This window comes from Bombus vancouverensis, chromosome 11, assembly GCF_051014615.1.
Source record: "Bombus vancouverensis nearcticus chromosome 11, iyBomVanc1_principal, whole genome shotgun sequence".
Taxonomy (NCBI): domain Eukaryota; kingdom Metazoa; phylum Arthropoda; class Insecta; order Hymenoptera; family Apidae; genus Bombus; species Bombus vancouverensis.
The window spans coordinates 13,059,209-13,121,954 of NC_134921.1; the positions used below are offsets into that span (position 1 = coordinate 13,059,209).

The 62,746-nt window shown below is 44.0% G+C and overlaps 1 protein-coding gene across 1 annotated transcript; it reads left to right on the forward strand.

The window, feature by feature from the left end:
- Positions 1-7,781: 7,781 nt before the first annotated feature.
- Positions 7,782-47,249, forward strand: Drgx (Dorsal root ganglia homeobox). The gene is made up of 6 exons (XM_033329958.2): positions 7,782-9,097; positions 29,513-29,783; positions 34,990-35,195; positions 40,016-40,181; positions 40,387-40,600; positions 44,291-47,249. The coding sequence occupies exons 2-6, from the start codon at positions 29,699-29,701 to the stop codon at positions 44,778-44,780; spliced, it is 1,161 nt and encodes a 386-aa protein (XP_033185849.1). The 5' UTR covers positions 7,782-9,097; positions 29,513-29,698; the 3' UTR covers positions 44,781-47,249.
- The last annotated feature ends 15,497 nt before the right edge of the window (positions 47,250-62,746 follow it).

The following is a 62,746-nucleotide window of genomic DNA, read 5'->3' on the forward strand; positions in this document are numbered from 1 at the left end:
ACGCGAATCTTATTACATTTCGTTAAAGTTCATACATTGTTACGATATACGTAAATCCGCCAAACCGTCTGGATACTTATGAGCGATGATACATATGCATACAAAAGGGAGAAAGGGAGAGACGATTAAATGCGTGAAAATAAATTGAGAGAGCGGCCTCGGGCAGCCGATCGGGCATTGTCTCTGGCGTCTCGATGACTAGTTACCGAGTTATCCCGAATCGAACGCCTGGAGGGAGAGTCCGGCCCGGTAATAGCCAGACTGCTGCTCGGGGAACCGTAATGTCATAATAGAATAGCGATGTTAGTAATAGCATCGCGTTGCACCGGCGTAGGTAACCGGCCGATTGACTGGTTCGCGTAGAGAGAGGCCCAATTTGCATCGCATTGCGTGTATTCGTTACGCCTTGGTCCGCGTGTTCTGCGTCTACGTGCTGTGCGCTCGGTTGTACACGACGGCAGCAACGGTGGCGTCGCCTCGCCGCGCGCAACGGCCATCCCGACGGCTAAACCGCCGCCGTTCCAGCAATCAGCGCCCTGGGAGATCCGTGGAAACCGCGGAAACCCCTAACTCGATTATCGTTTCTGGCATCGTTATCGTTATTAGTCGCCCCATCGGCAGACTAACGGGAAAACCAACTTCTTGCGGTTCGATCCTGTTTCTTCTTTTCACGTTAATTGTTTTTCTCTTCTGCCTTTTCCTTTTTTCTTCTACTTTTTTTTCTGGTCAAGGCGATTTGCTCCTTGGCGATGACTCTTATCGGTATCCAGTCGGAGAATCGAGTTTTATAGATATTTGCGTAGGAATTCCTTTTGCAATTAGATGCTCGTGTATTTATAACATCTTGACGAGCCTCAATCCGATTATACGCTTCGTCGATGATTTTGCGCTCGATCGAAAGCTGAACTTCGTTGAATTTATTTGAGAACACGCTTTCGAGAAGTCTACAAATTCTCCAATATTATTTTCGTTTTCTTAACGAATTCTGTTAGGAATCGTCTTGCTTTGTAATAATCATCGATGTTATCTTCGTGATTACGGTCACTTCGTTCGATTGGCCAGATATCGAGGTACCGGCAAGATAGTATAAAAATGCAGAAGCAACATCTTTACCAACCACCCCCTTGGAGGAACGACGCTTTGATCTCCCTCTTGCCTCCATTGCTGCATTTCATCCCCCCCGCGACACTCTTCTGGTTGCCTGGATCCGTCCGCGCCCCTCAAAATATCAACTAAACGATAACCGTATTTATTATTCATTCGGTCGGCTCGTTCGCTGCTCCTCTCGCGGCTCCAATTTTGCAGAGTAGTTTTTCAAAGAATTTCGCGAGCGTGCCGGCGCATCGCGAGCAGGATACACGATGGTAAGATGAAATCGAGGGAGGATGAGATATTTCGCGTACGCGAGACACGTGATAAGAACCAGAGCAGGTGAATTTGTGTAAGTTTCGCCTAGTTTTGGGATTAAATACGACGCGAGCGTGATGAAATTTCTAGCTTCCGCTTTCTATTCTATGCGATATAGGTCTGATCTATCAGTCAATCGTTGTAAGTCGACTAATTATTAATAATTTAATCGGTTATCGATATCAACTCTCTACGAGTAAATCGTTGCTGACCAACGGTCACTGACAAAGACGTGTATATCTATATTTACGATGTATAGCAAATAAACGTATACAGAATTCCAAAACTTAAACAAAAAAGAACCCGTGAAGAAGTTCCGCTTTCGAACTTCATCGATAAGAGAATTATTACCTTTTATTGAAAAATTTTCCAAATATTTGGTTTAATTAACGATCGCATAACGTAAAAAAGGCGTTAATAAGTATACCGCGTGTACTTTTACAAATCTTTTGAGACTGCAAAGAATCAGTCCGGTTTGCCAGTGCACAAAATTTTGGTGAAAATAATCTGCGACAAGCTTAATCATATATGATACAACTAATATATTATAAATTGACATAAAACATTTCCTATTAAAATGGCATGAATTTAGAGGAGACGAATTATATTCGAAAACGTATTGTTTGCACAGAACATAAAATCCGGTGTAAAATTTAACGCTTCTGATGTAATATTAATCAACGATTAACTTGCAAATATCGTACGAGGATCGAATAGAAAATACTTGTAAATTGTAATTGCACGAAGTGCTGTTAGAACGTACAGCTAAGTTTCTGTTCGCATGATTTTATATATGACGAAATACATAGTTCTAAAATTAGTAATTTTTCACAGCGAAAAAGATAGGCGATAGGCGATAGACGAAACAGAAAACTTGCCTGTTTCCATAAACTTTTCGTAAAGAGTTTAATCGAATGATTCCACTGTATTCACCGTACAGTCGTTAACGATACAGCAGAGTGTACCGAAATTACTTAGTTTCATAGTAGAAAAGCTCTCTGCCTCTCTTAAGGCCTATCGCCGTCATACTGGAAATAATTCAATCGTCGTTAGAGAATGGCGCAGTTTCATTTTCGGAATGAAGCTATCGCATATTATGTTTAATCTTGGCTCGCCTCGTCTTCGCGAACCACCGGAACGTCTTGGAAAGCTCAACTAGGATAACTAAGATTAGTGTCGAGCTCGTTGTGCGACAATTCATTTCGCGAAGATATTCGCAAATTGTTTCCTCTCTCTGTGTCAGCGTTGCCTCGATATTTATTATTTTATTATCGTTTCCACTTTTTCTTTCTCGATGAGTTTAAGAGGTCCTAGCCTCGTTACGTTATTATTTAAAATATATTATATAAAATTGTATGAAGAGATATTAGTATACTTTGGAAAATACGTCATCCTGGTTCACGCTCGATTTCTCTCAAGATTTCACTCCTCTCGGCTTTATTTTAAAGGTAATGCTCCCTCTCATGTCGCAAGTTTATCTTAACTTTACGATTCGTAGACGTCAATCCGCGTCAGAGAAAGGCAGTTTACGTTCTTCGTGTATTTTTGTTTTGAATTTCTTTATTGCTTCTTACGATATCGATCCTTCTACATCGTGTCGTGCTCGAGTTCCTTCACGTTTATCTGCAATTAAAACAGCAAAGAAAACTGCCTGAATTCTCGATTTGCATTACCGTACAACGATAGATAACGATCGAAGTACTCTAAAATACATAAGACGACCCAAAAACTTTTAGATCATCTACGATCCGAAGATAGCGATCGAGAGTTAGAATCTACTAAAATGGAACACGTGTTCCAGTATCACTCATACAAACAATTTCTCTGCACATTCTACGTTCCTCAAGACGTCAATCTGCGTCAAGAATATCATGCCAGAGTTCTTCGTGCTCTTTCTTTAATTCTACCCCTCTTCTTCCATCATTTCCTGTGCCCTTTGAACGCCAGGACGGCGTCGTTGATCCTCTTCCCGTCTTGCGTTCCCTCTGTGTCCAAGTCCCGGAGGATGAAGGGATCAGAGGAGAAAGAGATATGGATTGACACTCGAATTCCTTCGGTAAAGGATCCACCCTTCGCTCGGTCATTTTTCTCATCCGCCGTGCATCCGAGTCGCGATCTAACAAACTAGATTCATCAAATTCGACACCGATCGTCCATTCACGGCGGTCGTTTGATTTCCCTTCGCGGAAAGGCGGCAGAAAGAGACTCGAAATTCCGAATCCTTACTGCGGTAGGTACTACATTGTTAATCTCGTGGAATATTTTCTGACACTGATGTTTATCAGGTTGCCTCGTAAGTTTCGTCTATTTGATAAAATATCTTCGACACAGACGATAAGAACTGCAGCATCTACTAGATTCATTTGTAAGATTTAAAGGTTCGACCGAATGGCGAAATTAATGCAAAAGAAAATATTTTCATTCCCCGTACGAAAAAGAAGGGGTCGCAGGAATGTGTGAAATATCGAATTCTCCCCCGAGCTGCCAAGTTCCTCGGATGTTTGATACAGTGACACGAGAAACACCGCGCTAAATCATCTGTCCCCCCCCCCGAATTTACCCCTGCAGCGGCAGAAGCCTTAAGTCTCGACCTGTCTATCCGCCGTCACTCAAGAGCGTTACGAGCCGACCCTATGTGGCTTTTCACCCTTAAAACATCGCGTTTACGCCTAATCGCATTTCACCAAGGCAATTTATTAAAAAGACACCGTCTACGTCGACAATCTGACTTTAATGGCAATTTTCGTCGTTGAGTTTGAAACGACACTGCGCGACATTTGCTCGTCGTGGATTTTACTTCGCGATAAAGGATAATTCCTCGGATAGGTACGGGCGATTTTGCTAGCCGGAATAACTTTTTAATCGAAAGAGAATTTACTTTACGTTGCGACGAATTTCGATGTTTCGCCTTGTGATTTTTTTAACAGCTACTTACACCTACGTTCGAAACTACACAGACGCTTGATCCAAGGATCCAAGGATCCTCGCTAAGTTTTATTCTCGAATCCATCTCTCAAATGTTCGTTTCGTTGTCGCGAAGTCCCGCTAAAGAGGCAAAACACGAGGGTCGCTTAAGAAAACCGACCACCCTCTATCAAGAGAGAGAAAAAAAGAGAAGAGGAGAACGGAGCAAATTGTCGCGATCTCGGTGTGGCGAATAAACCGCGAAACAAAGAGATTCCGCGTAGAAGTGGATGGTAAAAAGGTTGACCCAATAGAAGGGATTATCGAGCGCGGGTGAAAAATAAAAGTACCGAGCAACGAAGCAGCCGATCTGGGAGTCGATCCGGCGTGTTGCGGCAAAGAACGCCAACCCCCTCGCGCGTCTTTCTCGACGTACAACAACCGAGAAGCTTCCAACATCGCCATCGCCACGACCACCATCGGTACTAGGTACAGCGTCGGTACTACCACCACCGCCGCCTTTTGCCCTTCTTCGTTCTCTTTCACCCCGCCAACCCCTTCGCCAGCCGCTGTTCCATCCAGCAACGAAGGCTGGCTGACGTTCCCGCAGGAGGAACATGGCTCCCAGGCACGATCCATCCTTCCAACCTACCCCTCTTGACTCTCTCCGCTCCTCCCGCGGCCCGTTTTCTCCGACACCCCCATCCCCACCGGCTGGTTGGCCCCTCGTTGCATTTTAAATCAAAGCCCCGGAGGTAACGCAATCACCAGGCATCACGACGCTTCCACAATTTTCTACTTTAAGCTACTTTATGTATTAGTACTCCCCCCTCCCTTCGCCTCGTGGCCGTCCGTCTCGCTTCCTCCGCAGTGGGATCCGCAGCACCCCCAACCCCACCCCCCGCGGCCCCCAAACCCCGTCCATTTCTCGTCTCTTACTGGCAAGCCAAGGCGAGCAGCCACCGCTGCTACATTAGCCCTCTACCGAACCATCCTCGTCCTCCTTCCAACCGCCACCTACTTCTCCGACGGCCTCGCGTTCCAGACTCAGTCTTTTACACTCCGACAGATCCTCTAGCACCCCCGCGGAACACCCCTCTCGGCTCCTAGCTGCGGCGTAACGAGGTTATTTTATTAAACAAGCTCCGCAACCCGCTCGCCGACGCTGTTGGAATTCTGACTGGACAGAAAGACGAGAACTTAGGAGGAGTTACGGAGTCGAGGTTGAAACGGTGGTTGAATCTCGCGCAGCTACGAGTTACACCTGCGTTTTTCAGTGTTTTTTGAGGGCTTAGCTTGCTGTGCATTAATTGGTTTAGCTTTCGTCCTCGCTGGACACAGAATAGTCGATGGAAACGTAAACAGAGAGAGAGAGAGAGTAGAACGTTGTTTCGCGATATTTTCTTGCCACTAATTTTTTACCGTTCTCTATCGTTTTAAAAGCCAGCAAAGCGAAACGATTCGCAAATCTACTCCCTGTCCCCTGTCGCGGAAAGAAAATCATGCCTGTAAACGGTGGGGAAAAATTGGGAATAGATAACCGGATATTTCCAATGGAGTCGGTATGATAGAGGGCGGACTAGCTATACGCGGTATAGGCACTCTATACGTGGTACGTAGTTCGCAAGCGTAGACCGATGTAATCTAGTCATCAGGAAACTTGATTATTATTCTCCTAACTCCTTCCTGTCTCTGTTTCCCTTTCCTCGAATTTAGTACTTCTGTGTTCTCCGATTGCTTCTCCGTCCGTTTTCGCTGTTGTCTTCCCTAATCATTTACTTTCGTTCTCTGCCTATATGTAGCTATTTAGTAGTCAATCCTGATTTTATATAACAGAATTATACGTATGCCCTTATTCCTCTTCTTTAAGTATATTTTACAATTTTGGTCGTAGTTTCTTGTCTTACTTTCATCGGACTTTAATTTCTGCCGGCAAACATATTTACGTCGTTTCAATTCTATCCACTTTATCCGTTCAACCTTTCTTTATCTTTGCCTATATATCAATTTATCTTCACAGTTTCTTCTTCGCTCTCTTCGATTCGCTCTTCTCTATTTCCATAGGTCTCGTCCCTTTCCGTTCCGCTCTGCGTCTTACGCTCCGATCGGCATCGCCTCACGGTATTTTCCTATCGCGTTGATTTACGTACGCGCGCTCTCCGGCCATCGCAAATCAGGGCTATCCCCGAAGGGTTGGAAGAATCAAATGGAAAGAGAATATATGGACACGGATAAGTGCGTATTTGATTCGAAAACGTCATCGGCGAAGGCTCTACGTTTTTGCTTGGCGAATATACGAGTATCTTGAATTCCCGGCAAAGCGCAATTCGATAGGGGATGAAATTGGAACCGATCAAGCCTCGGGAAAATTGCGGAAAAATCGAGACGCCGGATTCCTTGTATCAGATTTTATCCACTTCTTTTTCTTCTTTCTCTTTTGTTACTTTTATTGGCCTTGAGACCCGACTCGGTCCAAGGTTGATTTCAATTTTTGTTCATCGAAAGAGATACAACGTTGCTTTCAATTTGAACGGAGCTGACGTTTCTTTCCGTGGAATCGGCTCGTACGATACGTCGTCCTTCCAAATAGCACTTTCAAAGTTTTTTGAAGTCTTCAGGTAAAGAAATGTCTTCGTAAAGAGAAATAGCGAAGACTCTTACGACCGAGTGTACGATATTCGGACGCGTTTAAACTGTCGAAATACGTAAAATAAAGATAGAAAGGGACAAGAACGACGTAACTCGTGCGTATAACGGATTAATTCGACTCAGTTACCGAAAATTATAATACGTATCTTAAGAGCCTCTCGGCGAAACTCAAACACAAGAAAGCGTTCAAGTAGGTGCAGAGTGAACCGCGAAGAGGCAAACGTCGTTCACGTCCGTATACGTATATACAAACACGAGTTCTTGCGCTTAGTTGCGAGTTGGCCAAATGTCCGGCATGCAAGAGCCAGGAACGTCGTCCAAGATACGGCCTGAAGGAGGATGAACAGCACGACGCGTTCGTCCTTCCTCGGAGAGGGAGGTTGTTCGCGAGCCACGACAAACAAGGATAAACGAAGAGCGACTCGAAGAGGAGAGAGAGAGAGAGGGAGAGAGGCGGGGGGGGGGGTCGAGGTGGAGCGCGGCTGATACAAACGAGAGAATCACTATGGACGAGGGGTAAACACGATTTACACCATGACGACTATTGCCTCTCCTCTCGTCCAAAGTGCCTACGCGTAGATGCGAGGGTGAGTTACAACACACGGGGAGACACTCGGGTTGCCCACGGTAGGGATGTTTGTCGTACGCGTTATTTGGCCAATAAAACCACGTGGCGATTCCGCCACCCCCGCGTAAAGCGGTTGCAACGACGCGATCAACTCGGATGGTCGAACAGAGAAGAGAAATCGTAGACCACGCCTCGCGAGTCGCTCGACGCCTGCGTGGTTCCGCCTATCGAACACGCTTTTGCTGCCTGGCCGTCGAAGCGACACCGTATCGCGACACACAATCCAGCTCTGGGACCCTCTTCGACGCCTCGAATCGCGACTCCTCCGGTTTTTCGGCCAACACGATCACGGCCCGCGGATCATACTCGTTCGAACATCACGCAGCGATCGGATCGGTGCAAGCTCCGCTCGTAACATCACAGATGCTGTCGAGAAGGACCCGAGGACTCGATGAGTTAACAGTGTCGAGGACGAGATTCTCTTGGAAAACGTCTTTTTATTCGAAGACTCCGTGTTAGAACTCCAGAGCAAAAGAGAGAGAGAGAAAGAGAGAGAGAGAGAGAAGAGAGAGAAAGAGAGAGAGAGAGGACGAGGTGATCGAGGACTAGGTGAATACCGTTGTAAGATCGTTGGTGTTAAGATTTGTTAGGTGATCCATGTCATCTCGCGTCAGCTGGATGATCGAGAATTCCCGTAGAAGTTTCATTGGAGCTTGATGGAAGGAGAAGTTTAAAGATGGAAGACTTCTCGTAGAAGACTGACTAATTGCTGTGAATAAGGAGGGCTCGTGAAGAAAGTTTGAGGACGTTGTTCGAGTAAGTGACGCGTAACGGATACTCGTTTCTTGCGCGTCGATCAGCTGGTTCGACGAAACTTTCGTATACCTCAATTCCGATCGGAAATTCACGTCTGCGATCTTCGAAAACTGTCGGGTATGTGCATCTGCCTCGAGGGCAAATCTAAGGATCGAACAGGTCGACCGAACTTTCAACGACTCGCCACCAAAATTCACGAGAGCCTACAGATACCAATGGAAACAGGCAAACTCCGCCACGTACACCTCGAACAGTGCGTTTATTAACCGAACAACGATACAATTCAACAAGTGTTTGCGAATCAAAGTGCCGAAGCAAGAACAGAAACCTCAAAGACTCGTTGCCGGTCTGATGTTTCCAAAGTGTCGTCGACGAATATTATCCGCACGTCCAAGTATATATTATCGAAAGTAATAAATAACATACGACGAGAAACTGGTGTCAGTGTTAAACGAGGGCACGAGTAAATCATCGTTGTGTCAGTGATCGGGAAGACTGTAGGGGAACGGTTGGCGGGAAGACAAGGTTCGGGGTAGATCGTGGATCTCGCGAGCGCGTCGCACGGTAAAGGGGTTCGGAAGGTCGACGGTGATCCGCGAGGGTGCGGAGGTAATCGGGAAAGTGTTGTTCAGCCACGAGTCCAGGATTCTCACCCCCGGAGGCGGTACCATTTCACCCGGGGGCGCGGGGCCGCCCGCGAGCCCTTCTTCGGGACACTATCATCCACCTACGCATAGTCCACCCTTGGTCAAGGTGAGCGATTGATATTCCAACTGTTCCCAACGATCTTCCTTTTCAACTCTTAATCCCGGACTGCACGACCGAGAGGAATCTAAATTTTTCTTTCCTTACTGCAATTCGACGAACAATTTTAGCATCTTCGGCGCTCGAATTGTAAAAGACGAACATTTTCTAAAATTTCGTTTTTTATATAATTCGGTACAATTGGGAAAAAAATACCAGCAGAAAAAGTAGCAGAAGCCTTAGTTCGTCGGACAACGATGATCATAGTACAACGTGCACGTATTAACAGAAATTTCAAATATACTCGTGAACTTTTAGTACAGGACATTTTTATCGACGACAAATTTATCAAAGGTTTACGGATAAAAATGTAATGGACGAGTTTTCAGTTGTATACAGCCTCGCAACAGTTTTCGCGAATAAATTAATTCAGCAAGGGATTTCCTTAAGTGTAACTGGTTCGTACCAAGCTAATTTACCAGTTTGAACCCGCTATAATAGCATTTGGCTATATTTTCAATTATGTTTGATAGGGTGCTTGAGAAAATTGGATAATATTCGAAAGAATCAAGTGTTTCAATCGTTTCGGTACAATTGTAATGGCAGGAATTGTTAATATCGTATAATGCCTATGCACTTTAATGTGCTTATAAATTACAATCTCCGATAGACAAATACAGTATCATTTCCCATAACTTCTTTGCCGTTACTCGTCTGATTTTGCATCTCCTTCAATTTCCGTAAATAAAATAAATATATCCGAATGGTATATTTCAAGTAATACTTGCCAGGTGATGTTCGCGGGGAGTACTTGCTTATTTACGAACTACGGTAGAAAGTAAACTAACTATAGTCGCAGATCATGGCATCCGACGGATCAGAATCACCGAGTTTGACATCGAATAATTTTATCTCGTTTAAAGTAAATGATATTTTATAGCTATTAGTTGCTATCGATAGTGTTACCAAACGTATTCGATTCGAAAAATCGATATCGTTGTTTAATTTTGTATCGGGCGGAAGTGTGCGCGCTGTTTCGAAGATGATACCGTTCGATTCACGAATCTTTTCCAACGTTATAAAATATTTCTCGTCTTTTTCGAATTTTTACACTTTGCTGGCGTTCGTCGTTTGTCGCGTATCAAATCATTGACATTACTGACGCAACGCATCAAAAATATTTACCTCGAATATTTGCAAATGACGCAAGACCACAAACGGTACTTTGAATCTTTGAATATTGATTCAATGCTTTAAACGCATTTCGACCAAACTATAGTAATTTGTGAATCGTTTAACAATTGTTTATACAGTACCTTTTCGATTCGATATCATGCGATTAAATTTAATCGGTCGAGGAATTTTTAACTCCGCGCGTTATTCTCTCAAATTTCCAAATTTATTACGCGTATTTCTCCCGATTGCTATTTCTTCATTTTTCACTTTTGAATCACTTGTTTCGAAGCCGTAGTACCATCAAAAACAACATTCCACAAACAGCCGAATCAAATGCAACTCAATTTTGCAGGCGTATCGGTCCTAGAGTGAACGCGTCAGAGTATTTAAATTCACCACCACCGCAAATATATGCACATTCGACTATTCATTTGGCTCGGTCTTCCGTGCATCGTCTCTTTATCGTTTCGATATCTGTTCGCGATTTTCCATCGTTTCGTATTTTATCGTCTAATAACTAATGCAGCGCGATTGTTCGACGATCGCGTCGAATTATTCCAATACGATCCATTGGCCGACCTTTAGTTTCCGTTTCGATCGTTTCGCCGTGCGATTCCAGTAGTTTCGGGATAGAAAGCATCGTGGATATCTGCGACGCGATGCGACGCGACGCCATACGGTGGCCGTGAAAGGCGACTGTTTTTTATGGCCACGTAATAACAGGATAGCCGTTGAGGGGATTTTCGCCGAGAGAAGAAGCTGAACGAACCGCTGGAAAGAGGTTGACGATGATGGGTATAAGGGCGGCTGTCCGTGCTCGTTCTCGTCAACCGGCACCGTGAATCCCTCCGGGGACTCGAGCTGTCTACAGCCGAAGCTTCCGCTGGAGAGCCGAGTCGGAATTTAACGCGATATGATTTTTCCCGAATGATTCCGTTCTTCGAGCATTTTTTTACACCGCGACGATCTCGAGAACGAACGTCATACCGCCATGTTATTTGACTTGTAGCCACGACGAAGTGCACTCGAACGCCTCAAGTACCAATAACAGAATAAACTCGCACCGTCGATGCCTCGAACACTCGATTCGATCGAACGGTTAAAACGAAGGATCGTAAAAGCGTGGATGCAAAAAGGTAACTTATGAAATCTTATAATATAACGTATTAAGGCTATTGTCAACAAGACATTACGATAAGGTCGGGTTAAACGATTCGATGTAATTGATGGATTTAATTGACACGCAGGCTCAAGCTGACAATCGGTATAAATATAAATTGTGCTTCTATTCGTTGAACGGAATATTCGAGAAAGCCAAGCACGGCGTTGGAATCGATCGAACGATCGCACCGTTGTCGAACGGATTAAAATCCGTGGCGCCGTGAATTAGAATCGATCGATAACGATCTTGAAGATTGTCGCATGATTCTTGGATAGAGGTTGCATTAAAATATAATGTCGTTAAGCTACGCGCGATCGTTTAAAAGTATTCTAGTGGCGAGATTCATTTCGATGGAGAAGCAACTTGTCCGAGTTTCGTCTCGTCGTAACGAACGAGTACAATATCATCGATATAAACGATACGTGTTAAAGAGATCGTAGGGCAAGCGGCTGCGGTAACCGAGAATGAAACACGATGGAAAAGCAAAGATTCGAGAAGACGTTGGAAAGCGCGAAGGGCCGTTGCGGCCCTGCTCGCACGCGCGCCCAACACTTTTGCTCTGATTAAGCTTAATTCATTCTCGCGACGAGAGAAGCAGCGGAGAGAAAGAGAGCAAACGAGAGAAAAGACGTTCCAGTAAAACGGGCCAACGCCGTACGAACCGGCGGCTCGCGCTGTCTGCCGTCCAATCCTGCCAACTTAACCTCATTAATAAATTAATTAGATATTATTGTGTTGGCAGCCAGGGCGGCAGCTGCGGGCCACCTCTCCCGCTCCGCTTCCTCCTCGTCTCTCCACGTCTTGGGCCCGCAGATGACGCTTCGGAACGCCACTATATCTATACGTACAAGTAGGGGGTCAAGACCTGTGACGTCATGTCTTTGCCTGTGACGATCACGCGTGTTCGGTCCAACCTACCCGCACGTTTTTCCATCTTCGCATACAGTAGCATCTCGATTATAATTATCCGTACCTCGGTTAGATCGAATTATCCGAATAAAGTCCGAGTCATGAACGAGCGAAGAATAAATTACAGCACGTATTCCGTGTAACCGTGCGATTCTCTTACGTGGCGTATATACACGAGATGCTACCTCTTATTCGTTTTATAGATTAAACGAACGCAGTTTAGAGTCTAGTTCGGATACAGTTTACAGGCTTTGATCGACGGATAGAAGCTCGTTCGATCTTTTATCATCGAATCGAGCTCTTTCGTCGTTCAGCGAAATTGTCGGTTTGTCCGGTTTAAACGATTCTCCGTTAGCAACGCAACGGAAATAGGAAAGAAAGAAGCGATCCGACGCAAAAGTGAGAAATCGCGGAACGACTCGTTGGAGAACCGGATGAAAATTCGTAACGCGATCGAGGACAGAGGGTCGATCGCAAGATATCGGGTAACGGCGAATCCTAGCGAAGGAGCTGACGCGGCGATGCTCATTACGGGGTAGAACGGTGACTACTGGTAATGACAAAAAGCACATGCAGCATTATCATTGCGGAGTGTATGGCATTAAGCTGTAGGGGGCCAGGATTAGGATGTCGGCCATTACCGCGCGTCACTGACCGTTTATTCTACGCCGTGCACGGTGTGGTGACTTCCTCTAGACGCGTATGTATGCCTACATAACCGGAGGATGAGGACACTCGCGAGGTCGTGAAATCTCGTCGAGTGCGATTCACCTTTCTATTCGATAACCTTGCTTTTCTCGACATACGCGTGTACTCTATCTCCTGCTTTTTCCTGCTTCTATCGATAATCACGAAATAATTAGCGGAACGTTGCCGTGTTCTTCCAAACGAACAACGAACGACAGTTTTACCGATATATTCTTCCACTGTGTTGCTCGTTGTACACTGTACATTGCATATTGTTTTCGAGAATCGTTTAAATTTACTTCGTTGAATCAACGGCGGTGACTAAGCGTCATAAAATGTCAATAAAATACTTCAACGATCTTTATTGGCAACCGTGGACTTCCTTCAGCGTCGTTTTCAACACACGTTTATTTGTAAAAGTGTTTCCAGGGTAACTCATTTTCAATTTCGCCTTTTACTTCTCTTTTTTCACGTAACGATATCGTACGTTCACATCTGCGAGCGAATGAAGATCGCATTAACTCGACTAGTCGCAAACAAAACGATAGATCTAAATTCGTGCTAACTCACACCTATCAAGCAGGACAGATGTTCGGATAAATTAATTATTCCCATCAATTTTCATTCGCGGAATGTTCGCTCGAAAGTCGGCGACGAAAATGCTCACTACGCGACGTTAACGCGATATAAAAACAAAATCAGTTCGATTACTTTATCTTTTGCGAACGATTGAAATCACCGAGCAAAAATTAGTCAGAAATTGGATATTCGCGAAAGCTGTATGCTTAAGGAATCGACGTAAAATTCGATCAGACGTTGAAGTTAAATTTTTAACGAAACGTTTAATGGAAAAGGACGGAGCAAGCGAAAAAGAAAAAAGACACGATGGATCAAATTGCAATTATCGATCAACCGATGGGAAAGCACCGCGGAAGCCTCTTCTGTGAAGGCGACGTCGATTAAAAGTAACGCGGTTAAATAGCAATCTGCCGGCAAATTATGTAAGCAACGCTTGAAACTAACGCGATCACAGTCGATTCGAACGCAACGAACGATTAACTTCGTATCCGGACGATTAATACGAACTCGAGTTAATTAATAGCGTCGAGTAGCAGTGTCGTGTTGCCACTCGTCGAAAGACGTATGTATCGGAAATTAGAGCGAAAGAAGACTTTATCGCGCTTCGAAGAACGTTTACCTCGATTTTGCGGTCGTTTCATCGATTTTACGTTTAACCGAATCTATGAAAACGACGAGCTACGAATTTAATAGAACGACTGGCTGATCTTAAGTCGCGCGATCCACTTTTCCAAAATTCGTGGAATTTGCATAAGCTGGCATCCACAACCACGTACGTACGTAACGTATTGCCTAACGTTCGAATACAAACTATCGAACGAGCCACTTTTTTTTCAACCGACATTCATCGAATTTCGATTTCCATTTTATCCAGCGCGAATGACTTAATTTAATGGAATAAATCGAAGAAAAGATGAAAAAAAAAAAAAAAAAATAAACCGCCAGAGGAGTCGATGTTTAATTATTTTTGGGCGAAAAGTACACAGCTCGTCGGGATTTAAATCGAATTTAAATAAATCGACGGCGCTGCTGTTGACAGAAGCACTCGCGGAGAGCGCAACGAGCTCCCTGATTTAATTACAAATTGATCGATTTGTTTGTGCGAGCACTTTCCGACGCAGTCGTTTCGAAAAATCCCGAGCATTCGTCGAAAAAAATGGATGTTTTACAGGAGAGACAAGCGGTGGGGGGAAAAAAAGGAAAAAACAAGAGAAACACGAGAGAAAGAGGAGCGAAAGGAGAAAGAAAAGAAATAGACCGATACAACATGGTGGACAATTGAACGACGGTGCTTAGAGAGGCTGGTGCGTTTAATGCGCTTGAAGCAAAGCAGATAGCTCGCTCTAAATTGCGCTTAAGTAACTTAAATTTAATTTAATTTCGCATTGGTTCATTGGTGTCTCCGTTCGCGATATTTAATTCAATACGGGCGTAACATTGTATTACGGGTACTTGCGCAATGTTCTCGATGAATGAAAGAAAATTGGATAAAAATATAGCAGTCGAGGATTGCTGATGGATGTAAGTGGCAACGATTAGAAAACTTTATTGGCAACGTTTAAGTATTTATTCGATGCTCCGCGTCTCTTGACTTCGAAAGAAATTGATAGCGTTGATATATAGAGCATCGAAAAAATCGAATCTCAGACACGAAAGATCGTATCACACTCGCAAACAGGAATAGAACATTCTTGATCGATATAATCCGATTATTCGCGATGCTTTTCTTACGATCATTCTCTTCTTTTTCGGTATCGTTCATTGAAATCGAATAATTATAGGACGGTATTAGTTCATAAAACTTCGAAGAAACGACGTATACGCTGACTCGATACTTTACAATCGATCGTCGAACGAGGAAGTCGTCGAACATAAAATTTATATACGTACGCTATATCGATCGATGTATCACGCATAATTCTCGTGGAGTTCGTGGCCCCGGGATCGTTCGGTTCGAGGAGAAGCGTCCGCTGGAAGACTTTCGACCAGCGTCGGTCTCGAACGAAATTGACTCTTAATCGCAGTGGCGCCACGCGGTCATGAATAATTGCCGGCATCAGCAACGAATTCGAGGACGGATAATGCAGCAATCCTCGAATCGGGTCGTATCATTTATTCAGTAGCTCGTGGCCGTCACACGGTGGCCGAAACTGTGGATTTGCAAATCGTATTAACCCGCGAGCGCGAGAAAAAAAAGAACTCGCTCCCTTTCTGGACCCCGCGCGTCGCAAAGGGATTAAAACGCCGCGATTTTTGTTCGCGCGTTTTCAAGGTGGCCCTGTGTCATGATTTTTCCACACGATCGCTGATTTAACCTTTAATCGCTATCGCGTATCGTTGGGTCGGCGCAATTCGCAAGAGTTTCGGTATTGACTCGATTTTCGGCTACTTGCTTCCCATCTGTATTTTACGTGTTGCGCGTTGCGCGTTGGAGGGCACCGGATCCTCGCGTACGCGCTCTTCTCATAAAATAATTGTTATCGACTTTGAAAAATAAACGCTCTCCAGTAAAGAGGATTAATCGTACTACGTGTAATCGTATTCTAATCAACCCGTTTACTTACGTACACGCATCGTTCAACGTATTGATTATTGATCTCTATTAATTCGCGGTAGTACGTTACTCCATAGCGTACAGATCAACGCAACGATTGCATCGTACGCTTTTCGCTATGTCTATTATTAACAGAAGCATTACACCGTTTGTCCATTCATTTTAAATGATATTTACAAGTCTTCTATATCTCTCCTCGTCGAATATATATTTGATAGAACATAATGGAAAGAGCTAAGAATTTATGTATTTACGAAGATGGAAGGAAAGACCCTGCTGTACGATTTGACTTCGACGAATCTTCCACGCGTTCGTCACAAACCAAGAATAGCACCCACCTATTAGCCACACGAACATATCCGAAAACCAAGTCCTTCAATTTACTCCCGCGAATGCGTTCAAATCTAACATCGACGCATCCAAACGATGAAAGCTCTTCTTCTTGTCGAAACAGCGTAACGGAAGGAGATCAGAGAGAGAGAGAGAGAGAGACGAGACGAGAGAAGAAGAGGAAAAGAGAGAGTCGGTTAAGGGAGGCAAGCGCGTCGCGTTTACACGGTGAAATGCACACACGTGGCGGAGGGGGTGTGTAGGAGGGCGCAGACACGCCCCTGGCTCGAAAAGGTGCACCGGGGTGTGTGTAGGGAATTCGAGGGGAAAAAGGGGATCCTCCGTGGAAACCAAGGGAAGAGGCGCAGTGAAAAAGGTGGATCGAGACCGTTCCTCCTTATATCGGTACCCCTGGAGGGTCTCCGCTCCCGCGCGTCCTGCAGCCCCCACTTTTCGCCTGGAGGCTGCTGTTTTACGCTTTTCGACTTTTTCAAGATTTATCCCTGCCGCTTCCTCGCTAAATCGCTTTCCGGGCGAAATTTACGGCCGGGCAATAATACAGCAGAGCGAGTGTGCAAGCGGGGTGCAAGGGGGATGCAAGGGTCCCGGCGGAGGTGGGCCAGAGAGGAAGCGGAGGATAGTAACAGTAAGGGAGCGTACATGCATTCCCGGCACGTTTGCCGGCTTCTTCTCTACCTGACTGACTGCTTCCACCTCTTACTCGAGCACTTTCTTTACGACTATCCTCCACCTTTCACCCTCCGTGCACCGAGAAAACTCCAACAGGGCCATTTCGGGCCTGCGCGCGCTTTATATCTTTTCTTCGGCGCCTACTCGCTGAAAATCGTTGTTTCCCAAGATTTTATGGAATCATAGGACGTGTTAATGGGTCCGAGATGGGGTTCGTTCAAGGGTGAGCGAAGGTGGTAGTAATGAGCAACGGAAGTAGGGTGATCGCGCGATTGTTAGCGACGTTGACGAATAACCGATGAATGCAAGATGAGTTCGGTCTTACGTAACTATTAGACTTCGTAACGCGGGTGTGACAGAGTCATAAACGAAGGCTCGAGAGCCGAGGAATTTTAAGATCGAGGGTTCTTGATTCGTGAAAAAAGTTTTTCCCTTATCGATCGTTGATAATGGAAGCACGTTGTTTTCGCTTTCGCGATCTATTAAAATCAGAAACCCTGAAAATTTCACTGCAAATTGGAGCGTAAGAAGGACCAAAGTAAAGAACAGAAATTGGAATCATAGAAAGAAATTGGATAGAATATAACATTTTTTAGAAGTCGTGTTGACGAACCATGGCCAGTCAAGGTTCGACGGGTATAGCGAGGGTGGGCAAACGTGGTGGTGGAAATTTGGCTTATTCCCCTCTGTAACTCATTATGTTACGTTTACAAGCTATCCCCACCACGTAGCTTCCGTTGAGTGAGTTCACTCAGCTTCATCGAGCTTGCACGGTCTCTTCGAAATAGGTCATCGCCAATCTCTGCCGATTCCACTGACCGACGGAGGACACGAAAGAAAAAAAAAGTGTAGAAAATTCGGAAGCATCTTTTCCTTCCAAAGAATCGATCGACACCAAGACGCTTTAAAAGATTCGATCGTCGAAGTGAAATATTCTATTCTATATCTTGTTCTATATCTTTATGAAATTTCTTTGCGAAATTGCCGACCTTGTTGAGATTCGTAAATGCATCGGTCATCCACGATCACGGGGAAGTTTCTTATGCATTATTCACCGAGGTATCCGACGAACAGGGTGTAAAAGTATACCAGGCCGATAAACTATATAAATGATGTTCTAACGCGGAAACACGACAACCAAGCGAACCGCTGGTCACTCGTCAGCACGTGACCAGCGAATTTGGAGCTGGGATTTCCCGACGAAATGATTTATCGGATTCGATCGAGACACCGAAGCAGAGGGACGATAGAGAAAAGACGAGATTTAAAGTACGACAAGAGGAGAACGAGAATTCGTTAAAACAGCGCAGCGCTTGTTATATTATAATCGAAAATTATAACGAAAGTAATTCACGAGAGAGAAAATGTTCGTTCATCGAGTTTCATCGAACTGTTATTCGCCACGATTCTTTCACGTTTCATTCCTTCGAGCGTATCGCTGGCAGAATCGTTTCGAACCTACGTTCTACCGTCTAAATTGATTTTCAGTCGCTAGATCCCGAGCGATTTTTTACGCTCGAAAAATCGGTCGCTCCATGTTCGATAACCTAATGAAAAATTAGTTAACCTACGATAGAGGAATTTCCAGTGGTCCACTGGATAAGGATACCAAGCTTATTGGTTACCGTTACTCGAAAAGATTGGCAAGCGTTGGTCTAGGGGGCGCGACATATTGGACGAAATTGGCGCATATCAAACGGAGGGAAGCAATTGGAATATAGTAGGATCCAGATCCCGTCCCTGCTCGTGCTTGGTTTCGTTGGAAATGGTGCCCTCGGGGCGAAACCGGGAAGCGAAACCCTCGACTGCGCATCCCCTATCTCTGTTCCCTCGCACCCTCCGGCCTCACCATCGCCACCACTCCATCCTGCCACTTCCAACAAACCCCTCTGTTCCCGCGCTGCCTTCCGCCCTTTCCGCCCCCGCCGCGATATTATATCGCCGGGAAGAGCCTATCTACTCGCAAACGCGAGAAGCCCAAGTTCTCTCTCGTCTTGGAACGAACTTCAAATTAGATACAGCTACGAGCACAATGGAGCACTGCTGGGTAAATACGATAGCGTAATTTCGTATTCTCTTTGCCGTAATCGGCTGAGACGTACGATTTGCGGCCGAGCTAACTATTGTTTGTCGATTGGAAGAACGTTTTCGACGAGCAGACGATTCGCCGATGATCTTTCACGGAAGAGGATTTTTCGTAAACGCGAAGAGACGAGACGATCAAAAGTTACGAACAGACTTTGACGTTATTTAAATAAAATTATATCTTTGTATCGTTCGCGATTTATCAGGAAGCCCGAAACGAGATCCCAGCAAGCTGATTTCTCCGACGTTTTTCGATCAACGTATCTTCCAGAATCCTATCGAGGCGAATCGCGAAAAAGCAAAATCGCCGAATCTCCTATATCGTTCGCGATTCGCCGATCATCCCTCAAGATCCCAAGAACGTGTAACTCCTCTCGGCCTTAAAACAAAGACGACCGGTTGCTCGAGGCAGTAGCCGGCTCGTAGCTGTCTCTACTCCGCGACTATGTAACCGGAGAATCAATACGATCCTCCTGCTCGTTCGGTGCGCCAATTGAGCTCGTTGAATCTGTGCCCCGAGCCACGCGGTTACGTATGCCCGATTCCGCGCACAGACGTGCGCTGGCATACGCACGCCGCACACACGCACACGCGCACGCACATACACAGCTTAAACACAAGCGTGAACGGAGCATAGGTACAAGGTGTACACAGAGATACACGCAAGCACACTGACACCGTTCACGAGGATTTTCACGCAGGCACACACGTATAGAAACATTCGACGATCCACTTGCGATCGATGAACGCGGAGGAGACGCACGGAGAGACGTACGCGTACCGCAGCCACCAAACAAACTCATCCGTGTAATTGACAAATTGACAGATTAATTCAATCACGGCCAATGCTTCTTCGTCCCGGCCTCTCGTTCTCGTTCAGGTTCCCCGTTTAATGTATATCGCTACATCGATGAAGAGCCATCACGGACGCTTCTTGTTGGGTCCGTTCCTCTCTATCCTCCGTGTTGCTGTCGTAGCGCGTGTGTTTGTCATCGTTGGAACGTTACGTCGCGAATGGAATCGCTGTCGCGAATGGAGCGAACAAAGCGATAGCGGTTACATTTTAATCCCTTAAAACGAACATTTTTCCTCGAGTTATCAACGAGACATCCGTTAAATATCGTTCTTCGTTCGTCGTATATCCTAATTTACCTTGTCATCGATCTCACTGGACTTTACGTTTGTATGATACGAGCAATGCGAAAGCGTGGCAGGAAACGCGACGAAGGCGACAACGTTCGATCGAATTTGGTCGCCGAAAGGCCAATCGTCTAACGCTTGGACGTTTATTACGAAACAATCAAGATGTTTGCTCGTTCCCTCGAGATCACTGGCCGCGACAATGGCGATGCGTTACAAGGGGAGGCAGTCGTTTAAGGGCTATAAATGCATGCCGAATGGAACGGTATCCGGAAGCGGAATCTCTCCACGACCCATCGTCCGGAACGAAATCGCGTGGGACGTTTCTTCCTGCTGCAAAGATGCTGTATACGGGCTATTAATTGAGAGGGGGACGATGAATGGTCCCGGAATGATAAATAGATCGTGAAAAAGCGTCCAGGAACCAGAAATCACGCCATTACGGACCGCCTGCTCTCCCTCGAATCAAATTCCTTTGCTTTGACAGTGTACGACGAGAAAATGATATCGCTTCTGTCAATCTTTTAACGACGACGATGCTTATCTCCGACCGAAAAAGTCGTCAACATCTCTCCACTTACCTACGTTGTTTGACTCTACATTGTTAGAATCTTCGATTCTATTATTGCGTACGGAAATCTCCGGCGGTATCGAGTGGAAAGCGAAAAAGAAAAGAAAAAACGGGAGAAAGAATCGAGCCCTGGAATCCGAGGGAGAATCAAACCAGAGAGTAATAAACACTTGATTCAACACCGCTCATCTTCCTCTTGTCTCTTCACACCGGCAGCCAACTCCATTTGACTCTTGCCTCTACTCGATTCCACCGCATTGCACACGCCCTTCCCGATGTGTACACTCCAGCGAACATCCATACTGCTTCCTCCGTACCCTCTGTTCTCGTTCTCACCCCTTTGTCCCCTCGCCCCGATCCTTCGTCTCCCTCGCTCCACTCGACTTGTCCCTCTTTCTCGCTCCTCCGTCGCTGCTTATTTTTTTCCATTTCGCACTTCCTGTCGTTTCTGCATTTTTTCGCGTTCGCCCCTTTTTACTTTTTTCGTCGTAACCGTGGTGGCAGTCACCCCGCACGAAAAAGGGTGAGGATGGTCGAGGCTCGATCATAGCCGGCCGTTCCGCTTTTCCCTTTCGGTTCGAGCAGGCCACCCGGTGGTTTTCGGTTTATTTCCCGCTTATCCATTTATATTTGATTTATCCTGGCTGTCGCGCACCGCTCCGGGAGGGTTGACGCCTCGATTATCGCGTCGATCGTCGCGCGAAGCGATGCTTCCATCGTTGATCCTCGCTCAACGACGCGTTCTCAGCACTCGCGCCGATAAACATTACACGGAATTGGAAAAATCCTCTAAAATCTCGAGAAAGAATGGCCGATTATTAAATGCAAACGCTAGAAGCGTGGTTGATCAAACGAATATTTGTTAAATCCGACTGCTAAATTCGATCCAATTAGCCAGGATTGCGAAAACCTGAAACTATGGTAGAATCGAGAGGAAAACGATAAAAGACCGACGATCTTGATTTAAAGCTGTTAAAGCTGTTCGACCAAAAAGGGAGGAAAAGGGGGCGAAGAAGAAGTTTTTGTTGAAGCAACATCCGAGGCAAAAAACTGATACGATGAACTAAAGTAACTGAATACTTAACCGCATAATTCGATCAGCCGGAAAGATCGAGCGACCGGTTTAATAATGATGCCCGTTCTCCGGCAGTAATTTCGGGTAGTTTGGTCGTGAGCTTACGATCCGGGGGATGGTTGAGCGTGCGCGAGTAAAGAGGTTAGGGCACGGGGGAGCAATACCATATGCAAAATTAACCTCCATTAAATGCGTTAACTCGGCGACGAGCATGCTCCGATGCGCTTAACCAAAGTACATTACACCGTACTCGATGCGGTCTATAGACAGGGCCGTGCGATTCTCTACAGGGTGTTAACGAAGAAAACGATCGAAAAAGTGTTTCGGAATGTGAATCTCCGACGAGAGACGTTTAATCGTTTAATTACATCGTTTGACTCTGCCAAGATACAAGGGCCTTCGCGCTCCACAAACCTAATATCGTTAATAAATTTGAAGAATCTCGACATCACGAGTTAATGTTCGTGATAAGTCGGTGATAAGTTCGACGGTAAAAGAAACACAATTTTCAAGGTAAATTTTATGGATTACCAGTCATATGATATCGCGTAATACGGAGGATGCAGTTCGAGTATCGTAGATGGAAATAAATCAAGAGGAGAGAGACACCCTATTTAGAGGCATCTTTATTCGTTCTCTGAAAGCCTGATTTCATTGACTGCATCAAAGGTACCATAATCTAAAGTACACTTACGTACGAGGGTTTCGGTGGGGAAGCGATAGAGATATACGTCGTTCGGAAAAACCAGATAAGTACAGAAAACGATATAACGTTCGAATTCGTCTAGAGGATTTTTTTAAATGAATTTTTACGTCCTTCTTATTTTCTCTAATTCACTTTCCACCGTAGGATTCCCAGAAAATTACCGACCACGGATACGTAGACATTGCCGGACGAATAAGAGCACAGATGTGGCCTGTGATCAAATTTGAGACAAACTAGTCCGCAGATGTGTCAAGGCATTTGTCATCGTCGAAACGCACGCACGATCCTCTACGCTGTACGAAAGAGTCTCGCTGTCTCTCTGCACGTTTATTAACACCCTGTATATGTCGTGGCGTCTAATTGGCCGCCGCGATCGTCGGGGCAAAATGGCCTTACGCCGCGCATATTTACCCACAGTTCGTTTCGTCCTCGATTTCTTTTCAACGAGACGACAATGCGCGCTCTTAACCCGTTAACCGTCTATGCCGTAATATTATTGAAGAAGCCGATCTACAATTGTATTGTGCGCGACACGATATTACGTTCTGGGGCACGCTCTTCCCTTTTGACCCGTGCCAATCGAAACACTGCCTCTCCGGCATGCCTCTGGTCCGATCCTCCAGCCGGCTTTGCTCCGATATTGGACAGATTTTGAGAGCGAATTGCGATACGGCTAATTTTCTATCGCCGTTTACGATTAGCTTATTACCTCAATCGTCGAGTAAAAGAATAACTTTGAACGTGATCGATACTGTCAAAAGTCGCGGAACAGATGTGACAATTATCTCGCGATATGTTACAACAAATTGTAACTTGCGAAAGTTATACAGCAAAAGCTGATACTGCGAATTTATTAAATTTATTGGACAAAATAGCGCAGACGAGACGACATTCTACTCGAAAAAAGGCGAAGAAGACGTTAATGCGGCGTCGAAAGAAATAAAAAGAGCGGTCACTTTGCAACGCAGCAAACGCAATTAACGAAAGCACGCAAAAGTTTGTTTCCTTTGCCCTTCGCATTCCTCTCAACTTTAGAACCTAAGGGCCTTCGTCGTATAGTAATAGATGCTTATTAAATTGTGTCATCCAGGAATAAGGGCTAACACGGTGCATCCAATTTGTGCCGCTTAATTAATTCTCTCCAATTTATTCCAGCCGGCCAATAAAGAAACCAGGACCCCGTCGGTCAACGAGCGCCGATGCGAGCGCAATATTGTCCCTAATGAAATCTTCGTTAATCGCGTCTCCGTCAAGTTTTCCAATGTACGACGACACGACGATGTCGTTCCAATTGCTCGCTCCACGAATTTTACGCAGTTAGACTCGATAGAAGACTCGGGCTTGATTTTTAGCCGTTCGTGACAGTCTCTCTTCGTAGGTAGGTGTATAGCTTGACACAGAGTCGAGTTCGATACTCGAAACAGACATCGAAAAACGTCCTACGAATAGATGATTCCACGCGGGGGAATGGCACAAAAATTATTGGAAATTGGGCAGAATTGTGGTTACGATATAAATATTAACGCGGATTTCAATTAATATTATTTACCGTTAATATCAACATTGGCACTAATATCAATTCCGTTAAATTCGATTATATCAATTAGACAATTTTAGTCCCCTCGGTCATGGGCATATATTAATTTATGGCTTTCTGTGTTTAACATTCGCTGGAACGGTGAAACGTAGTTGGCGTGTATGAACGGGACAAAGATTTAAACCTGATCGAAATCTAAGTCGCAACTTTCCTATAGAATCAACAATTGGAAAAAAAGAGTCGATTAAAATTCGCTTTATTCGTAAAACTTACTTTTCACCCAAACTCACCCCTGTATCGCTATCGACAATCCGAACAAACTTACGTAACGCCGTTTCACCTCGTTGAATTAGCAGGAGGAATTAATCAGAGGATATAGCAATTGTCGAATAAACGCCAGTATCGAGTCTCGGAGAGGGACAAGAAAGCGTGGAATCCGTCGCGCGTTTACCGGATTCAACCCCCTAGTGTCGTAGTCGACTCGGGGAGGATGCTATCGCGCGGAAACGAGAAATTAGCGAGAGAATAGCGGGAGAATAGCGACAGGGTAGCGACGGGGCGAGGCGTGACAGCAAGCTAATTACAGTATTATCGCTTTTAATTGCGATTCGTGCTATTTGCGCAATGGCGTGGCGGTGCAGCGCGCGATTGTCGTCGCGTGCCGAATTATTGGATGTTGACGTCAGCCGACGCGGCACCGCTTTGCTCGTAATTGCCGGCACCAATTATGCAATTAGCGCCGCTCTCTAATGAGCGCAGTGTTACACACGCGGAATCTAAACAGCCGGGATATTTGACAACCGTGCAACGTATCGCGCTTCTACGCGAATTTTCGCTTCGGCACGAATCGCTGCGAACGATTTCTGGATTACGAGAAATTCGCTTATTTACTCGCGGATTTACGCCTCGTAGCAACAGCTGCCTTTACTTTTTCCAAACTTCGTAATCCGCTGTCTTTCAAAAAATTATCAAATCGTAGAATCTTATTGGCGATACGAAAGGGAAGAGAAAACGAAACTCGCGATCGTTACTGGCTGGTCTATCTCTCTGTTTGCCCAAAAATCTAATTATCCGCAGTATTGAAATCTAATTACGAGCTGTGTGTTCCGATACTCATAAATGATGCGCTATACTTGCAAGGATGTTAAACTACAGTAACTCGATAACACTGGCCCCGCGCAATTAGAACTGTCGGTAACAAGATATTCCTACGTGTACCCAAATAATTGAATACCGGCATTACTGGATGTCCATAATCCGGGTTACCGAACCATTGGATGTGTACATTACTCACACACCGTTACGGGACTAACATCGCTGTAATTTTCGTAAACTTCGTAATGGACTATCCGGCACTCTCCGGTGCGTCGACATCAGCATCGATATCGATAGATCGGTTGCTCTACGCTCTCACGAACCAATTTCCATGCCTGTGTTAAGCACGGAAAAATAGGACGAGTTGTATGTTTGCAACCACCCGGAAGAAATAACTACGGTAATTCGATCGTATATCGTTCTCCTCTCTTGAAGATCGAGATAAGCGAACGAACATTTCGCATCGTGAAAAAACAAGGTTATTTTGGAAAACACTGGGAGAAGAAGTCGGATCGTATCTGGGTTAATGTCGTTTCAAATTCTTCGCAAAGATATATAAGCGCTTGTAAAAAGAGAAGAAAGGAAAGAGAAAAAGAAAATAGAAAATTTGGTCAAACACTCGAAAGTACCATGGTGTAACGCGATTTCCTGTAACGTATCGGCCGCGTTGTACGAATTTTCTCACCCGTCGAACCCGATTACAAGCGAATCATAGAAACCACGTCGACGCGAATCGAATTGCCAGCTACGTACCATCGAACCCCGCTAACTGGCTACGAAAACTCGTAACGTAACGAGCGTGTAACAAATCCGACGCGTGTGCCAATGTGTAAACACACTCCACTCGAAGCCGCAATCCCTTATGCTCTTAGAATAGGGTGCAGTCGGATGATCGCACAATAAAACACTGGCATAATGTTTCGCCCCCGCTGGTTGAACACCGCAAATACACCCCTGGACCGCACGCAGGTTTATTTTCGAGGGAGCACGTCTGGCGTGTACGTACATCGAAAGGGCTAAGGACCTGCTGCAGCAGCCAGAGCTCGAGGGACACCCCGGGGCACCCATCGCGGATTAGCCTCGCTACATTTCGTCCCTTCTGTCGATGCGTATGTTCCGTCATTACGCGTCTAACTCGACCAACCTAGGCTACCAAGGGTTGTTACCGAGTATTCAGAGGGGTTGATTCGATTCTTTCTACCTGCGACTAATCGGCTGATCCATTTAATGGTGTCACTGGCTCGCGACGTTTGATGTTGGAGCGCGCGGACAGACGAGGGTGAAAAAGGGTGTCTCGGTTGATTTTTGGTTTGCTCGGGGTTATATAGAAAGAAAGTGGACTAGCGGATTCGTTCTTTCGGGGGTGAATATAGTTTGTCCTTTATCCGAAACAACGAACACCGGATACCGGAAAGTCTTTGGAACTTGTTGCGTTCTTTAATGAAATAAATTTGAAAAACAAAGTGAAACTTCGAATTAGCGAAAATTGGTGAAATTTTGATAAACGAAAGTGACCGATATACGTAGGTAAAAATTCTAAGGGCCCGATACAGACTAAGCGTTACCGTACGAGGTTCGAACTTTTCATCGACTTCCGGGAAAAGCGAAGACGCTGCACCGAAATGGTTTTACGGGCAGCATCGAAATCACCCCCGAAATTCCATTTGCGATCCCTCGGAAAGGAGGCTGCGTGCATACGTAAAGCGAAACCCGAGCCAGTAATCCGTCGTCGTGGAAGGTCGGGCAGCCGAAACGAAAATTGGCTAAATTTCGTTAAGTTTGGCAGCAATTACTTTTGATACCCGACACGCGGCCGTAATTGCGTTGGGCCAAGCTGAAGCGAGCGCGCGCGACAGAGAGGGGTAATAATTCGCTAATATCAATTTCAAATTTCAATTAGTATCATCTCGACGTCTGCTCCCAGATCCAACCACCCGGCTGCCCCACCACCGCTATTCGTTGCCGTTCTCTCGCTCCTTCTCTCTGTCTCTCCGCCTCGGTTTTCTCCTGGACCCCAGAAGAGCACGGCATGATCTAAAATTCAATTTGTCCCTTGTAGCGGAGCCGCAAAGGGCGAAGGAGCAACAAAGGCAGAGAGAAACTAGTAAAAGAGAGAGAGAGAGAGAGAGAGGAACGGCGGGAACGATCGAGAGGGAAGGTTCGCGAGGCGGTGGGTCGGTGGTGCGGCCGGTGGTTGGAAGCAAGCAACGTAGAATCGCGTGTATATAGAGGAGAAGGTGGCGGAAGAGCACAGAGTTAGGGAATACACGGAGTTTAAAGCTTGCTGTTCGCGTGCACGCCGTTATGTAAGCAGAGCTACGGCCCTGTAGGCATGCGCATGCGCGACACGCCGACCCATTATAAATTGATAACCCCGCCGTTTATTAAGTTCCACCGACCGATGGCTGCTTAGGCAAAGAGCCCTCCACGCTCCTCGCCTATACGTGCATTATTTATTTACGAGAGTTTACAATCCCTCTAATGGGGATCGGCGTAATCGGCCGCCTATATGCCTCCAACCTTCTTCCCCTCTAGATTCCACTGTGGCCCTCTTGGCCCCCGTGCCCGACGCCAACCCCTTGTCGGCTTCTCTCTCTTAATCGCGTTTCAGCCCGCTTTCGAAAATCCCAGTATCGCTCGGGGAAATCGCAAGTAGCCAGGTTACCGAGGTGCTCGTTACGAGGACGTTGCACGTGATAGCATGTGTACGTAACCAAACGAGAAACGTCGAGGGGCTTCCGGTTGAAACGTACGATCGGTCTCGCGAGGCACTTCGTAGTCACGATCTCGCGAAAAGATCGTAGTCGCAGCTTGGTTAAAAGATTTACCAATCGCGAGGAAAGCACGGGTAGACAAGCTTGGATCGTAGATAGCCCACAATTACAGGTACTTCGTTGGTATCGATATCGCTTCGAAGCGAAAATGCGATTGATTTTTGCGTCGATGGCCATTTCGTTACTCAAACTTAACCTATGGAGAACTTTGACCATACGGTCGTTATCTCCGAACAACTGCTTTGGCAATATCGTCATTATCATTCTACGTGCACTTACGTAATTAGATCCAATTTAATGGTTAATTATTTCGTGCGTGTAAGTGGATAGAGTCCGGTTATACGTGTGGAGGATCGATCGTTGTTAGGTTGAGCGAAATATTGCTGTCGCAGTCCGCAAAATATATTTCGAATAAACAAATAAGTAAATAAATTATTTACAGACGAATTCGTGAAGACGTATTTGGTACAAATACAAGTCGCGGAATAAATACTCGATAAATACTCGGAAAAACTCTGTAGATTCACCTCGATACTCGTTTATACTCGTTGATGCTCTTCGATACTATTCGAAACTCTTCCGCTCGCGATCGCGTCCGTTTATTTACACTGGTCGGGGGAGAACCGGAAAATTCGAATTCGTCTACGTTTCACGGTTGTATGTAACAGCGACATCGTTTTGCCCGGAGTTTATTTGTTCTCACATTACTCGTAAACTAGCGGTCTTGATACTCCGAGGTAAAACAACAGCAGGATTTGAATTGTCCTCTGACTCGTGTGCCGCTACATACTTAGTTTGCCATTGTAATTGTTTGCGCAGAAATATCTTATATAAATTCAGCGTAACTTGTACTTTGATAAATTATAAGCGAATTATTTCAAACTAATTAATGAAAAATTATCTCGACGAGCATCGCGTATTCCTTTCTTCCTAAAACCGAGTTTAAATTGTGTTTACCCTTTGGGATAAACTGCTTTTACGATATAACGCAGCAACAAGCGACTACGCGATTGTACGAAAAAGGATTAAAAATTTGAAAAATAGTAATTAACTTGCAAACGAAGATACTCCGTTTTAACGTTGTACTCAAAACTCTGTCAAAACACGAACTAAACGTCTGTTTATCGGCGCTTCGATTCCGGTCTATCGTAGAAACCGATTAGCCTGTCTTCCAACTAAGCCTCCTACTAAACAATTGTTACCGACAACCAGCAATTACATAATTCGTCCCCTCCTTCCCCGATAAATCTTCCAGAAATACCAGTGACTCTATTGTCTAACAACCTCTAATTCACTTTCCTGGAAAAATGATGCACGACTTACGTAAGTAACCCCTCTTTCTCTCTAATTGCAGATTGGATCAGTTCACACTCACCAGCCGAACAATAACCACCACCACACGCATCATCAGCAACAGCAACAGCAGCAACAACAACAGCAGCAGCAGCAGCAGCAGCAGCAGCAGTCGAGTCAACCGCAGGTGCCAGGGGCAGGAGGAGGTGGAGGGCCGGGGGGTGGGACGGTGGCCAGGCCAGGCGGCATGTTCTGCTACCACTGCCCCCCGGGTCTTCCAACGCCACGGTTACCACCCACCCTCGAGTACCCATTCGCTGCTACTCACCCTTGTAAGTAGATATTCCATTTGTCTCTTGCGTTTTGTCCACGGATTTTCGGATAGCAGTTCAAATTTAAAGAAGTCTTTTTCTTTCGATGACTTTTTAAACGTTTGGTCGCGATGGAAAAATTTCTTTTTCAAACTACGCGTTTTATCGAAAACTGACAGGGCATTAAACGAAAGAAAATTTTTTACAATATCGGTTGATCTTGCATTTTTCTAAAAGCGAGGACATTCGATTCCAATGGGAGCAGACGATTATATAATAAAACAAAGGGAATTATAGTTTAATACAGGGTATAAAAATAATAAATTGCATTCCCCAAAATATCGCAAAACGTAATAATTAAGTTGGCAAATACTATCGATGTACCTCGTGCCTTCCGGCGACTCGATCCCCCAGAGTACCGTTTTGTTCCGATTTACCCCCGTAAGAAAAATTTGATTCCGCCCATAATCTTACATTTCTTCATCTATTTTCCCCCTTGCTATTCTTCCTCGATTTCACTCTAGCCGTTGCGAGGGTGGATTTTAAAGCGAGCTATGTCATGGAGAAACGTCGATTCAATTTCTCAAATCACCCTCGACATAACAAGAATTATAAACGACGATGGAACCGTCCATCGAAGGTTTAAGCATTAGTAAGAAATTTGATGTAAGTCCTTAATGATTATTTATTCGCGAACTCTGTTCTAAGCATTCTTGAGTTCTGGGCCTAATTTCGAAGGTTCGTTCGAAGAAACGGTATTCCACGAAGACCGATCTAGCGTCTGTCAATACAAAAATATTGCCGATAGCGACGTTAAAAGAGAGTTAAGGAAAAGGCGATGATCGCGGTATAATTAAAGAAAATCGTGCAGCAAGGTGGATGGACGTTAGAAAGGGAAAGGGAGAGGAAGAGAGAAAAGGGAGATTGATTGTACCGGCACTTGCTCTGGCGGAACACATCGATGAAGTTACATTACCGACTAGACCGAGTTACGCAAAGTGGACGCTACAAACTGGACGGCCGCTAAACTTAATTTGCACTTCGGAGCAACTTCCGGCTAAACCGCGTCCCGACGGCAGTGCCGAGTCGCTCTTCGGAACTTCGACGCCAGTTTGCCTATTCACCGATCGCTTTCCAAGTCGAATCTCGTTTCTGTCGCGTACGTTAACTCCCGTTTGTAGATATATATCATTTTGCTGGAATGTCACGGGGTCGGAACACTGGGTTTCTTTGGCTCTTTACGCGTTGGAAAAACGCGATCGAATTTTGACGGGAAGCGCCATTCTCCGCGATTTTACGCGATGAATTTTATATGACGTTTTAGAATTGAATCCCGCAATATCAAATTTGATCGCGTTTTCCTTTGTGCGAGCTAAATTTTGTATTCCTATTTTTACAATTCTGCGGATTCGATCGTGTTATTTATGAAAATTATCGTTCCATAGCGCGATGAATTTCATGCTTTCAGCGATACTCCGAACGAAAATAAAATTGCTACGATGTTCATTTTATTTGATATTTTCTCCTAATTTAACAAATTTAATTCGTTAAACAATCAAAAGAGCAGCGAGAAAAGTCGATTCTTTATTCTTCTTTCTTCTTTTTCTTTTTTCTTCTTTTTTCATCTGTCCGAACATGGTTCATCGAGCCACGATGTGTATGCTCACTTTATTGCATATTATAAACCTCAATGAGATACATGTGGTAGGTAGATAATCGAATGGGGACCGTAGGTGAAGAGGGGAAAGAGATACGGTATCCTCAGGGACGTGTATAAGTGCCCTTCCATCTAGGCCCGAAATATAGTTTAAATAAAATATTGATTTCCCTGGCGCAAAGTGAAATTATGTTTTTAATGCGCATTTATCATTCCCTTTATCGCAGGCGCTCCCCGTAGCTCCACTTAAAATTAAGTGAAATTCGTACGCGCGTTTACCGTTGATTAGAACGCGACGAAAAACACGAAGAATTCCTTAAAGCGTTGCCGAAACTTTATTCTTTTGCCTGTTGATAATTGCGAAAATTGTAAAAATTTTATTTCCAGGTAGGACGAATTTAATCCAAGCCGAAATGCTATAATCGTTTCTTGGAATTTTCTTGTTGAAAAATTTGCGTTACGCGGTTCGTTTAAGTAACTCGTTACTCGCGTAATTATAGTTTTTACCCTAAAAATACGACTCGATTTATAATTGAATTTAGAACAAAAATCTCGTCTTCGTTTCTAACAAATACGAAGGACTCTTGGACTGGAGGCCCGAAATATCTCACACTCCGCTTGCTAGCTGAACGATCGAATTTAAAAACATTTAAAAACACTCGTTGCTGCTAAAAATCACTATCGTCTGCGCATCCTGTACAACCTAAAACACGTAATTTCGACAGCACGTGTGTGTCTAAACCTAAACGATGCCTGCTGGATGGTAGAAGGGGCGCAGGGGTAGAGTGTCCTCAGGGACGTTCGTGCACCCTTCCAACTCCCCTGGTCGCTGCCCCCCCCCTCATCACCCCCCGTTGGGATAAACAGATTAGGTAACTACGTGATAAGTCGGTAAGTGGGTTCACTCGGCGCAGGGTCCGAACCCACCGACATTCGCTCTAACATCTAACTAGCTCGTTACCGTCATTAGTAACGGTCGGGGTGTCATTAGATTTCGTTCTGTATCTAGTTTTTCCACCAAACCTTCCAACCCATCCACTCCGGCCGTTCTGCAACGAATTTCAGGCAGAGGTAAACGCGATAATCGTTTTTATCATTATTCTTCGCTTTTCTTCGTTCCTTTCTATTGTATTTTTCGACTAAAATAGAATATGACGAAAAACGGAGAATACAAATCGAATCTTTATATAACGGTAATTTCAATTTAATCCCATTCTCTTGATTACAAGAACGACTCTTCGAACGAATCACAGGCCAGAAACACAGAACCAGTGAAACGACAAAAACACGATTCCCGACACTCAGAGTTCGGTACCTGTCCCATCGGTACCGAAAGGGTTAATCCAGACACGCATTTCGAGCGGAAGCAAATCAAGGACGGTCCCGAGTGAAGAGGACAAAGTGTTTTAAAGGCGCACGTAGCGTGTCGACGGGACACGTGCGAGCTTTCCGCGTCTGCTTCCTGGCAAGAAGAAATTAATCCCTCTATTGTTTTTCCCTCGGCGGCCAGACAAAACTATGACCCTTCTCGTGGCGACGTGTGTCGCTGGAAAAGGAAACGTGTACAAAAGTCAGCGGGACCTTCCTTGCGCGCACGGTTGTCGGGTACGTTAATAAATTGGATCAAGCCAGGAGTCTCGATGAGTTGTGCGAGTTGTCTGGATCCAGACTTCGTCCCCGCTCACGAGTCTAATCTAAGATCTTGAGTGGATTTCAGTTTCGGCCACCGATAAATTTATTTAGCCAACCGACGCGAGCTTCGATTCTTGCTTTCTTACCTCTCTTCTATTCACCATTTCTCACGAAAACGTCCCTTCTTCGATCTTCGAATTTCACGCTGGCCCATATCGTTCGCTGATTGTCGTCCCATTATTGTTGTCGATTGTTAACTGCGTTAAAAGCAAGATGTTTGCGCGTAAATAATACACGACGAAATTGACGCTATCGTTTAATAAACGAGTCGCGACGATTAGAGGGAACGTATTTGATGGAAACAGGAAGGGGTTGGGGGTTGGACAATTTCCCGCGACGAGAAGGCTGTTATTAAACGCGAGGACAGGACATCGATCGCGGGAAATTCAATTGCAAAGTCATACATACTGCACGCGAAAATCCTCGCGAACGAACACATTAATTTTGCAGGGGCGGCAGACTATTGCCAATGACACGGTACGAGTTTGCTCAACGGTATAATTGTTCCATGGTAGTTATGAAAGTTGGTTTCCGGTATGGATGACTTGTTGCAAACAGAACAGACGTGCCGACGCAATCGAATTCCTGAATTCTCGCGTTCCCTACGAGTCGGACCCGGTTTTAAATTTAACCATGCGAAAAACGCTCACGGAAGTGAACGTCACCGAACGCCTCGAGGAAATCCAATTAGAAATGTTCGGCGTCAATTAGCGTGAAATCTATGTGAAATTTTAGAACGAAGTGTACGCATACCTATGTGTTAAAGCTCGCTTGAAGCGCGAAATTATCGAATCGTCGTAGCGGTGAAAGCATATGTCAGATCGTTGTTAGGAAACTTTGCTACGAATCTTGCTGTCTATTTTTCTCTTTATTTATCCGGTACACTATGCTTTGTACTCTGGTAGTATGCGTTTAGAACGTATCACCATGGGGAAACAAAAATTTATCGCTTGGCACGAGACACAATTCCAACGATAAGTAGAAAATGACGTATTAGACGTAAAGAACAGAAGAAGAAAACAGCAGATAACAAACCAGCGAAGGAAAACGACATACTCCTATCCTGCAAAAACATCCCAAGCCGTTCCAAAGGATCCCTGATGGACCCGATAAAACGACCCACCATATCGGAACCGTAAAAGCAAAACCATAATCACGGTGAAAATGGAAAATTGAACGCGATCTTGCAGGTGGATGCACATGCGTGAATCGTTAGGGCGAACAACAGTCGATACTCGCGAGGGTAGGTTGGTCGTGTTCGGCAGCCGAGCAAGCCGCATGAATTTTTATGAGCTTAGGAAATTAATTTGTGTTTTTCGCTAAGCTCCGGCTTAGCGCCGCGGTAATTAATTGCGCTGATTGCCCTGCATCATTGATAAGCGGTTCTCTGGCTTTCGTAACGTTTACCCCCATTGGGCCATCTCTCTTTCTCCCTGTAGCTTCGCTGTGCCCATTTCTCTGTTCCATTTGTCAGGTCGTACGCGCAGCGTTCAACGCCATCGTTTCCCTTCATCCCCCTTCGTCCTTTTGTCTGCGCGTGCTTTGGCCAGCCCCCGTTTTTCCGATTTGCAACGAACGAACTGTGTGTTCCTCGTAATTGGCCCGCGAACGAGCCATCGCGCGTTAAATCATGCACCAGGCGATAGGGTGCTTTTGAATTTTTGTCAAACCTGCGGTATACGCCAGATCGGATGGAACGTTGGATCGAGGGTGAGGGCTTTTTTTATGAAGGATTTGTTAAAATGTTTTACGACTGTTTTACGTAACGCTAGTAGAACTCCCCTACGTATATACATATACACACGTTACATATATATTCGTAAAAGCAAGGTTAAGGAGAAGAAAGTCTAATCGCGATATTTTGATCGTATATTACAGACACTAGTTACTCCGCGTATCATCCAGCCTTGCACGGAGTCGGCGAGGATTCTTTCGTGAGACGAAAGCAAAGAAGGAACAGAACCACGTTCACTCTTCAACAACTAGAGGAACTGGAGTCAGCGTTTGCGCAGACACATTATCCGGATGTCTTCACGAGAGAGGATCTGGCGATGAAGATTAACCTCACCGAGGCCAGGGTTCAGGTTAGTACGATGAAACGAATGAATACGAAGCGAAAGTTGCGACTCTCGTGACAAACAGATTTGGACAAGTTTAGTGGATGCGTTAAAGAAGAAACAGATACGGTGTGTAAGTAGTGTAGCGAACGAATAATTTTCAGTTAGAAAGATAGAAGAAATACGATGAAAAGGAGAATCTGAAAAATTTAATATTCAAATTGGAAAATTTTGGAAACTAAACCCGTATACCGAATAAATTGAAATGTTCGTATCTCGTTTTGTTAAAAGCATTTGACATATATTTCGGGCACGCGAGTCTCTAATGATTTTGAGTGGCACGTTTTTTTCGCTTTTAGTCCAAGAAATCAATTTCAAACGGTGTCAAATGGATAAATGGAACAGCGACGAGCGAAATAAAATAAGGCGAAAATGTCGCTTGACGAGCGGATTTGTAATCGATTGACCTTTAATTTATCAAAATATACAATCATATGCTAACGCGAATGCACTTTAATAAATGCGTTCAATTTCGCCCGCTTCATACGACAAATTTAATGTTCCTATAATAATTTTGAATATATTTGCCGATTTCTGAGAAAAGAGAAAGTGCATAAAGCGTAATCGGATAAAGTAAATACTCTACGTATGCTACGTAATGCTACGTAGTAATGCTACGTCAAATTTGGAATCACGAACAACGATTATATCTTGCAAAAGTGTAGAAAGATGCGAGAAAGCAGAGATCTACCGCAAATCTGTTCACGGTAAACCACGATATATTTCACGCATTCCCTGTCGGAGATTCTAAAGCAAACGGTCAAGCGAGACACAATGTGATCGATTGTTTCGATGCGCGACGGTGGATCACACAGTGTAAGAGAAAGGGCGCAAGATGTAGGGTAGTTTTAGGGTACACCCATCTCCCATGGGAGGTGCTGACACCCTCGACCTGACGTAATCTTCTGACAGAGTAAGCCGGTAATCTCCGGGATTACTTTGTACTCTTGGCTACGTCCTCCTGCCCATATTTACTCGCACCGGCGTAATTCGCGCTACACAGAATCCCGGCAGTAATAGCGATTCCCTGCTGAAATCCTGTTGGAACATCTGCAGGATATCCGATCGGTGATGTCAGATTTTTAATTCGCCCCCCCCCTCCTCTTTTTACGTATTAACATCCTCATGATTCTGTCAAGAATCTTTTCCTTCGTAGCCACCCAAAAATGTATAACGTTTCAATTCATATAACAAGTCGCGCAACCAATATCGTTCAGTATACTGTTCAATTTGATATTAAAATCTTCCATCTCCTATTCGATTGCATTGGGAAATGCATTCGATTTAATTTTTGCTAGGCCGATGAGGCTTTGTACGAGATACATGGTTAATCGATGCAATTATACTCTTGGAATAGTGGTTTTTAATATAAACAGGATTTGGGGGGAGCGAAACATCGAGCGATAAAGATTAAACGAAGCAACGAGAAGCAAAGACGATGGGATTTTAACGTCGAATGTAATCTGATGAAGAATTAATAAATAAGAGCAGCAGAATCGCAATTCACCGGATTGATACCGCACGAAGAAGAAATAATCCCAAGAGTCTGCGCATTTTCATATCTCGTCCCGATATTGCGCTCTGAATCGTAATTCACAAGGTTTACGAACGAATTTATATCAAAATGATACAACCAGAAAGGTCCAGATTTTCAGCTTGCGTTAAACACGGTTGAACGATAAACGTTTTTCTTCGTAATTGAGACGATTTGTTGAAATAGGAGGGATAACTACAAATCCAAATCTACAACGATCCTACGTCGTTCAGGGAGAATCAGTGACAAACAAGAAAGCTAGGAAAAGAAAAAGAATGGGGAGAGAGAAAGAGAGAGAGAGAGAGAGAGAGAGATAGCAGAGAGTCTAGTAAAAGAATCCTTCAGCGTGGTGTGTCCAGCAGAGGGGCACGGTATTATCCCGCTGCATTGTTCGGATTATAAGACGAGAAGGCCATGGTAGGCAGTGGTGTACACAATGGCAGGAAGGTAGGGACAGGACGGCTATGACGCAATTACGGCGCAGACTCATTGTTTCATTAGGGAAGACAAAGGGAATCTGAAATAATGGACAAATAGGCGCGTTTATGCAACGCCGGTCCTCTTCTCCTACTCCAATTAGAACCCCGTGCGGGGTAGAACGAGCGCGGGGGTGGCTGAACCATCGTCAGTGGATCGTCCGAGGTAGTTACCAACCTCTGACGTTTGTTCGTCGCCCCGTGTATCGTGCGCAACAATTATGCTACACGCACACCGCCGCTGCAGGGAAAGAAAACCGAGCATGCGCTACGAACGAGAGGCCACCACTGTCAACGTTACATAGTCGCGTGCTCTTTGGCCCGGTTGAATTTCAAAGCGTGCAACGCGAATTACGGCGCTACGAGACGCGAGCCGACACACCTAACTATGCGCGACTGTGTACGTCGCTCGTCCACGATGAATTTTACACTCGTGGAAAATGGGAAGAACGATGATCGTCTTATAGCTGTATAATTCGATCTGTATGCAATGGAAGTTGGATAATCGAGTCGTCCGGTTAAATTGAACGATTCCTTGGAGAACAGTGGGACGATACCGTAGAAAAATTCAGATATAGAAAATTCAGATATAAAAAAAGAACGTCAAAAAATATCCGGAAAGATTTATTTATCATTATTATTTCATAAAAGTGATAACGCTACAAGATTACGCATTTCAACAGTTTTAAAACACCGTTATCCTGTTTGAGAAAAAGGAAGGGGCCAAATGTAAAGAATAATTAAAAGCAGATTTGCAAAGCAAGTGGCAAAAAGATTAAGCGCATTTGACTTTGGTCAGACCGGAACAATGCTACTGCTGACGTGTTTGGATTAAAAGCAATAAAAAAGGGGGAGGGGTGCGATTAAAAAATAAAGAAGAACAAAGGGATAACGGGAGAAGGAACGTATGAAATACACGGGGGTGAAGAACGGCGATGCCTTTTGCCATTGGATTACATACCGTGCTAATGCGCTTATAAATTTGCAAGCAAAAATGTACCTTTCGTTTTTTTAATGAAAACATAATAGAGATGTAAGAGGCTTTGGCACGCGAGTTTCGCATACATTCACCAAGATCGCGTGTAATTGATTTGCGAAACAGACGATTATTTCGTTCAATTTTTCCAAATTAAATGACGATTTAAACGTAACCTTTTCATACACATTACGAAGAACAGTAACCAGTTTACTTTAGCTTTGCAAGATATCATGGAAACGATCGGCCACCACCGTTAAAGCACGTTTCGTCGATCCATATCGATCTATCACACTTTTCTGTAAGAAGCGTTGAAAGATTAAATGCGTTTATTTCATGGAGGGAAACGAGTCGACGCCATTACCGACGTCTTTCGGATTAAATCCGTATTGAAAAAAAGAGGACATGCGCGAAGCGAGAGAAGAGGGAAAGAAAACGGGAACGATCCGGTGGAAAGACAAAGAAGGAGAGATTGGCAGTCCCGACGGAACCGCGGCTTTGTTCCCAGCTATTACTCGCCCCCGCAACCCTGAGGATATTATTATATCTTTCCCCGTCAGCCGGTATCCACCGTCCTCGTTTCCCGTGTACGAATTCGAAGGCAACGCGAAGCTGGCTCATCGTATTTATTTTATTAAACCATTTTCCAAGCTTCCTCTCGCCGTAAAACTTTCGCTCCAGGACAAAAGATAATCATTCGCCGGTACTCTCGACCGATCTCTAATAACGCGTTTTGTCTTTTAGAAACAAGTCGGAGGAAGAATTACGTTTGCGCCGATATAATTGACTTGCCGGAACTTTATTTTATTATCGATTCCAATCCGTTAATGAGTTCTCGTTACTTTTGCGCCCTGATTCTTCGAAACTTTCTTCGATCCGCTTAACTCTCGTCGAAGATTTTCGTGCGAAATAACGGATGGGTTTTTTCAGTAATTTGCGATGATATTTCACCGATCCTGCAACGTCTAAAAAGGCGAACCGACTAATCAAACGATATAGATTAATATACGATCGTTCTCCGATCCTACAAATTTTCCCAAAAGTGACGTTTCGATCATCGTAACTCTAATGTCCGTTTGGCAATGTGTAAAGCCTGTTAGCAGCGTGCTAGGTATCTTAAACTTGCACGTTGTCCCAACCGTAAGAGCTTCAGAAAGTTCAAAGTAGGATCTCGTTCTGGAAGAAGTTGGTGTTAGGGTGCAATCGGAAAGCAACGACACACGGAGTGAACGAGAGCACGAGGCGGCGGAGGACCGCCGGGTATAATAAAGTCTATTTCAGTTGGTATTATGTCAAGTTAGGCTCGTTAGCGGAACTCGAGCTTTTTAAAAAACACTCGGCCGCTGTGGTTGCTGTCGGCTCGTTGAACATGCACGCGGGCAAGAGGCCCAACACCCCCTCTGGTCCAGCCGCGAATGCCATCCCTCTACATGCAATTATCCTTCCATATCCGCACACCAGGTGTAGCCCTATAAAGCAGCTTAAGTGCCGCCTTCAGCGCCGTTCCTCATCGTACTCTCGTTTGCTTTTTATCTTTCTTTCTATATTTTTCTTTTTTACACTGTATCGTACACCTTTTACTCTATTTACACCTTCGTCGTAATCAATCGCAGAGGAGTAGATTAGCCGAAGTGTTCTCTTCTTCTTTTTTTTTTTTTTTTTTGAATCGATCGTTCGATCTCGATTTGGAATATTTGTGGGTTAAAATCATTACAAAAAGTTGCTGGATAGTATCCGTTAAAACATCTTCGCTCGTTTGCTTAATCATCGTCTAATCAAAAAATATTGGAAATTATTCCAGGTATGGTTTCAAAATCGTAGAGCAAAGTGGAGAAAAAGCGAACGTTTGAAGGAGGAACAGAGAAAAAGGGAAGGTAACGGGGGAGGTGGTGCATTGGAAACGACAGGCCTGGCACCGCCAACGTCTTCGTCGGCAGGTCCAAGTCCCACAGGACACGACCCTGAAGGTACGATCGTGAATAAAAACACGGCAACTTCAAACGTATTACTATTAATATCGATGTAATAAATTTCGCGTTCTTCTTTCGAAGAGAGACAATTTTAGTAATTGCAGAAATGAAAAATTCGAGATCTGTCGTTTCGACGAGTTTCTTCTAGCGCTTAAGAAGCAAAACTAGCATCGTTCAGAATTGGTATTTTCTGCTAAAAAAGGAACAACAAGCAGCAGCGCCCCCGACGCGGAGGACGCCGGCCCAGATGGAGCTGGCGGATCGAGGAGTCCCAGCACGACTTCCGCGTCGGTCAGTCCGCGGCCTCAGCAGAGTCAGCCGTCCTTGGGTGGCGTCTCGACGCCACCGCCAACCCCCATAAGGGCGCCGCCGCCACCACCTAGCACCATGGGAGGTCTCGGCCCACCCGGCGAGAGGTGAGCTTTTAGCTTCGTTTGTATTTACGTCTTTAGGAAATATCTTCTTTCTTCATCCGCCCCCGCACACCCCCGCCCCGTTTTCCCCTCGTCTGAAACTCAGTCGTGGTTCCACGCTGCAAGCACCGCTGAACACGTCGACCGGATGCTTGATACGCGCCATTAAACCACTCCTCGTCGCTTCCTACCCGACCCCCTTTCAGCCCCCCAACCCTCATGCTGCGCCACGTTTTCGTCCCAGTATGCTCGCTGCCATTCGTATAATCGCGATAATTGTCGCCTCGTTAAATCGCTACGGGACCCCGAGACGAGCGCGCAAACGCGTACAACCGAACGAGTTGCATACGCGCGATTTAGGAGCTGACCGTTCCCTGCTGCGATGTTTTACGATTCTTCGGCATGGTAGGTGTGACTTGTTTGAGTTTAAAACATCGTAGACGAAGATCGCACAGGGTTGTCGACTGGGAATTAAGTTGAGATTTATAGAGAATATGAAAGATCGACAGCGACGAGCGCGAGTAAAGGAATTGGGTTTAATACCGTTACGTTCTTTAGCTGCGTTGTTTGAGAAAAATAAGAGCAATTGGAAATAAGAAAAAGTTTGAAGGAAGTAGATAATGTGGAGAAATGGGTCGTTCTGTCGAGGATAGAGGGATTCCAAAGAAATTCCCGTAGAAGAGTGAAATTTAAACCTACTTCTTACCCGACACATATTCAACGAAAAAAATTCACGTACACCAAGTTGGAATATGAAAATAGATTTTCAACTGTGTTCCACCATTCTACTGACAAAAGAGATGTTATATTTATGAATTATGTAACGACGAAGCAAACGAAAAACCCCACGGGTTTAAAATATTCTTCTACACCGTTCTAAAAATAACAATGTCATAAACATAGGCATTTCGTGATACGTTGCGTGTTTCATAGCGTGCATTAACGTAAATATTTCTTTGTATTATCATCGTTGAATTAATGATTCTTCGATCGAATTAATATTGCAACGATACTATTCCGAGAAAATCATGTTATTGGAAAGCGGAGGATAAGCCATTATAGCAATGGCATTAATGTCAGTATCAATAATAGCGTTTGTGATTAATATTACTAATATATTAAATGTTTGCCGTTAATATCAATATTCATATATCCATCTCATTCATTTTCGACGAAGCTTTTCCTCGAATAAAACTTCCGAATTCGGAATACTATTGATACAATAGTGTACTAGATTAAGAAATCCAAGCGATAATGTTTCGAAAGCGAGAGATCCATTTTCACGTTCTTCGACAAAGAATTACTGCTTCTTACGCAAGACAGATATGCAAAAATCAGCATTTACACGGTCGTTCTAAAACGGGAAAGCCAAGAAAATAAATCCAAGAAACCATAACCGATTCCTGCGGATCTTGCATGCACACAGCCACGTATATACGTGTATATAGGGCTGAAAGCTTGAGCGAAAGAAACACGATTCGCCGATTTCCTCCCGACGACGGTAAGTATTCGACGGTGGCTCTTTATAATCCCAGACAAAGCTCCCCTCTCGCATCGACGGGAATGGTAAGAACAATACCCGAAACGTAGACACACGGAATACACTGGTAGCGGGATGACTCGAGTCAAGATGGTGGAACAGACCGCGGATGGAAACAGCAAGGGGATTCGGAGGGGGAGGGTTGAAACGGTAGGAAGATACTCCTTCGCCGTCTCCGCAGTTGTAATTTATTTAAAACCGCTCGCCGTAAATATATCCTCATCATTTATTCAGCGGCTCGGCAGCTTCTCGACTGCAGGGGTGTACGCTTTACTGCGTTCTTCCTTACCTACCAACCAGCCCAAGAACACCGAGAGACTGTTCCATGTGCAGTCGATTCTCGCGGAATAGGGGCGGATCCGGCACGGAAGGGTGACTCGTTCGAAACAGGCTATCTCTCTCTCTCTCTCGTCCTTCTTTTAGCCCGCGTCTCTCTTGTTTTACAGTAACGCTCTTAGGAACGTGGGATTTAAATTACTTGCCGAGAACAAAATCTTGAGTGAAATTGGTCTCCACTCCGGCACCTGTATCGATCCTCGTCTATTCGATGCATTCCGATATCCGCCTTGATATTTGGTGGAAACATATGGTAAAGAAAGATTCTGAATGTTAACGTCGAAGATGACAGTTGTAACGAGTTTGACGATTGTCAAGCTATCGATCTAGTCGATTCGCTGCTCGAATTGTTCGTCTCTTGGACGCGGTATCTTTATTTGCAACCGGTTAATTACCCAGAGTTCAAACCGCGACAAACAGCGATCAGCAATTGTGCGTTTCTCCCGTAAGAGGATCTCGCGCTTGAAACACGCACGCGGAGTAATCGTAGAAGCTGCGCGAGTATGCACAGACCATGTAGATATCCCGATTAGACGCGTAGAGACCAAGAAACAAAGTGCGTGTACGCAAGGAAGGGAAGCGAGCGAGCGTAAGTAACGTAAGTGCACGCTAGGCTACGCGGCTAATTGCCGCCAATTATCGCGCTTACCGCGGTTCAAGCTTTCCTCTCTGCGCCTCTACGGTCGCTTTCGCCTCCTTCGCCACCCTCCGTTACTATCCCGTTGCGGTTTCCTACTCCTATCATCTTCCACCAACCAAAATCCACTACTAGCCCTAGCGCACACACTCTCAGTTTCGCTTCAATTTTTGAACGATGATCCGTGTATCGTCGTTTATCCTTTATTCTGTCCTTTGCCTGTCCACTTTCCAAGCAGAATAGACAGGTACGACGTCCGACGCTTACAGAAAATTCTACGTCAACGCTTTCATGGGCGCAATTCAAATTTTTGTGGAAAAGCAGAAATTTCGACGTTTGTGCTATGAGTGGTATGGATCATACCGATTTGATCTACCTATTTTATATTTTATCTAGTTAACTTTTAATAAAATTTCATCTTTTAACCCGTAAAAGGTAATAGAAACAAATTAAATTCAATGCAATTTACTGCATTTTAGCATATATCTAAATTTTTATATTATTTTCCATTATTTATTATTCATTAGCCTCAAATGCTTTTTTCTTCGTTATTTATCTTCGCAAAATTATTTATCCTCCTCCCACAACCCTCTACCTCGACTTTAACTCTCCTTAACTTTCCCTTTTTTTCTACAGATTCCGCCGTCTATTTGTACACGTTTACCCATCATCGTATCTCTCTGTTTACCATTTTCGCTTCGTCTCCGTTCGCCTAATTAAACATCTCTCTCGTTCCGCCTTGAAGACTCATCGTATCCGTGTTTCCGTCACTCTTGAGTTCCGTCTCGAGCTTCACCTCAGGCACGTTACATTAATTAAACAATATTTGCGATTAATATTTGAGATAATCATCAGCGCCTCGAAGCAGCCTCCGCCGGCTGTTGGAGGATGCGGAATATCGCGCGTGCTAATCGGGTTAGCGCTTTCGTGAGCCCTTCTGCTTTCCTCTTCCACCCTTGCTTCTCTCACCCCTCCCACTAACTTCCACAACTTTGAAGTCGTATCTCGTTTTTCTAATCATTCTCTGTTGCAATCTCCACTCGCTCGACAAAATGTTATACATCAAAAAATTCCATTTTTCGATAACCATGTTCCCGATAAAAGTTTTGCTCGATCGCTTCTTATTCCCTCGATAGACCGATAACGATTAATCAACATTGTTCCCTAATTAAAATTCTAGCGGCCCAGGGTTGGCGGCGGGTTTCAGGCCAGTCGAACCACCCACGTCTCTGTTCTTCTCTCCGCACTTGGCAGCGCAATTTTCTCCGCCACTCTTCGGTAACAAGGTGGTCAGTAGCGCGCCAACATCGCTAACCTCGACGACTCCGTCGCTCTGGACCTCGAGCGATCATCGACCTGGAAGCTTGCAGGACATGTTGTCCTGGTCTCCGGCCGGATGGCCAGGTTCCCTGTGTGGCTGCTGCAAGCCCGGAACCGGGGATCTCCACAGGAACAGCAGCCTGGCCGAGTTAAGAAGAAAAGCTCAGGAGCACTCGACCGCTTCCGCGCTTCTCGGTGGGCTGGCCGGTTTTCCTGGAGGTTTGCCGTTGCCGTTGCCTCTGCCATTGTTGCCGCCGTTGTTGGGGCTGTCCAGGAGGCCTGAACACCATCATCATCATCTGCCGAGCATGGTGCACCAGATACAGCCGACCACAAAAGAGGATCCCTAGGATCGCGTGCAGCGCTCGCCTGACGGGCTCGTCGCCCCTTGACACTGGGCATGGCATGTATTTGTTTCAAGACGTTGGTTCATTTTTCTCCTATTCTTTCACGGTTTCGCTTCGGTTTCGTTTAAGAATGACGATATTAGGGGAACGGTTTGCGAATTTCTCAAGAAAAGGTCTCGAGGTTTGAAAACTGATGATTTCTTGCGTGGGATTGCGGATCTGTTCGTTTAATGGGAAATTTATTCGTTTCGATGTAAACGTCGTTCCTTTAGAAAGTTACTTGGTGTTCGATCAAACGATGGAAACAAGCCGATAATCAAACGACTTTAAACAACCGAATGATCTGTTTGAAGCGAAATTTGCCGAAACTAGATTAAACGAAAGTACAATGAAAGCCGAAGCTTTCGAAACTTCTTTTACCTCGTTTCTCGTTTAGTTATAGAAAAGATTGAAAGATATAATTCTAATGTAACTGATTAAAATTTACGTCCACGATAACGAAAAATCAAACTAGGATACTAGGACACGATCATTAGACGATTTATACGTTCTTTCGAATATAATTTTTCGTCCATTGTCTCGCGTGAACGCAGTTTTGCCTTAACGAAGGTCTAAGTTCGCGTGACAAATCTTACTTTTATCGAAATCGAAAAACGCTCGTGAGAACTTTTACGGCCATCTGTAGATAATTCACAAATTGCAGTGGACTGTCGCCAATAAATAGACTATGAACGATTAATTGATCACCAACGCTGTACGACCGAGTACTCGTTTTTCTGGTTCAAATATGAGAACGGATCGTCGATCGCAAAGGACCAACACGTGCCTGATGCGCTCTATACTTAATTGTCTGACAGGCGAAATCAAATGTTTCGATCTGCGCAGGAACGTTCGAATATCCGTTATCCATCATTTTTTAACTAATTTCATTTGTAAACGAAATGGATATCCGTATTACTGTGATGACAAAGAAATTCTGTAGTTGCAAAGCAAGTAGAAAACATAGATATTTAATATCGTTATAGACGTAACATTTCGGTGGAATTTGTAATCGACGAATCAGAATTCACGATTTCATGAAACCAGATATCGTTGCTTATAAACTCAATTGAAAAGTTAATTATCGGTCAAACCGGCGATTTTATTTTACGTATAATATTTTTTTAAGGATTTTCTAACTCCTTTTCCGTTCCTAATATATATTAGAAAAAAGTGTGCTTCTCTCGACTCTAAGAGGAGGAAACACGAATTAATTTGTATTCCGTGATAGGATAATTTCTATTATCACCCTTAAATCGAATCTATGACAATTTTCTTGAATTATATGATTACTCTATCGCATTATTCAAATAATACGGATATCCGTATTATCCGAGTAACACGGATATCCGCTTTACTCGCGCGACACAAGCACGCGCCTCGGATAATGTTTCTATCACTTAACAAGAAACGAAAAGAGAAAAAAAGAAAGCCGAGAAGAAACTAGCTCCGCCTCGTTCCTCGATCTATTCGAAGATAATCGAATGCACAGATACGAGGATGTCCGTCACCTTAAATAACATAGTGTCCGGAACACTTTGAATCTGTTCGTCAGAGAGAATTAATTTTTCAGGTAATGCAAACTGTGAAAGTTTCAGCCGTTTTCCCAATCCTTTTATTATCCAAGAAGAAAGATGAAATCTTTAATCTTTGCTCTAATTACGGAATTCTTTGCATTATAAAAAGGGATAACGATATTGGATCAAGTAATAGATTGAATAACGAAGTATTTGAAGAGTGAAAAACAATTTCAATCTGTTTTTGTAATAAAATAAAATGGATAAAAATTATAAGTTGACCGTTTTCGTCACTTTGGTAATTCGTATGTTAAAAGGAAAGTCGAAAATTTCCGGTTATTGCAGATCGAATTAAGGCTGACGAGCATCGTCCAAAATCACCTTATGATTTTAAAAAATGGGCACGTTAACCACGAGTCGACGGCTATTCGTACATGCCTTAAAATAATTTCCATCGACGTAATGATGTAATTTTAGAAAAGTCAAGGGAGTGAAATCGCTGTACGAGTGCTATCCATCGTAGAGATACGAGCCAATGGTGTGTATATATGCACGGGAAATAACGATATAAGAGACGACAGTCCCCTAAACAGTCACGTGCTATGTTCATTTTAATCGTCTCTACGATTCGTGCTCGTGATTAGTTAAGAATCGTTTCGATTGCGTTACAGTACGATCAACGTTCGTTCTTTTGGATTACGAAGGCGTGGTATAACGACATAACGACGAAAGACACGTAGATACTAGTAGAGACCTGTATATTAAATCCCGGTGAATTGTCAGTGCTAATCAAGGATAATCTAATAAACAATATGTTACAAACTAGCAACTATCATGTAGCTTGAACTGAATTATAGTGAATTATTCGAATAAACATGTTCTCTCGTGATAAAACGTGTGTTTAATAAAGACAAAATAAATGAATAAATAAATTGTCCTGTCCCGTGGCAATCTGTTTTCCAGAATCTTCTAAATTTCTCCCAACTTTACTTTAACATAGAGTATTCTGTTCGTATCGCTTATACCTTTCGCCGTTCCTATTTCCTTTTGCTTTTGTTTCTCACAGGGACATACCAAAATTCGCTATATTAAGAATAAGAAAGATATGAAAATTTATCGATATTAGTTTTCGAAAGAAACGGTTATTGCGTTTCGATGGAAAATTCCATTTATAAATGACGATCAATGAAGATTCTTAGAAGCTTTATAATCCGTTCGATCGAACGAACTAAAATTTTCACGATCTAGTCGACGTGGTACGCTGCGAAGGATCAGGTGTTCACTTAAGGGATCCCAGAATCAACTCGGTACTGAGTGATCAAAGGCTATAGTGAACCTATCAGAGAGATTTACTGGAGTACTAACATCTAATAGCAATTGAGCGTTGAATTACACGCGGTGTACAAAGGAAGGGATTGATCGACAACATGCATCTGCCGATGTATTCGTAATCAGTTTGAAACAGGGTAAGTTAGACGTTCAACTTGATCCTCGGCATACAGACGAGTTTCTTACTCGAATAAAATTACCTACGATATGGACTTTCGCTCTCGACGATGAAATATATTACAAAGAGACGATGTTTCAAGTACGTCGAAAAGAAATTGAACAAAATTGAAGATTTCACAGTTACGTGTTTGATTAGATTCGGAGCGTAAAAAAAATTTGGAAACGTCGTATTTAGAAAATATGCATGCTCGTGGTCGATAAAAATTCTCCTCTCCGTAGGCAACGAGATAACGAAATAAACGTACCGATGATCGATTGTGATCGAATTAATCGATCCACTCGAGAACCGCTAAACACCGGTTTCGTACTACCGTTTCGTAGAAAAATGAAGGCAACGCGAATAATTCCGTTAGCGGGGTAAACTGATCCCTGGAAGAGGAGCCCTGCCGCAAACAACGGCATTCCGATGCGCTGTATCGGGTCTTAGATCGAACAATTTCCCAGCTCGAAACCACGTTGACCCGCCGATTCTCCGAACGGGGGTTTTTTTAAACAAAGCACGCCTCTAAAAACCGAGACGAAGTGCCATGACGCGAGACACAGTGGGGAGGGGGAGGTGAAAGGATAAAAGAGGAGGACCGGTTCGAGAGAAATACCGCCGGAGAGGATGAGGAAGGGGTTGTTGGCAATCAATGCTCCTCATAAGAAAAGCTCACCCTCTCTTATGGGATCAACCCTCCCCTAGCGAGGTCCGCACCGAAAGAAAGGAGAAGAGGGGCAGAAAACGAGGACGGAGACGTCCTACGTGGCATAGAAAAAGAGGAACCGAACGGAATCTATTTCAGGTAAAACGAGAGAAACTAACGCGATAGAGGGAGGGAGAGAAAAGAGACAGACAGCCGGACAGAGAGAAGAAACGAAGGAACAAGGCGAAAGAGGGGAAGTTCTGTCCAGAACGGAAAGAGACGCGCAAAGAGGAATTGCCGCGAGAGGGACGAAGATGGTTACCGTTCGCGGGACGAGGACAGAGAGGATAGCCAGAGGGAGAGGGATAAAACGATACGAGGGGGTTGTTCCTGGCTCGACCAACCAGAGACAAGACGCCATTGATCGGCACGTGGCTCGGGGGTTGGTTCAACGGATTCCGGCAGGGTGGAGGATAGTAACTTCTGCTTCTGCTCGTAACCGTGGCGTGGTGGTGGCAGCGACTCGCAAGAAAGTGGAGGTGGAGAAGAGGTCGTTGCCGATGGTGGGAGTACAGACGTATTCTGCACACTCCGTTACACTTACTGGTAAACCGTATTAATCAACGACATCATGGTTTATCCCCCATTCCTCCCCACTCTTTGGCATCCATCTACCTCAAGCTACTCTATCCTCCGGCTCCGCGGGCTCCATCGCGATCTATGTAGGAAAACGTGTGCACCGACGTTGCCTTACTCCAGCACCCGCTCCGCCGGATACGGATGCGGTGGATGAACGGGGTGGGTGACTGGAGGGCGCGGAGCTGGAAGACTGATAGCGGACCGAGCCAGGGAACAGGCGTAAAGACGCGTATGCGAGGGAAATACCGAACGAGCGGCTAAGAAAAGCGAAGGAAAAGAGGCTGCACGGGGAAAAAGAGTGAATTGATTGTAAGGAACGGGGCGCGCTCGGGGGTGAAAAAGTAGGGGAATGAAAAGAAGCACGAGAAAACGGGAAACGATACGGTGGAACGAGCTTGAAACAAGCTTTAACGGAAAACGTGGATGCAGGAGAAGTTTAAAAAGTTTAACGGGAGTAACGAATACGTTCGACGATGAATTTCTGAAATTACGTAAAAAGTGCGTAACGAAGACGAAGGTTGTCACGACAGAAAGAGTTTGATCTTACACGATTTACGAATACTATACAATATAGAAAAGAAAAATCAAAGGTTTCAAGAAAAGGTTTCTCAATGTACTCGGTGTATAGAAGATATATATGTATTTTGATACGGAGAATGGAAGGGTGGCGAAAAATAAATGGGATAACAAGGACGAAAGTTGACGAACGTAAAATAAGTATGGCAACGAAAAGCAAAGTATCGAAAATAAGAGAATCGGAGAAAAAGAAGAGGAGGAGGAGGAGGAGAGAGAGAGAGAGAGAGAGAGAGAGAGAGAGAGTTTTCGCGTGAATTGCAGGAAGAAAGAGATGGAAAAAGAGAGCAGAAGCGAGGCGCCAGGTCACTTTGGGGAAAGAGATCGACGCTTAACAATGTCTCTCGATACCCATTACGTGGCTAGCTGGGATTCAACGAGCCACTACTACCACCCCTATCAGCGTATATAGTCGAAGGAAGATCCGATTGATCCTCTACCTCTAGCCCCTTCTATCGTAACTTTAAACGCGGCTCACACAATCAATTTTCTAAGTACATAATTCTCCTGTTTCTCTTATTTCGGATCGAACGATAATACTATATACGACAAATCGATATTATCGTCTACGTTGAGCTTGTTGGATCTCAAGCACATCTTCAACCAGTTATGTTTTACAATTTTCCTGGAATCCTCCGTATTTGTTTAAAATCAAATATGATTTTACGCTGAGAGCTTCGGGAATGGAGAACTTCCGAGAATTTGAATATGAAAAAATTACAATGAACAGAAGAGAGACGCTTACTCGATTGTTGGATTTTTATATGAGAGAAAAAAACACACGCTAAGTACACGAGTCATTTCTGTACGAAATTACTTCGGTGTCTGCTTTCGATAGCTCTGCGAATTCGTTTCTTCCTCCTGTATAAAATTACGATTGAAAATGTATATCTTCTAAAAATGTTGAAAACCCAACCACCGCCGTTCAAACGCGTATCTACGCTGTACGATTCAACCTGTAACGAAACAAGCATCCTCCATCCTCGACATCAAAATCGGATTAAAATAGCGTGTCTTCTAATTCAACTTGCGTCCCGTAAAATCCCGTACGAGGGAATCTGCCAATCGCGATAACGAGTTCCTGTGTAAGCGTTTCGCGGTACTCAATTTCTTCCCGTTACAGTCTTTATCCCTCACAATCTTGTCACGTCTGAGTTCGGCGTTTCGACGCCAATTATTCCAGCCACGACGTTTATATTAATCACGATCCAGAGAAGGGCGTTACACGATCAACTTGCGAATCAGGACGTGGTAACTGATTTTATAGAGCATCGGAAGGATCCTGGCAGAATCGCGGAGGTCGAACTGGCGTGATGGCCTGATGTCGGTAGACAGTGATTAATACGGTCAACGTCGTCTGGTATCTTCTTCCCTAACTGGAAGAGGAGCTAGGCTCGTCTGCGTAGGAAGGGGATGTGCTCGCGAAACAACGTTTTCAACCGAGCTGCCGGTGCTCTCGAGAGCGTACTCCGTGGTAAAAGGTTTTACGAAATTCATTGTCAGACAATTTGCATGTCAAAGCCGTTCGAGAGCACGCTCTACGACCTACCAGCCGGCGGGGGAGAAGCGTCTGTCTCTGCTCCTCCTTGCTGCACCACGTCGGCTAACCGACCCTCTATGGCCTACAGATCACGGAATTAGGAAAAAATGAGGCCACTTTGTGGCCAACGCACCGATCCAACCTACGCGATTGTTTATCGAGGGGATTATCGTCGGGGCTTGAAAGGAATGCTGCACGATGCTCGCGTTTCGGGCGGTTAATCGAGCTCGATGGGATGCTATGTTCAGTTTGCGTTGGACGAAACCAAGTACCTCTTGATCGCGAACGTACGATGACACTTGGAAATTCTAAAAGAACGTTCGTTAGAGGTTTTCAATTAGCAGTAATTTAGTAACATCGTAAACGAGACAATTGAATTTTGAACTAGAAACCCGATCAAGTTCTTGGCGGTACTTCTCTTTCGCTTGAGAACGATGGAATTTTGTATATTTCGTACTATTAGATATTGCGTAACACATATTAAAAGGATCAATTTTATGCCTAGAGAAGGGCAACGAAAAATAAACGATCGTTACAGAAATTCCGCGTTAAAAAAAGAAAGAAGAGCGAATAGGTAGCGCTTTATGCCGCTTCGTTAATTTAAATAAAAAATTGCTTGCAAGCATTATTCTCTCTCGTATTTACCGTGTTTCCATTTTCGACGAGAAAATCGTTTTTCCGGAAAATCGAACGGCAATTTCTTGCTGAATTATGAATTGCGATTTTGTATAAAAGCGGCATTACAACGGTAGAGAGGAGGCCGTTGTAATCGAATCACTTTATACAGGGAAATGAGGATACTTTACGGGGGTTTCGCGCTCGTCAAAATAAAACAATCGCTTCTGTGCCCCAAGAAAATGCAACCTTCGTTTTAGAGGCTGAGTTTTACGCGAGCCGACCATTACCATCCCCGTTGCAATTTCTCGGGTTCTTCGAATAGAATCTATCAATTTACAATTACCGAGGCTTCATGTTTCGAGGATTTCTAACGTTTCGTATTCAAGTCATTACCCAGCGTTGTGTTGTCCACCTAACAATTTTTTAACACGATTTTTCTACACTTGCGTAGAAAAAAAAATAAATCAGCAACTATTGCGCGCATTACCGATACCAATCTATTGTATAATATCTACGTGCACACGATATTTCTTCGTTTTCGTTGATATACGATGGCGTATCGCTAACGTAGATGAAAATTCTTTAAAATTCAAGCGCCGCAAAGTGTATCGAGAATAAAAGGGCTGCGCGTATAATTTCGGGACGGGGTATCGTATATATTTTAGCGAAGCGAAGGGTGAAAGTTGCGCCGGACAAAGGGCGAGGGCGTAGAAGGCGAACGAAGAAACGACCGCCTGGATCTCCGGTGTAACGCCTTATAAAGAGTAAGGCCACGGCACGAGGGCGGCAGGAGAATTTATCGTGGTTGTCTGGCGGAGCTAAGGGGATCAGCGGCCGCAATGATTTTCAATTTTCAAATCCACTTCCCGTCTGTTCTCCTTCGTTCTCCTTCCTATCGGGATATCGAATCGGCGTATTTCGTATACACACGGTTCCTAAGTTTTCGCGGAGACGTACAAGACACGGGCGGATACACGTTGCACTTTGAATCTATTTCAACTACGTTTGTGTTCGCTTCCGTGTACGAATATGTATACCTAAATAAACATTTACCTGTACAAGAAGAAAACGGTAATTTTCATTTTTGTTTTTCTCAATTTAAAATCCTTTCTTAAAGATTTCAAAATAAAGCTACCATTGCAAGATATCCTAAATATTCGTTTTAATTATTTTTCCAGATAACGTGTATGTGGCAACGTGTTTCGAAGAGATTCGTTCCATCCGCATCGTCGCGCTGGAAATGAATCCTAAAGCGTCATCAAGCCAAAGGGAAAGAAGAAAAAGCGAAATGGTCGTCCGTAAAATTGGATTGCACGGTTTGATTTTTTTCTTTTTCTTTTTTTTTTTTTATAGGCACGTGGTTGCAATACCACCGACATAGCCTTTACCCCGAGAAAGCGGAAACGGAACTGGACGAAGCCAGTACCGCCGGCTCGAAGTTAACGAGGTTTTCCTCGGTTGGTAAATTTGCCGCGGATTGGATCGCGCGAAAACACGCGCACTAACGTGGTTTCCAACGAGCCCCCTCGCCCCTTTCTATCCGTCCTCATCCCTCGGCCGAACCATCCACCGGTGTCACCGACATTCTGCACTTTGATCATCGTGAATCGCCAATGATGCCTCGATGCTAAAATGCTGCTTCCGTAACGCGATTACCGCAGTCGACTCCACCGAATATTTTCGACCCCTTTTTTTCCTACTTTTTTCTCTCTCCTCTTTTTTCCTTTCTTTTTTCCAATTTTTTTCTACGTCCCTCCTTCTCTTCTTTAATGCAGGATACGTGGGAACTCTGGAAGCTCGCTCGCTCGCGAAACCTGCCCTCGATATATTCGATGCCGAAGCTCGTTACACTTTGATCGCAGCCCGCCGCGCCGGTTCGCGAGGACGAAAAAGGATTCGCCGCGGTTAAGCTTTCAGCGTGCGGTTCGCTCGTTAATCGAGTCTCGCAGGATCCGTTTTAGCGTCTCGCTTAATGCGACGACGAGGAATTCGCCTAACGTTTATTCTGCTGGAATTGCCGTGTTTTGGATAAAACAGTGAAGAAGCTTTCATCGTTCACAGCAGAGAATCTTTTTAGATCGTCTCTACTGTAATTGTGTATTTCACGCGTGTATGTTTGTTGTTAATGGAACGATTGCTATCAACTATTCAGCCTCTAGGACGCGGTATCGAGATCAAATTACCGCGAGATCGGCGCAACGATGAAAAATCAGTAAAAACGTAAACGCGTAATTCGTTTAAAATTCGACGTTTCGTTAGGTAGCTCGCGTTGTTGAAAAGCAAAATTAAAGTCCATTCGAGTTGAATTAAAGGGGAAAAAAGATGAAATAAGAAGCGATACAAAAATTATTCCTATAGGTACGTAAATTCTACGTGTTATTCATAATTTCTCGAGCGTTATTATTTTATCGATACCGATACAACGTATCGCGTTGTAACGCAACAAAAATGGCTGGCCGGTATAAAAAGCGCTGGTGCGTAACAAAATCGAAGTAAAACCTTTCATAAGTTTTGATTTAAACTCTCATGGATAACTCATTCCGTAAACAACATTTTATACTTGACGTATTACTACCGTTTTATACGGGTGCGCGCAGCACTTTGATCAGCGCCGGATAGCTGATGGAAAAATGCAGGCTGCATAACTCGGTTATAGTTTGCGTACACGTCAGCAAACGTTTTTACGCATCCCCCCGTCTCGAATCGGTATACAGGGTGTCCCATAATGGATGGTTTACTACAACGAATAAAAGAGTATCCTGCACGGAAATATTCATATAAAATCGAATAGATATCTTCATATAGATAGATCAAGAATATGAGATGAAATTTTAGTCTACGAACCTGTTTCCCACGAAACCAATTCTATATCGATTTCAAAAATCCGATTATCCTATCAAATAAATATTAATATAGATACATTTTGTGAAAATTTACATTTCTTAATACTCGTACCACATTACATGTATATACATATATATACACAAATATTTTTTTCGCCGAAAGCAAGTTTATATCGATTTCGACAAAGCGCATTTTTAGAACGTGTAAAGGGAGAAATATTTCTATTCTGTAAAATAAATTTGGCCGTATACCTAACAATCGTACCGTTTGTTACAAAACACCCTATACATAGCGTGTATTAAATGTTACACCAAGTTCTATAGCAAAATGCTAACGCTCTATTTACCTATTTCAAATGGAATGAGTTAAAAAATTAATAACCCGAGGAAAAAAAGTTCGCCAAATTTTTTCGACAAATATAGCCGGCCAATTCGTAATTTGGCTGGATCGAACGAATGGCTCGTATAAAGCTCGATATTGGACGTTATATGTAACAGTAATCCTACTTTCATGTAGGAACGAAAAATTCATTAAATAAAATAATAAAATGCTTCTGAAAATGTTCCTAAAAACGAAGATTAACAGAAACAAGTATGTTCAGTAACTAATTACTTTTTTTCGTGAACGTCATCAAACACCACATTTTACAACGTGATCTACTTTACAATTCGCCACCCCCACTATTCATTGTCGCTTTTATCCATCGTAACCCACCTCTATTAACCTGCCAATTCATCGCCGAGTTCTAACCTATAATTTCTAAAATACCGACCCACCCTTCTCCTTCCAACTTTTTGCGGAACCATACTACAAACAATTTACAACTTAAAACCGGAAGCATCCTGTATAAACACGCACGCATACGTATGTGTTATATCCTGTACGATGCGGCGGACTGTAGGCATCGGCAGGCACAGCCAAGCGTCCGCCAATTATTCAGCAAATGTTATAATTGGCACATTCCATTACGCGTAATGGATCGCACTTAGCGGCTGCCGGTGTGATTGGGGCTCGAGAGCCGCGGAGAGAAACGCCGAGACGGGAACGAAACGGCTGGGACGTTCGAGGGAGCGAGAGGAGAGTAGGGAAGGAGGCGAGGCCAATCTCGATAATACGAGCGTAGCGAAGGATACGACCTGACGCGTGCGAGATACTCGAGGATAGCATGTATCTAAACACCACCGGGGTATTCCATGCCGGATTGCCACGGTTCAATCTCGATTCTCGATGACCGAGAATTTTCATACGTGTCGACGGTAAGCTGATAACTACACCGAAAATACGATAGAGGGAGTAGACACCGATACAGATGTGTAATTAGGCTGTTTCCTTGGGATACCGGCTTAGAGATAAACATGGCTGATTGTTTATCGGAGCGTTGATCGTAAATTACACCACTTTGGAATTTTCGCAATTTTTTAAAATATTGACTTTTTTTGGCCGGGGCCCCCAGGGTCGCAAAACCTGTACCTATTAATGCTAGCACGCACTCTGGAGGGAGTTGCAATTAATTATGAATAAGCCTGTGTAATCTTTGTGGCAAGGTGGCCACTATTAAATTCGACATTTGTAAAGAAATCAATAATTAATGTAAACGTAAGAAATAAAATTGATAAAACTGACACAGTATCTCAAATACGATATTATCATTAGATTTAGATTTAGCGATTATCGCTACTTGTCTTATCACTTTATCGCGACTAAATTATGTAAATTATAACATGTAGTATAGATGTATAATAGTGACATGAATAATATAATTAAATTTCTGTTATATAAAATGTTAACACGTACATACATAACGTGCATGCTTTCATCGAAGATTCATAGCGCAAATTCGATAGATGTGTCAATAATGATTTGGAGGTTATGTAATTTACAATATAACCAGTCGCATTCATAAATATATATATTCGCAAATACCAACAGTCGAGCGAATTATAATAACAATCGATTTAAAATGCACTGAACATTAAAAGTATTCACTTACCAGAACCTCGATGGAAGACAAAAGATAACCTGTTCTTGTCCAATATATCCACGCACCGATCGATCCTTTATTCTGCGTTATAATTATGTAGAGAAGATAACACACACAAAACACTCCATATCATTACGTATTAGGAACACTATGTTGATTTTTATAACACTTACTCTTACATATGCAACAATTTCGGAAAGAAATATACCGGTAACACTCACGCGTCAGAACGCCATTAAACTGGTTGAATCGATTCAAACAAAAGTCAATCGTGATAAGCGCGCGAAACATGTATTCATTTGATTTATATTAGCCACAGTCAAGTACATTAATAATGTTTAATAATTCGAAATAATGAAAATTTAAAAGTACTGACAATTTATCAAACGCTATTAATTATTCGGTATTTAATTGGAAGGGACAATCTATATATCATGTAATAAAAGTATATAAATGATGTAGGAACGTATGGAAGACGACTAGGAAATAATTAGGTATTATTTAAGATGCAGATATTCGTTAAATAAATTTTTTATTACTTACTCATTATCATCGTTATATATCGAAAAAGATTATTATATTTTTACTGTTAATACTACCGCTCTTTAAACTTTCAACATTCCTTGCGTTAGTTAAGTGTTATTATAAAGTTGAAAAGAAATCAAACGACAAATATAAAGTATTAATTTTTTAGACGTAACGTACAATCGTACAGCGATCTTTCGTCTCAAAAAATACAATTCATGCGAAATAAGTTTCAGCGTTGCACTTAATTATTTTATTTTCCTGCACTACGAACCCTTCATGAACTGGGATTTTTGAATTCAATTTGTTACTTTACGCTATATCAAAGGATGTAATAACTAATATGACTACAAACGATACATCGATGATCATTTCGTTTCACTTTCGATACAGAAATCTCTACTATGAAACAATTAAAAAGCGAAAGCATCGATCCTGAAACAATGCACGAGCTACTGAAAATACAAATCGATACTCTTTCCTGGATTCGTAGTTGCAAAACTGTCGCAGCAGTAAACCAGTCAGCGCGCAATGTACCGTCAGGAATGATTTGTACTTGCACAAAGGCAGATCCCGAGCGCGCGAGAAATCTTCGGATATCATGTGGTTTCGCGCGATAAGCGTAGATTGGATAGCGGCCGGTGGTCATCATTTACAAGCGGAAACAGTGATGCAAGAGCTGTGAACGCTGCTGGACGCCGGACGCCGCATGCGGCCCGTGACAATTATTAGGATGGCAATTAGTGGTCCGAACTCGCACGAAACACAATGGTGCCGCGATAGAAGTGGGAAATCTAGCCGAACGCCACGAAATAGACTCAGGTGCGCTCACTGGCCGCTGCTGAATTTATAATTCTGTTAGACACCCTCCGCAACGCGTCACGTGCCGCCACCGCCCCCTCAATTCCGATCGCGCTGGATAAAACGCTGGAGAACGTTTTTCGTTAGATCGAAAACGACATACCGCGGCCGTCTTTATTGAATTAACTCGATTGAAGGTGGTTCTATACCGTACCCTGATGGTCCATTGAATTTTCATATCGAAATTGATACGATACGGATAGGGAGTGAGGGCAGATTGTTTGATTACGAGTGATCGAAGTTTTGTCGCCAGTGACATTAACTAGAGAAGCAAGCATGTAAATCATTTTACACTTGGAACGTTTAATACTCTACTTTCATATTTTCAACCAAAGTGTTAAAGATGAATTGCTCGCTATATCATGGTATGGCACGTTCTAAACTTTGAAACTTTCTTGAGCAGATAGAATTAGACAAAAGTTCTATAATTTGTATAACGTAATAATTCTATCAATTATGTGAAACAATTTACATGGTGTATAACGAGATTGTATATTATAGATGCCATGTATAATCATATGGTTAAAATTTCAGTCCTGGTAACGATGATTTCGCAATATTTCTTTCGTACATGACCATATGCATGGATGCGTCACGGCTTTTCGTTGGAAATAAACCTTTACGCGTCAATAAAATCAATGAGCCTGGTCGGTGGATTTGGTTTGCGTCATTGAACAGTGTATTCGACCGAGGCATGATTCTTGCTATCGGACTTCACTGACTCGTAAACCGAGCTCCCCTACTTCTATCGAATCCGCACAATTTAATTCTACCAGCATTCTTCCGGTTTACATTAAAATCGTATCAACGCGAATCTCCATTATATGTTTCCACATATTTTCTCACTATACAAATAATTTTGTATTTTTCTCCATAACTCCATGAATTAGTTCATAAAATAAATTGTCGTCATTTTCAATTTTCCATTATATTATCCATTCATATTTATTTCTGTTTATAAATGTTTAACGTTTAATTACTATTGATTCAGTAATACAGATACCATTGCTCGCGCAGAAGCTTTTAGGTGAAATTGTGCTGTTAATAGTCAAAGGTATTACATAATAAAGTAGACGGCAAAATATTACGTAACAGAAAGTGTCTACAGAACACCCTGGAGTATCGATGCCACCCTAACAACCCCTGCTGCTTCGTCGCACTCATCGAATGCTCACTGACACGTGCCGCGTCGTTATTAAGACTCGATCTTGGAACAAAATCAAGGAAACGCGCATGTTAACAGAAGAAATTATCACCGTTCAAGATCGGAACATTGGTTCTGTCGTTAGGAATATATTTCATCGAGACGAGAAGAGGGAAAAGATAGCAAAATCAAGAATATTCGGATTTGGATAGGGAAGCGATTTCTAGCATCCAACCAATTAACGTCAGAAAGATTGATTTGGTAGAAAACGAAGATTTTTGTATCGAATGGCACGAGTCGAGCGTAACACGGTGGGCATCGTGAGAGAGGCATCTCTGAAGGAACGGCCTGTGCCGGCTGATGAGGCGGAAGGCACCTAAAGAGATAAAGCGGCGAAATGGAGGGACGAGACACACAGAGAGATGCCTAGGCAGCCAACTGGATGTTGGTGTGGGACGGTAAGAGGGCCGGCGAGCTGTAGCAAGAGAAGCGAGAGGGAAGAGAAATCAACTTTTATTTGCCCGGAACGTCGTTAGGGGTAAGTGGAGGACCGAAGGGTGGCCGGACGTAATGGCGCCCTCAACCTAACCTCGGCTCCTACCTTCCGGTATCTGTAGCGTGTCTATCGTGCCTCTTCATCCTTCCCTCTACAGCTACCTACCCCCTTTATCCTACAATGCATCGGTATGTTGTTGGAGCGATTGTTACGGTAGAGAGACGCGGAAGGTAGTTGTAGCGATTGGTGGAGGATGAATATTTTCAAACGAGTGAAACGAATAGAATAATTTGTGAGATCATAATCGTTAATAGGCTACGAATGCTTTTATTCGTTTATGACAAACACGTATTTAACAAATAGGGAAAATGTAAAAAATAAGCTACCTACTAATTTCAATGACTAAGGGATGAAGCAAATCTCTATTTATCTTGTCGTTAGTTATTCTAAAACTCAATGATAATTTGATCAATTTTAAACTCCATTTACACCTTGAAGCAACGAAGCAATAATTTAACAGTTTAATATAGCATCGTGTTACATTCATTGACACTTGATCATTCCGATTACATTTTCAAACAAATCTCATTATACGACATTAATCGCGCGATTAAAATAAATCTGGCGTCGATGACGTTATGAAATCCTGACATAACGCCAGAAATCGATTGCCGGTGGACCATGTAAACGAGGGATCGAAATATCCTCGAACGAATTCACGTGACACGATATCACGCGTTTATTAGCGTAAATAAACCGGAGGGATTCGTAAGAATAATAAATGAAGGTTGGTCGCGTTACGACGTAGCAAAGAAGAGAGACAATGGCTTTCAATGAAGATCATCGTGTAGAGAAAAGCTAATTCCGGAATGACTATGCGATAAATCTGAAGCCCGTCTGCTATACCCGGGGATATTACCATCACAATGGTAGACGTCGAGTGGTACGAGAAGAAGAGGGCTGGGCGGGACGTTGAGATTGCGATGTCCGGCGCGGCGTCCCGACGCTCCCAAATGCCGCCATACACTTCCCCTTCGTTGCGCGACGCCCACCCGATTACGCGCCCCTGAATATGTTGGACTTAACCGTATCCACTGGCAGAACAAACTTTCCACGGTCACGTGCCATTTGTTCCAAATTCGTGCTGGTTCAAGAAGGTAATTCATCGAGAGATTCAACGGCTAGCTACAAGATCCTTGATAAACTAGTTGATAAATTATAACAAAAATTTGGATGGTGCTTGAATTTTGGCTGGCGAATCGATTCTTTCGCGGAATAATTCACCTCACATAGGATATCTGTGTGTCGCGCATCGTCGATTTCAGAAGTATGTCAACGCTAGGAATTGGGTTAGAAAGTTATCGTGTTTTTATTTCCAAATTGAAGAGCGTGATATCGCAGAATCTTAAATTGCTATCCGAGTTCGGTAGATGGATGGTTCGCGATACCAAATCATTTGCGAAACACAAGGTTGCAAAAATTCCTTCCACAGATAAAATATCATATTCTCGATGCCATTACATTCGATCCTTTACTTTTCTATTTCATCTTGTTTCGCTGTCAGACGCTGTAAAACGCTCTTACTCGAACGCGACATTTCATCCCTTTAGCGTATCGGTAAGATTTTATCTTTATGTGCTATTCTTTCGTTCTTTCGCCGCTGGTGGCCACGTGTCACGCGTCCGCACGCCTTAATAGCAGTCGGAACATTAGCGATCACCCTCTGAACGTTTACCACTATTAGGTCTTTTGTATATAAAGTAGAATGCTTGCATCGACCGGAAGCGCGAAGGAAGGAAGAGGGAAGACGATACTCCGGTGGTAAGAAATGGATGGGCGGGGTGATATTACTACGAGCAACTCCAACCCTCCACTTCCGTCGTGATAAATTAACAGAAGCTTACGACACTTCGAGGCCCTTTGTCGAATCTAAAGACAAGAGGAACAACGTTAAGGGGATGCTTAACTGGCAATGACATCATTTTTAATGACGCTGCACTGGTTTCAACGGATTGGTGTCGTCGCGTAAATATCGAAACGATGTTCCGAAAATCGTAACCTTTTTAACAGATTCTTTATAATATTCGATGGAAGGATATGCTCCGATCGATAAAAGGAATTCGTTCTTGCGTTTCACAGTAAATAGAAGTAAATGTATGTCTCTGCAAGATCTTCTAGATACCGCTATTCAGACGTAATCAGTACCCAGTAGAACACCAAGTAAATTACGAAGCAAATTCCAAATCAGATCTGTAAGTCTATCGACCAGCTCTGTCAGCAAACAATCGTCTGTTCCCCTTCGGCCGGGTTTCTTACGTATTTGAGAAAAAACGACGCGGGTAAACGATGGGAAAGGACTGTTGAAAAAATCATCCTCGCGACTAAAAGCCCGGCAACTCTCCTTTTTAGCGTAACTAGCTTCACTCGCGAACCTGAAACCACACGGCTTCGCATACTATGTACCTCAAACGCGTCGGAGCCGCGATTTCGTTATCCGGCGCAAAGGATCGACCAAACTTAAAAACCGATCCCTAACGAACAACCCCCGGCGTATCCACCATCAGCCCGTTAGAAAACGATTACTTATCGAACGAAGTAGAGCCAATTCGAGCGGCCAGGCTTGCATATTTGAAGAGAGACTGCTGGCGCGCGCACGGGGAGTCCGCGCGGCGAAGTAACCTCGTCAGAGAGCGCGGCACTGCGGTTAGGTAATAATAAAGCCACCGTTAGGGTGGAAAAGCAGCCGCGCCGTCATGGACAGACTCTTGAAGGAGCGCACGACGACCAGGCCCTTGGGGGGAGGACAGAGGTGGGGTTGGGGGTGGAGATGCCCGCGGCTTGGGCTATCATAATATAGATTAGCTCATATGGCTCTCCCCTTATGTTAGCTTGGATCCAGCTCATAGCCTCGAGTGCTCCGGGATTCACTATTCATACACGCGACAATTAGATAGGCATTACCGTGCTGTGGTATAGGCGCGTGGCCTGGCCACGCACACATCGACGCTCGCGTTAGGAACGCGCGTACATAGGCGAGTCTCGGCAGGGGTGGCACGA

What these genes read in the sequence shown, in the direction of transcription:
- Drgx (XM_033329958.2), top strand. Translation starts at nt 29,699, where the DNA reads ATGTTCTGCTACCACTGCCCCCCGGGTCTTCCAACGCCACGGTTACCA. An exon ending in CACAGGACACGACCCTGAAG is followed by an intron (nt 40,182 to 40,386) that starts GTACGATCGTGA and finishes CTGCTAAAAAAG; the next exon opens with GAACAACAAGCAGCAGCGCC. An exon ending in CTCGGCCCACCCGGCGAGAG is followed by an intron (nt 40,601 to 44,290) that starts GTGAGCTTTTAG and finishes TTAAAATTCTAG; the next exon opens with CGGCCCAGGGTTGGCGGCGG.